At 44.8% G+C, this 56,357-nt stretch overlaps 1 protein-coding gene across 6 annotated transcripts; it reads right to left on the bottom strand.

Annotated features, from left to right (window-relative positions):
• Positions 1 to 7,534: 7,534 nt before the first annotated feature.
• TRAF3IP2 (TRAF3 interacting protein 2) lies at positions 7,535 to 54,005 on the bottom strand. 6 transcript variants are annotated; one of them, XM_042253312.2, is made up of 9 exons: positions 53,887 to 54,005; positions 40,325 to 41,192; positions 27,203 to 27,395; positions 22,807 to 22,985; positions 20,547 to 20,635; positions 16,067 to 16,135; positions 14,879 to 14,995; positions 10,618 to 10,692; positions 7,535 to 8,093 (listed from the first exon to the last, which is right to left on the bottom strand). In XM_042253312.2, exons 2-9 carry the CDS (start codon positions 40,593 to 40,595, stop codon positions 7,947 to 7,949), a joined length of 1,140 nt encoding a protein of 379 aa, XP_042109246.2. In that variant the 5' UTR covers positions 40,596 to 41,192; positions 53,887 to 54,005; the 3' UTR covers positions 7,535 to 7,946. The 6 variants fall into 6 exon arrangements, with proteins under 6 accessions (XP_042109246.2, XP_060275477.1, XP_004011247.2 ...); XM_060419494.1 differs by having other exon boundaries at positions 27,209 to 27,395; XM_004011198.6 differs by having other exon boundaries at positions 40,362 to 41,192.
• Between the last annotated feature and the right edge of the window lie 2,352 nt (positions 54,006 to 56,357).

Here is a 56,357-nt window from a genome sequence, read left to right as displayed (position 1 = left end):
CCCAGCACCAGCCAGGTCTCTCCCCCAACCCCAGATGTAAGTAGCACTTCCTCACCTTGCCACTACCTACAGTGCTGCCTGGCCCTCCCTGAGGCATGTGTCTAGGCTGCTCTTTACAGAGGACTGATATATGCCCTGTGGGCTGCACTGTCATTTATTGGCTTAATGTGCACACTGTGATGCATTTTTATACTTTCCCATTTCTTACATTCTGTCTCCTAACTCAGATCTCATTTACATGGTGATTTGTAGGGACTCTGAATATTATAATCTAAAAGGTGTATGTGTTTAGGAGGAGGGAGCACATCTCCTATTAGGAAAAATCTCCAATCTCACACTTCTTTGAAGATCTGACCTTGAAACTGCATAAATGAGAGCTCAGTCCCCGGTCATATGAGGACCAGAGAAAAGGGACCAGCTGGCCCAACAACTTGCTCAGCTTCTACTGTACGCTGCCTTGGGTTTTCTCTTCTCACAGGATAGCCTAGCTCCTCAGTTAGATTTTAAATAGTTGGAGGGCAACAGCATGTCTCACCGATCCTTGTGCCAAGCAGAGCCCCCTGCACATAGTAGACATTTAATAAGTAATTGGAGGTTGGTTGCCGACCTGTGACTGCTGCTTAAACCTCCCCATCCCCCCACCACACCCCTGACCCTTCTGGTTTAGCTTTTGCAGGACAGTTTCTTTAGAAATGGTAACATGATGCATTGGAACTCTCATGCTACCCTGGGTTATCAGAAACTTCCGCTTTGTGTGTCTTTTCAAAGAGTAAGTATATGCTGCTATCCAAAGACCTAGTTTAGAATCTTGAATTTCAAAAGTTTCAATGTGGGAAGGCCCTGCCCATCCACTTTGGAATGCCCCCCCACCCTTAAGCCTACCTCACAGCATGGTTTAGTGCCTGGCCTTGGTGATGCCACTTTGCCTGAGACGGTTTGTGCATGAAATCGTTTCCACACTGACACCATAGCTTAAATCCATTCTTCAGGCCACTTTTTTCTTACCAAGCTTAAAGATCAGGCGATGCATGGAGGGGCAACCAGGGCGTTGTGTGGGGGGATAGGTCTCTACAGAGGGGCAGGAGCTGATATGGGTCATCTTATTGGAGGAAAGAAAGAAGCAGGGGGTGCAGTGTAGTGCTGTGGAGCAGTAACTGCTGTCTGAGAGTTTTAGACACAGCTGGTGGCACAATTCTTCTTGGGTTGGATGTGTTTTGCCCAAACCTAGTGTAAAACTGGACTTCCCTGGTAGCTCAGATGGTAAAGAATCTGCCTGCAATGCAGAACACCCAGGTTCGATCCCTGGGTTGGGAAGATCTCCTGGAGAAGGGAACCCACTCCAGTATCCTTGCCTGGAGAATTCCGTGGACAGAGGAACCTGGTGGGCTACAGTCCATGGGGTCACAAAGAATCAGACATGATTGAGCAACTACTTCACTTTTAGAATAGAATTGTCCCTGTCCTAAGAGCCTGTTATGAAACTCTTGAGCATCTTGTTTGAAACTCAAACAACAGCATCTTGTTTTGAAACTCAATTTGAAGCCAGAATGGAAGTTTTCCTTTAGTCACAAAGTGAGAGCAATGAAAATAGTACCATCCTGCTGTGTTGGTTTAGGCCTTGGAACAATAGACTGTCAACTTTTCTTTCTGATTTAGGAGGGTTTTACAAAATCTCCATATTTTGTGTACATTTTGGACATGAGAATCTGTCACCTCAGACCCCATCTCAGATGGATTTAAAGCTCAGAGAAACAGCAGCTCTCTGCAAGTTTCTGAGTAACTGAACTTTGTTATAGCAACAGACTGGGAGATAGAATCAGTTAATCCCTGAACCCAAGGAACCCTTGGCCCATATCCCAGATAATGCAAGATACTGAAAACTGGTTGGGTCCCAGACTCACCTAAACACATTTCCCTTCCCCCTGGAAGATTGCAGCTTTTGACCACCACCAGCATGAGAGCCCCACCTCCCCATCACACCGTTGAACGCATGAACAGGCGGATTTCTGGGCCAGGCATCACCTGGAAGGTGGCAAAGGCCAGACAGGTACCTGTAGCCCAGCTGCTGCTCAGCGATGAGGCTGGCGGCCAAGCCGAGTGCCAGCTTTTCAAAAACAGCCCTTTTGATAACACTGATTACATTTCCCTCACCAGAGCCTTGGGCTGATTGAGCAACAGCCAGCTTCTCCGGGTAACAAAGAGGAGGGGGAAAGTAATCCAAACACAGGTTTTATTATAAAAACCTGGGAGTGAGAGAAGTCTGTTTATTCTGTAAGATAACACACCTGCTCAGGGCCCCGGAGGCTCATTTCCATCAGTTGCCATGGCAAACTCGTTATACTTCAAGGCCATGTGGCTTTGTTTCCTTTTGCGATCTGGTCCTTGTCCTACCTTTCCTAACAACTCCAGCACAATGACATGAGGTCTGCGACAGCATAATTGATTTCTCCTTCCCTCTATCAACAGTTCACATTTGCTGGGCACAGGACTGAGCCTGCCTCCTCCTTTGAACTCCTAGCTCACCATGAAGGCGTGCTTCAGAGAGCCATCCTCATTAACATTCCAGCTCCCCCTTCCCTGTCAGCGATAAACAAGCCCCGCATCAATGGCCTCCTTCCTTCCAGCTTTACAAACGAGTGGCTCAGTTCCCTGTCTCGCTGCCGATCCAGGTGCCCAGGCTTACAATGCGGGGCTGAGAAGCACGCGGGAGGGACTAAAAATAGAACAGCAGTTTTGGCCGCATACCAGAGCAGCTACTTCATCTCAACTTGCTTTGCACACTAAGCCTAATGGGATCCATCAGGCATGAGTTCTCTCGCCCTCCCTCTCTCTCTCCCCCGCTGCCATCTACCATCAGCACCTTCCTGGTGAAGGGAGCCAAGGGAGGTCAGGCAAAGGGCAAGAAGCCTGCGCCCTCCTGGTCTTGGTTCACAGGTCCTGAGAGACACAGGGGCTGCAATTACGCCTTCCATACAAGTGTTTCTGGAAAAGAGCAGGCAGGTCCAGACCATGGTCACCTTTGCCCAGGTACATGCCGATCCAAGACTTCCATTGTTTACCAAAGGCTCAAATATCACTTCCTAAACACCTGTGTAAGTGTAACTGAGCCCCAGACTCAGACAGTCCTTGGGAGATTCAATAGAGAACTGAACTACACTGAGCATCCCCCTTGCAGGTCCCACCTGCTTGGCTTGAGGCTAAAGATTTGTGAGTAAAAGCATGGCACAGATGGAGGGGCTGTGGCACACGTGGGTGGGTTGGCAGCACGTGACTGCCCAGGGTCTTTGAAAGCCTCCCACCAGCATCTCATGATTCTATCTGAAAGCCTTTTGCAATAGAAAATGAAACAAATCAGTATGACGTTAGGAACATGCTGTCCTGCCTGGGCACCAGGCCTTCCCAAATGCCAGCTGTATTGAATGAGCCGGGCTCCTTTATGTTGTTGACGTTCATCTCTTCCCAAAGCCTCCCCACTACCCACAGGAGAGGTAGCCAGACCCATCCATTTCTCATTGCTTCATCTGAAAGGTAGTGCAGGTGTTCCAAACAGTTATATATCACTCCAACCAGGGTCACTTTTATAGAATCAGAAGAGGGGAGAGGACAAAAGAAAAAAGGAGGGAGGGCGAGATGACCATCACAGTATTAAAAAATAAAAACCTTTGCTTTGTTGTTTTGGAAATTGACAGATACAACAAAAAGAAACCAATCTCCTAGCAGGTTTTGTCTGTAGGCTTCTGGAAGGTGTCAAGGTCTTTTCAACTGTGCCTGTTTCCTGGACGAGCAGGATAAAATAAATATGTCAAATGACTTCAAGAAAAGTCACACTCCATGTAATCACAACTATAATTAATTCCCCAAAGAATTTCCCACAGAACAAGTTGCAACGTGATCATTTAATCCTTTAGCCACCGCGGTGCAGCTTCCCTCAGGCCGCCTATGTTCATGAGGCTCAGTTTACCTCCAGGAGATACTGGGTCATTTGCTGAATAAATCTACCTTCAAACCCTAGAAAAGTTCTAGGTTCACAGAATAAATGTCTGCAGATGTGCAGACAGGGTTATCTGGCTTCTAGCCCGAGGATGAGGCTTTGGTGGAGCCACGGTTTCTCTGTACCCCATTTTTCTCATGCATAAAACAAAACTGCAGAGGTGCGTGAGTTTTAGGTCCTTTCCAGACCAATGACTCCAGGGCAGAAATAAATGATACAAGAATTAAATTTGTATTGGTGATTTCATTCATCCTTTTTGGTTTGGGTGGTTGTTTATTGGTTGGTGGGCCTGGACAGAACTATTTATCTTGAAAAATACTGCATGATTCTTCAAGAGAAGAGGCATTTGTTCTTCGTGGGACATTTTCCCACAGTCTCACCTTCCTTCTCTTTCATTTGCCACTAGGAGGTGGGTCTCACTGATTCTTCTTGGTTAATTAAGAAGAAACAGAAAGATCCTGTGTTTTGAGAGACTTTCTGGATTGTTTCCCAGTGATCACAGGGCTTTGCAATTCATTTGGCAAACATGATGGTGACAATGGGGCATTTGGCAAAGTGGATGAGGTGGTTGATGAAGTGACTGAGGTTGAGAAGAATGCTGTTGGCAAAACATCATGAACCAAGTTCTGGAATGTTCAAAATGGAGAGCTTGCCCCTCTTGCTGACATGACTCTGAGAAAAACCCAGTCTTTAAATAGGTGATTTATTTAATAGGAAGCAAAGAAAAAGGGTATCAACAATTTTTCTGAGCACTGAGCTGAGAAAGACTTTGACTATAGTCTAATACTTTGACTATAGCCATGAACTGAGATGTCTTTGAATAATACAGAAGTTAAACAGATGCTTTGGAACTAGTCACTGACATTAAAAATTACATTTAAAATATTTAAAAGTTTGTTGTTTTTTTGGCCACCGTGCAGCTTGTGGGACCTTAGTTCCCCAACCAGGGATTGGACCTGGGTTCACAGCAGTGAAAGAGGCAAGTCCTAACCACTGGATCACCAGGGAACTCCCTAAACATTACATTTTAAATATTCAGGTCAGGTCTGAACAAAGCCTTGAGGCTAAGAGGTTTTTTTTTTTATTGAGTCAGACCTACCCCACTTCCACCCCACAAATATCTGCAGATGAATGCAAGAGGACCAGGGTAATGTCTAAATAAACCAAGTGTTAATCTCTGTGTCGGTGCTCTAAAATAGTTGCTGTAATTCCTCTGATGTTTCTATCAGATTTCATAGAAACTCCAGGGGTCAAATATCCATCACTTGGCTAGTTGTTGTGTGTGTGTGTGTGTGTGTGTTTTCATTACCAGTGCTACCAGCTGTAACACTTTAATGACTATTCGTGGAACACAAGGGACTTTCCCTCATCATTCACCTTGGGGGAGGAATAGTGGCTGAGGGCTCAGGACAGGTCTCCAAGGAGAGGGAAAGGTAATAACATCACATTATTAAACCTCCGCAAACTAGAAACATTTCAGAGTAATCCTTGCTGATGCCTTTTTTTTTTTTTTTACAACTGTGTGTAGAATCCTTGATGATGCTGTCACCTCCAAAAAAAGATAATAAAAGGAGAGAGAGAAGATTTAATGTTTGTGTGTGGGGTGTTTTCCAGGCAATTTGAGTTAATTAAACAAGCACATCAGTTTTATCAGGTCTCAAATGCTATGATGCTAAAGGTACTCATCAGAGAGTCTTAGGAAAGAGGACTTCCAGTATATGAGCTTTTCTTTTCCTAGTTTAAAAACCATTCACTGTACACAGTAGACATCTAGGTTATAATGTAAAGAAAACTAGTGTTCTTTGCAATTCATCAGCAAAATTCCTTACTTCTAATTGATAAGTATTTTTCTTTACTGAGTGACATATGGGCTTCACTGACAGCTTAGTTGTAAAGAATCTGCCTACAATGCAAGAGACTCTGGTTTTATTCCTGGGTCGGGAAGATCTGATGCAGAAGGGCGAGGCTATCCACTCTGGTGTTCTAGGGCTTCCCTTGTGGCTCAACTAGTAAAGAATACACCTGTAATATGGGAGATGTGGGTTTGATCCCTGGATTGAGAAGATTCCCTGGAGAAGGGAAAGGCTACCCACTCTAGTATTCTGGCCTAGAGAATACCATGGACTGTATATAGTCCATGGGGTTGCAAAGAGTTGGACACGACTGAGTGACTTTCACTTTCATGGTGACATATAAAGGTTGACCTATATTGTAATACAATTTAGCCTTGTTTGAGAGGTTAGGACTGCAAGGAGATCAAATCAGTCAGTCCTAAAGGAAATCAACCCTGAATATTCATTGGAAGGACTGGTGCTGAAGCTGAAGCTCCAATACTTTGGCCACTGATGCGAAGAGCCAACTCATTGGAAAAGACACTGATGCTGGGAAAGACTGAAGGCAAGAAGAGAAGGGAATGACAGAGGATGAAATGGTTGGATGGCATCATCGATTCAAGGAACATGAGTTTGAGCAAACTCCGGAAGATGGTGAAGGACAGGGAAGCCTGGTGTGCTGCAGTCCATGGGTTGTGAAGAGTTGGACATGGTTAAGTGACTAAATAACAGCAACAAAGAGGTTAGATAGACAGAGAAGAGGAAGCAATGGCTCTCAGCCCTGCCAAAAGTCTTCATATCAGCTTATTCTCTTGGACCATGATTAATTTCACCTTGTTCTATGTAGTAGACTATGTATACTATATATATTCATACACATACATATATGTACATATATATTTCATATGTGGGTATGCTTCTGTATGCTTTCTGTGGAGACCAGATGAGCAAGATATTATTCATGTGAAGGTACTGTTGAAGGTATTTTAAAAAGAAGAAGAAAATATCCCGGTTGAGAAAATGTAATTTCAGTCTGTTAGGAGATTATTATGAAAATGAAAACTCAGTTACTCCTCAAGAGTATTTATGACTTAGGTTCTAGGCTGTAAACCTTGTAGGATCATTAGGAATATTTTTGTCCACATAATTATAGAAATGAATCTCTGGTTTTTCAGAAAAGTGAAAGGACTTGCTTAAGATCATGCAGCTCGTTAGTGTCAGGGGAGATCCCGGGTGGCCTAGTGGTTCGGATTTGGCACTTTTCATTGTGAGGGCACAGGTTTGACCCTGAACAGGGCACCGTCCCTCAGGCCATGTGGCATGAAACCATAGCTAGTTAGTGGCAGACCCAAGACTATAACTCAGGTCTCCCAATCCACAATTCTAGCCTGCACTGTATGTCCCCCCGTCTCTTCATACAATTCACAGACATTTTGATATATGTAGCCCAGGCCCTAAGAGCTATAATTTTACTTAGGATCATGGTAGTATGTGGTACAAAGTTGTATTGTTATTAAGTTCTACTAAAGGAATAAAACTTTCAAGATGAAGTTAAAAGGGGATGCTTAACTATCTGGCCTTCATCTTTTAATTCAAAGCAGTCTGTTACATTGGTCTAATGTTATACTGAAGTAGATTTATTGATGTCCCTGGAAGCAACTGCCCATAAAAATTAATATATCTATCTCCTTTGAGATAAGTGAAAACACAGTTTTACAAAAGAGTAAACCTTTTATTATTTGTACATGAATCAGTTTGGTCTGAGGACACACCGCATCTGGCGAACTCAGAAATGTTGCCCTAAGCGGAGAGTGTTTGTGGTCACTGGTGTTTACAGTAACGTCACTTGTATTGTCTACCCGCTAGGTGCTGAGGGCCCATTCTGGATACTCAGAGTGTTGGGGGAACGTGCACGGCAGTGGGTTTAAGAAGCAGGGAATGCAGAACAGTCACGGCCTCCATCTCAAAGACAAGGTCCTTCAAGTTCTCAGGAGGAAGCGGCCCCTGCAGAACAGGTTTCCTGGGGGTTGGAAGGCCCCTCGAGGGACGGGAAAACAACAGCCCTGAGTGCTGCCAGCTGGCCTCAGCCACAAGAGCTGTAATCTGGGGGTGGGGGTGCGGGGTCACAAGGGGACCACCTGAAGGGTGGGCAGAGGCCCTCGGGGAGGGGCCACGTACTCCTCCTCTCTGAGCAGCCGCAGAAGGATGTTCTTTTTATTCTTGGGCCAGCTGTAGATGTGAGTGTTCTGCAGCCAGGTGGGCACATGCTCCTAGGGCAAGGAGAGAACAACAAGCAAAAGTCTTCAGAGAAAAACCTGGATTCCAGACCCCGGGCTCAGTTCCCCAACACACGCGGTTTTCCCTTCACAGGCATCTCCTGCTGAACTCTCCTGGGGGCTGTGCTGTTTTGCTTTCGGAAGGGGTTTGCGTGTGAAATGCTCTTGGCTCCGGGTGCCAGCTGTGTAGCTCATTACAGTGAGCACGTGTGCACGGCATGTCCCATCAGTCTCCCAGGCTACCTGCCCTTCGCCTTTCAGCATGCTTTTCAGCACCCTCCCCTGAAAGGGGTAGGACAGAGGTCACACAGAGCCACGTGAATTCCCCAGTGGCTCCGGCAGAAGTGTGCCAAGGCTGTGGGCATTCATCCAACTCATTATCCTTTCACTCCAGCCCCAGGTCTGACCCGCAGAAGAAGGAGGTTCCCCCACCACAGATCCCAGCGATCCGGCAAAAGCCGAACCTGTCAGCCAAGGATCGAAGAGAGCGCAGTTTCAGACTGCCCTCAGGGAGCGGACATTCTGTTGGGGGCAGACAGAGGATGCAGGGGGGCAGACAGAGGATGCAGAGGTGCAGTGTGTTTGACGGCAACGGAGGCCGTGGAGAAAAATAAAACAGAGATAAACAGGTGGGGAGTGCTGGGCAGGGAGGAAACATCTGCGGTTTTAAGGAGGGCACTAGGGAAAGATCTCCACAAAGCTTCCTCACTCTGCTTTTCTACATCTTGTTTTCTCAGTGAGACCTTTCCTTGTATGTTTTCAGTCGCTCAGTTGTGTACAGTTCTTTGAGACCCACGGACTGTAGCCCGCCAGGCTCCCCTGGTGTCCAAGGGTCGCAAAGAGTTGGATGCAACTGAGAGATTGAACACACACAGGGAAAGGTCTCACCGAGAAAACAAGTAAAGATGTTAAAAGTAGAGTGAGGAAACTTTGTGGAGCCAGCTTTGACCCCTGGTCAGAGAACTAAGATCTCACATGCCGTAGGGTAACTACTGACGCCACAACTAAGACCCAGTGCAGCCAAACAAACAAATATATTAAAAAAAAAAAAAAAAGACAGTTACTGCCTTGAGGGGTTCATAGTCTTATGATGGAGTCAAAATGTAACTTCTCCAGGCAGTAGCATGCCAGGGGGACAGGTAGACGGGAGCAGTCTGCCCTGAGTGTGGGTAATAAGAGGATTGTTTGAAGAAGTTTAAAAAACATTAACAAAACCAACTAAAAGTGGGTCTGCTTGTTTTCTGTCGCCATGCTCCAGTAATTCTAAACAATTACTCCCAACACTCCCACCCCCAGCCACATACCGTTGTTGACTCCAGGTACTCTCAAGAGAGGGACTATTCAATATGTGGGGCATGAAGGGGAAGCAGTCAGGAAAGGCTAAGAGACTGGGTGCTAGAGGGCTGAGAGCTCACCAGACAGGCAAGCGGGGGAAGGGCACTGCAAGCAGCCGGGACACAAGCACAAAGACAGAGGAAGAGGGTGGCATGCGGCAGGACACCTGAAACGGTCCACAGGGACCAGAGCACAGTGTCATTCATGTGCACAGTGGCAAGGCAGGAAGCTGAGCAGGCAGGCAGAGCCCTCTCCTCAAGGGCCTCGTATGCCACACAAGGAAGATGAGTGCGATCTGTAGTCGGTAGGAAACCCACCACGACACTTCTAAGCTGGAGACAGATAGATCAGATCTACATTTCGGATGCTCCTCTTTGATGGCAGAGCAGAGGATGGCTGGTACAGAATCGAAGTGGACACAGCACAGCGAGCAAGGAGATCGTGCAATGAGAGCAGTCAGAGGCTGGGCAAGGGACAGAAGGCACGCTGCTGGGCAGGCTGTGAACTGGGCCAGCCCAGGGGTCCTGGTCCCATAAACTGGACCCTCCTTCATTCAGGGCAGAAGTCTCAATGCAGTGCTGACATCCAGGGATACTCCAGGGCAGGGCTGGGCCTGAGCTCAGGGTGCTGGGATTTGCTCCCAAGACCTTCACTGCACAGCTGCCATCACTTCTCCAAGCCTGGCACAGGCTCTCAGATGATTTTCGTCCCTGTTCTCCAAATTCGCTGGCCTGCCCTTCTAGTGAACACAATCCCTCCTATGAGCCACAGCAAAGTTCCCTTTGGTAACTGTGTAGGTTTAATTCCTGTATTCTACAGCTTTGAGCACTGAGCTATGTTCAACAAAACATTTCCTTGCAACAGCCAGCCAAAAATGCTCACATCTTGACTTTTATGTACAAGAGATAAGAAGTATCAGATGAACAGCCTCTTTTTGTCTCATTGGCTAAAAACACAAACTACTTCTTTGTGTGTAATGGCTGTTTGAACAATTAGGACAGCGATGGTCTATCAGATAAAGCTTTAAAATCTTCCTGATTCAGGCTTTTGCACCGAGTGCTACAACTTGTTGATCTTCCTGGCAACACTGCTAAGGATTGATAAAGAGCTGACAAGGTTTCCCACTTAAAATCCTGGAGATTTTAAACCAAAGCTGGACTTAAAGACTCGTTTGTTCATTTACCTTCTTAGCATTTGGGAAGAGCACAGGGATGAATCTGAAGTTCATGCTTCCTTGTTTGATGAACTCAATCTGCATCTGGAACAGAACACACTTGAAGGTTTAATTTCAGGACTGAGGATGAGGAATTAATGGTTCTCACAATCATGCAAGCCCACGAAGGATTTCTGTTCTGCTTCCCGTCAGTGCCGCACACTCCTAATTTTAAGCTGTCCATCACACATCCATGCCTTTTGCTCATTCGTCAATCACGTATTGAAAGCCTATTAAGAGTCAAGCTCTGTGTTAGACTTGGGGTTTCAAGGACTAGGATACTTTCCAAGGTGTGCTGAGCCGCCGCACAGCAGTTCACAGAAGCCTCGTGTGCATGTCTTCCCAAGTCTGTGTTCAGTGAAGTCAGTCCTGTGAGCATATTTGTACCATGGAAATGGACAAATGCTACAAATCAGGATTCTCCCTCCTTTTTGTTTTCTGAGGACCAGTTTACCAGGTACCACAGCTATAAAGCCAGCAGCTTACTGAGCAGATAGAAAGAAAATTACCGACCACAGTGCAGTGTGAAAAGAATGAACAAATTGCTGCGGTAGCCCAATGGGGCATCCTTTTCTCCATCAGTGGTCTGAAGGAGTTACAAGGGAGGTGTCATTTGGATACTAAAAGAAAAGAATTTGCTCAGGTAGGGAAAATGGAGGGAGGTGGGGGAAGGACGGCCTCAGCAAAGGAAATAGTATATGAGCAAATGTCTGGAGGTGTGAAGGAATGTTTGGGGGCTGGGACTGGTTAGGAATGCAGGGGGGCCGGGGAGGGTGAGGGAAGCGAAGCTGGAGGTCAATAAGATGAGCTCCATCTGCCAAGCCTTAGGTTCCCCACACCACTCTGACATAGCGGCAGCCCCCAAAAGATCTAGCTGCCAAGAACTCGATCAAAACCAGAAATTTCAGCATGAGAGGAGTTAGAGTCTTCCGAATCCTGTGACCAGCACAAAGCTTTCAGTCATCTGATGACAAAGGACATGAGGAATTATGTGTTCCCAACTATCTCATCTTCCAACTGAATTTTATAACTGAGAAATCTTCACCATGCATGGGAGTAAAAACAAAACCGAGAGGAAAGTGACAGTGGTAACGACTGAAATCACCATAGAAACCCCCTCATAAACACACACACACACAAATCTTCCAGGAGGTGTTTTCTCAGAATCACCTCCTGTTAAAAATCAGAAGATAACGCCAAAAGCCTATTTTAAAAGGGCGCTGGAGTGGTGTACTTAAAAGCACCAACCACACGAGTACAAACAGGCGAGAGGAAGGGCATAGCACTTCTAAGATAAACGTGAAGAACTGGATCAGTCTCTGACTCCCAGGACACGGCATCCTGTAAAAGTTTGCTTATCTACTAGGCTAGCCCAGCGACAGCGCTTTTTCATTCTCTCTCATGTTTCCAGAGATAGACCTTCTGGAAAGCTGTTGGCCCTAGAATGCAGTTATTCCAGGCTTTCTGTTTGACCCCTCTGCCCTGGAGTTTTCTTCTGCTTGGAGGGGACCAGGAGGTCAGCCAGCTGGGCAGAAAGGCACTTTCCTATCTGGCCTCTTTGATCCCTCCATCGATGAGGAAGGGCCTGAGACACTGTTGTTGCAAGAAACGGAGTTTGGAGACAGTCTGGTTCACGGCTGGGCGCTGTCAGACAAGCTCCGAGGTTCAGCTGCCTGTTACTGCCAGGCGACACCACACACCAGCAGAGCTTGACAGGTTTCCTGGGGAACTGGCAGCGACCTGGGGCCCTCAACACACACACACACACACACACACACACACACGAGCTGACGGCCTGGGGACTGGCAGTTCCTAGAGATGGAGGGCTTTGGGGCCATGAAGTGCTTTGGCAGACAGTGAAGGGGAACAGCACCTAGAGCCAGCTGTGACCTTTTAGGGCAGAAACAGTACCCCTTTCTGGGCTCCCCCCAGGGGCTGCCAGGCTGGGTAAGTATGAAATAAGAGGGATACTCATCTTACTCCTTGGCCTCACTCTTTGACCTCCCCACCTTGACTTGGCTTTTACTTTGGCTTGATTGTGAGCTCAAGTAAGGGGTCAGCACTTGGTAGAAGAGGAACCGGAGACTCTGAAGAACCAGATGGGGATATCCACGCATCCAGCCTGCCTTTCTCCTATGCTCCTCCTGAGGCATTGGATTTCAGTCCACTTCCCTTGAGGTAAAGCTGCGTGTCCTTGCCCCTCCTGATCCCTTGGTGCCCTGTGCTGCTTACTTATTCCACCTGAGCCACTTCTGCTTCCTGCCCCATCTTCCTGTCTTTATCAGGGACCTTTTATGTCCATTCCAGGGGCCTTCCCCACCTTATGGAATGTTCAAGCTGAAATGGAGCTTACAAGTTCTAGTCCAGTGAGTTTCGAGCCTTTTTAAGTCTCAGAATCCTTGGTAAACAAGCCTGAAAAAGGCAGACAGCTCTCGAGGAGGTGCCCAGCAGGTATGGGCACAAGGGCGGCTTCACAGGAGAACGTGACCGTCATAAGCCTAGTCTGGTATCCCAGTCAAGCAGGCGCCGTCTCCTCAAAGGTCAGTATGATCACAGAAAGCAGGGAGGCTGCTTGCCCATAACACAGTCCATTTCAAAACTGGATGATATTTTCAGCCAGAATGTTCTGTCAGATGCTAAGTCTAACTTCCTGTAAGGTTTCTCTGCTGGTTTTAGTTTGACCAGGCCCCCAGAGTTCAGGTGTTGCCTATCTATCATGACCTAGAACCATCCCTTCCCTTGACTGAGCATCTGATCTAGGCCTTATGCTCTACAGACTTTATTTCACCTAATCTTCACAACAACACTGTTCAGTTCAGTTCAGTTTAGTCGCTCAGCCGTGTCTAACTCTTTGAGACCCCATGAATCACAGCACGCCAGGCCTCCCTGTCCATCACCAACTCCCGGAGTTCACTCAAACTCGCGTCCATCGAGTCAGTGATGCCGTCCAGCCATCTCATCCTCTTCGTCCCCTTCTCCTCCTGCCCCCAATCTCTCCCAGCATCAGGGTCTTTTCCAGTGAGTCAACTCTTCGCATGAGGTGGCCAAAGTATTGGAGTTTCAGCTTCAGCATCAGTCCCTCCAATGAACACCCAGGACTGGTCTCCTTTAGGATGGACTGGTTGGATCTCCTTGCAGTCCAAGGGACTCTCAAGAGTCTTCTCCAACACCACAGCTCAAAAGCATCAATTCTTCGGTGCTCAGCTTTCCTCATAGTCCAACTCTCACATCCATACATGACCACTGAAAACCATAGCCTTGACTAGATGGACCTTTGTTGGCAAAGTAATATCTCTGCTTTTCAATATGCTATCTAGGTTGGTCATAACTTTCCTTCCAAAGAGTAAGTGTCTTTCAATTTCATGGCTGCAGTCACCATCTGCAGTGATTTTGGAGCCCTAGAAAATAAAGTCCGACACTGTTTCCACTGTTTCCCCATCTATTTCCCATGAAGTGATGGGACCAGATGCCATGATTTTAGTTTTCTAAATGTTGAGCTTTAAGTCAACTTTTTCACTCTCCTCTTTAGTGACCCATTTTTTGAATAGTGACATGGAAGCACAAAGAGGTTTAATGGTAAAGAATCTTCCTGCAATTCAGGAGACCTGGGTTTGATCTCTGGGTCAGGAAGATCCCCTGGAGAGGAAAATGGCAACCCACTCCAGTATTCTTGCCTGGAGAATTCCATGGACAGAGGAGCCTGGCAGGCTACCGTCCGTTGGGTTACAAAGAGTTAGATACGATGGAGTGACTCACACTTTCACTTTCCATGGTCATACACCCTATACAGGAGGAAGCCAGATTTGAACACGGGCTATCTGACACTGTGTGTCTTCTCAGATGTGCTACTCTGGCTCTCTGAAAAGGCAGAGGACAGAACTGGACAGATGCAGGGAGTCTGCTCTCTTCACAGCCCTGTCTCCTGTCCTCCCAGGACTTCACATCTGTGGGTAAACAATTAAACCAGCAGAGTTCTGCTTTCCCGAATCTTGAAACTTAGAGATCACAGATTAATCTCCCTGTTACTGAGAAGGAACAGGGAGTCCCAGAGGCATGGGGACTTACCCCAGGTCCCCAAGGTAGATGGAGCCAGAACCAACACCGGCCTCTCCTGCCTCATTCTTCAACCATCAGCCCCCAACCTCAGTGGGTATCCAGTGAAGGACAGGCTTTCACAGAAGCAGAAGCCCGACTCCAAGGGCTGGCAAGGTACTGTGGTTTCATCACTCACCATTCGATGAATGTACTTAGTATGTAAGCCATGTTCATCCTCGTCCAGCTGCGACTCAGCGCCTTCCACATCCTGTTTGTATTTGGGGCTGATTGCTACGATTATCATCACTGTCTTCTGTTAATGAGAGGGAGAAAGCATGTTTATGGAAGTGTGGCGTGTGGTCCTTTTGGGGAAGGCAGGCTGGAAACTGGCCAGCAAGACTGTGAGCATCTTCTGATATATACTGCAGGGTGGAGGGCCAGCCCCCATCCATGGAAAGTGAAAGGCGAGGCCCCAACTCAGGCAGACTCCTGGCTCCCCACCCCTTTCCCCACTCCCCACTGCCCTGTCTCCCTCCCCAGCTCCCTTCAAACACAAGAGCCTCTCCTAAATGGACGCGGTTCTGCCCACCATCTTCCACAACCATCGCTAATAAAGGTCTAATGAAACCCAGAATGACTAAGTAAGTCTGCATTGTGGCAGAGAGGCTATGCCTCCCTCCGGCAGCGGGATCTAAGCTGTCAGTTACTGCACCCTTGACTGCCCTGCTTGCCGCTGACGCTTAGCCCAGTCGGGAGGAGCAGACCCTTCAGCACAAAGCAAACATCAGGCTTCAGACAAAAGGAAAAGCCTCAAAACCCCAGCCAGCTCAGACTCCGTCCCCCACTGGCTGACGCGGACAGGCTGGCGGCAATCAATTTCTATCTTGTTAAAGCACAACGTGTCCCAGTGGCCGGTATAGATTCTGTCCGTGAAAAACAAATCACAAGGCTGTGAGGGGGCGTCTGGGGTGGGGGGTGGGCGGCGTGCTGCCCTGCCTGTGAGGCTGCCCAGGAAGCCTCTTCAGGCTGGCTGATCCTGCAGAACACTTGGTGCTGGCCTCAGATTAAATTGAATTCTGCTGCTCCCTCCCTACTCCCCGCCTTCATTTCCTCCTTTCCTATTCTGGTCAAAAAATTGTTTGCTCTGATTATTATCAACCACCTGTGTCTGGTTCGACAGTTATTTCCTGCCTGTGCATGTCCAGGAGGGTGACCCCATCCTTCCTTTCCAAGTCTTTGCACGGCTGCCAACAAGGGAAGCTTTGTTGGGACTTGGTCAGCTTTGGCCTTGGTGGGTATGCCAGTGCTTCTTTCATAAAATAACTCCACAAGCTAATTGTCTTTCTCACCAGCAAACAAGCTCAGAATTTTGGAATGTACTTACATCCCTAAGGTAGCGTTCCATCCACTTAATGATATCAATGCCTCGGATTCTATCTTCAAATATGTCAATCTACAAGAAAAAAAGATGTGGAAAGTGGCTCATAATGAGAAGCTTTGTCTAGATGCAAAGCAAGAGAAAGCGCAAGAGGCTGTATACATTTAAGGCTGAAAAAGTCACTAATGCTTTTTTGCAAAGAAGAGCCTGAAAGTCTAAAAATCAAGATGTAATTTTCTTAAAATGTTTATTTCAAGATTAGTAGGCATTTGAGTATCTAATATTTGTAATTATGTTTTAAAATTTTGAGGGACATAGTAGACCACCAAGTTGGATGTAAGCCAGCAACATATGCATTATATATATACACAAAACATATGCATATATATATATATATGTATATCTGTAATTTGAAGGCAAACATGATTCTGGAGGATTTTAATGGATGTGTTGTATGCAAGTACTGAGATACAATATGGTACTTTGCTTGCATTAGCCAGTCATTACTATGGTATTATATCCAGTTTTGACCTATATATTTAAAAAGGATTGTGTGAAACTTGAAGCAAATCCAAGAAACAGTCACAAAAACAATTACTGAGATAGTGGGGGAAAGGTTTATGATGAAAGTTGAGAAGTAGAACTCTTGGGCCTTGAAAAGACTGGTATTAAATATCAAATTTTTGAAGGGGAGAAAAACCAGTTATTTTCCATTTTACAGAAGCCTAAACAAGACCTTTCTTGGGCTCAGGCTTGTCCTGCAGCCAGAGAGGAGTGTGTGTCTGCACAAGGCGCTCTTGATTGGAAGATGGATTATGTACAGGGATGGGTGATGCAGGGAGAGGGTACGTGAAGAGGGGTGATTTGATTCAGCCACACTGCTCCCACGTCCATTGTCCTCAGTGTCATGCTGCCGTTTAGGGCCAGTCAAGTTCCAGCCATTCAGCAAGCTTTCCATGCCATCCATGATCCAGCGCCACCTCTTTCCCCCACACATGTCCTATCTACTCTACTCTCCACATTTGCGCTCCCTGCACCATAAAAGCACAGTGCAAGCCCCCCTGCTGTGTGAATCCTCCCCACTCACTGCCTTTCTCCTCCTCCCCTTAATGAACTCTACCCCGCTGTGACTACTGATGGTACTGGACAACAAGCACATTATTATGGCATTCTTTCATGTACTGAATGTCTCATGGATGTCTGGCTTATCTCTTGAGCCGGGTTCTAAGCTTCCTATGGAACAAGATCCTGCTCTACACCAAACTCAGATATATACAGTATAGAATATGAATTTAGAATATGTGTTTTCAGACTGAAGGAACATAAAAGATGGAATGGCTTTCCTTTTGGTTTGGATGATTCCTGCTTTAAAATGTTCAATGGCCAATGACTACATTAGGTAACCTCGAGAGAGGCTTTGCAGTTCTCTGAGATTGTATCAGTTATCCATTTCTGTTTTATGAGAGAGAAGCAATGTATGTCAGGGCTGACAAGAGACCGGCAGCGTGGCTTTCCTCTTTCCACTTGGGAGGCTTTGAAAATGTTCCTGAAGTTCTCTAAGTCTTACTATTTTCATCTTAGTATGTGGTTAATAAACCTACTTCCTAGAGAGCTTGTGAGGATTATAATGAGTTAGAGTGGAAAAGGCACATCATAATGCCAGGCATAAAGTAAGTCCTCAATAAATGGTCATTCTTATTATTATCCCAGCACCTCAATCCTTCCTTGCTATGGAGGTAGGCATTCTGGAAGGAACAATGTGCTGGAGGTCTTCCACTGATCTCTCCAGACATCTACTAAAATATACAGCTTCTGTCAGGCCAACTTTTCCACCCAGCTCCTGTTACGAGCTGAATTGTGTCCCTCCAAATTCATGTTTCAGTATGTGTCTTAACCCCCTGTGTCCCAGACTATGACTGTATTTGGATATAGGGCTTTTAAAAGGTGATTAAAATAAAAGGGGTCTCGTAGGTGGGCCCTGATGCAGTATGACCGGTGTCCTTATAAGAGGAGACTATAAAGAAAGACCAAAGGAAAGACCAGGGGAAGACAGAGGGAGAAGATGGTCCTCTGCAAGGCAAGGGAGAGATTTCAGAATGAAACCGACCCTGCTGAAACCTTGATCTTATACTATGAGCCTCCACAACTGAGGAAATAAAGGACCGTTTAAGCTCCCTAACGGCACCCCACTCCAGTACTCTTGCCTGGAAAATCCCATGGACGGAGGAGCCTGGCAGGCTGCAGTCCACCGGGTTGCTCAGAGTCGGATACGACTGAGCAACTTCACTTTCACTTTTCACTTTTACGCATTGGAGAAGGAAATGGCAACCCATTCCAGTGTTCTTGCCTGGAGAATCCCAGGGACGGGGGAACCCGGGGGATGCCGTCTATGGGGTCGCCCAGAGTCGGACACGACTGAAGCGACTTAGCAGCAGCAGCAGCAGCCTGTGGTACTAGGTGGCAGACCCAGTAAACCAATATAGCGCCCCCTTTAGGTTGTAGGAGTCACTGTTTCCTTGCCTCTTTAGGCCTCGGGGTGGTAGACTCTCCTTGCTTTTGCTAGTCCTGGGATATTGCACTCCTCATTCTCTATGGGTTTCCTGTGACTCACCTAGAACTTTGAAAATGATCCATTTATTAAATTACCCATTAAATTAATTTTTATCCACTAAGGGGATTTTGATGTATAGATACAATAACTTAGCTATCCAGGATGAGGCTCTGGGATTTTACCACAAGCTTTAAGAACTTCCCTGGTGGCTTGGATGGTAAAGAATCCACCTGTAATGCAGGAGACCTGGATTCGATCCCTGGGTTGGGAAGATCCCCTGGAGAAGGAAATGGCAGCCCACTCCAGTATTCTTGCCTGGAAAATTCCATTCCCAGAGGAGCTAGGTGGGTTATAGTCCACAGGGTCACAAAGAGTCCGACATGACTGAACAACTCACACTTTCACTTTTCACTTCATAATGATGAGGATTAGGGTTTAGGGACAAATTTAAATGGGGCCTAAGCAGCCCCTAATTGTTAAGTTCACAAAAACCCGTCCTCTTCTCTGGGGGCAATCAGTATGCTTATGTGGAAAGGACTAAAAGTAAGATCTTTTCTACAATGTTGGCCTTATGTCCTGTAATTTGATTTTATATGACTTGCCCCAGTGTTTCTTATCCCAGAAACGAGAAATTGAAATGTTGATCTCTATATATTCATATATCTATATGGTCATGAAGTTGGGGTGTAGAGTGTATACTTGTAAAAATTTTCATATACTTCCATTTAAAAATAATTACAGACTAAAGAAATGTTTGAATAAAACTTCTGTTAGAAATGCTAAATAATCCTTAAAATGGACATTTAGTTACTAAGTATTCTTTCTTTATTCTTCAACATTTGTATTCATAGATATTTCCCTTAATTTTTCACTACTCTTTAGAATCCGCTGTTACTAAATACCCAGAGGAGGCCTCGGGGAAGGAAGAGAAGTGATATCAGTGTTTGAGGAAAGCCAGTCCTCCAAGTAGCCTCCTGCGGTATTCTATTTATCTTAAGGAAGACTTACATGGGTGTAAGCTGTGCTTTTCCAAGGCACTGCAGGGCACTTGAAGAGTGTGTGCTTCCTGAAATTTCTTGGCCTAAGATCACAGTGGACTGCAGGGCTGGGGTGTCTACCTTCCTGAACTAGCCTAGACCAAACTGAGAACCCGGCCCTGGGTTGCAGAACCTGGCTCCCTGTTCAGAATTGTTGGTGCTGCGGCAGCAAAGTGTGGACTGCCAGCTGTGCACAGTGGGGTGGGGGGCCCCAGGCTGCCGGGCCTCCATTGCAAACCGTGCAACCCAATGCAGAATGAAAGGATCTTGTCAAATGAGCAGGTGACCTGGTAAGCCTCTTGCACCACAAGAAGCACAATCAAAGTGGGCATGATTGGTGAGGAAGGGCAAAGGTGCCAAGTGCAGTGAGAGCCGGCTTTCCTTTAGGCTGGGCACCAGCTGCATGCGTGCTGGGCGTTAACACCGTGCTAGCTGTTCAGAGGCACTTGTTTGTTGCTGCTGTTTAATTGCTTCTGTTGTGTCCAACTCCGTGTGACCCCATGGACTGTAGCCCACCAGGCTTCTCTGTCCATGGGATTCTCCAGGCAAGAATACTGGAGTGGGTTGCCGTTCCCTCCTCCGGGGGATCCTCTCAACCCAGGGATTGAACCCTGGCCTCCTGCACTGCAGGCAGATTCTTTGCTGTCTGAGCCACCAGGGAAGTCCTCAGAGGCACTTGGGGTCACTCAAAAGGCATGCAGGAAAAACATGCTGGAGAGTTTGGATAGTTTGAATTCTAGAAAACAGTTACCTAAATCCATAAGCATTTAGGTTATGATCACATAAATCAAATAATAGAGTTTAAGCCATCAACAACTTTTGACACGTTTCTCTTGTTTTTTTGTTTTCATTATACTCACTTTAATTGTTTGTTCTTTTCTTTGGATAAAATACTTACCGCAGTTTGGAAGCCGTTTACCAACAAAAAGTTCACGAATTTTACCACCTCCATGGCTGTGTCCATAGAATAAGTGATAAAGACTTTCCCTAAAGAGAGATTTTTGTCAATTATTAGAAACTAGTCAAATCATTCCACTCTAAACAACACTTGCAAATCGTATGCAGTGTCTTTCGGCCTTCTAGAAAAGTGAAGGGACTCCTCAGAATGAGGGGGGGGTGGTCTAAGGGCTTATAGCTGCAGCAGGGTGAACTGTCCTCAAGACATAGATCTGCAGGCCCAAAGAGGCAGGGGGTCCGTCCCAGGGTGTGCAGACTGCTCAGGGTGCATCAGAGAGAGTGCTGGCAAGCTGAGACAAGCAGAGAAGGTCTTCTGGAAAACCATATGATGCATTAACAACAAAAAAAAATCCATCATCCAGAACCTGCAGGGCCTTAAGGTTAGGCCACCCCGGGTATATGAGACACACTTGGCACTGTGCCCAAGAAAATACTCTCACAGCAGGCCTGGAAGTTGAGCCCTGCTAAGAGGCCACCCAGCCGTGTCCTCTTTTGATCTCATGATGTGATGCTTTCTGCTACCCTGAACTTGATGAGAGCAAGTGAGGGGAGGGAGAAAGTGCTTCTCCACTGCCTCCTTCCCCTCACTACTTATTGGTCAGGGACTGGCCAGGAAGTTAAAGTAGACTAAAGGGCAGCTCAGAAATGTTATTAAGAACTTCAGTAGCTTGAAGCAGAGACCCTGCCTCTGGGCAGTCCAGCATCACTGACTCCCTTACTTGTCTGTGAGTCAGTCTAGAGCAGCAGATGGCATTGTGCCCACAAGCTTAACCCAGTCAGGATGAGAACCAGTGTTTTCCCAGGCTAATGTCTTGGGTAAATTATCTGGCTAGCGTGTTAACGTAGTAGATGAATAATCTCTCTCTGTTGGCATTTAGTCTGAAATCAGCTGGCTACATCTCAGGAAGCTCTGGGGCAGAAGGTGGAGAAGACAGTGGGGCCGAGTTGGAGAGAACCCACTTACTACGCTTGAAAGTGTTAGTTGCTCAGTAGTGTCCAACTCTTTGCGACCCCATGCACTGTAGCACACCAGGCTCCTGTACTCATGGAATTCTCCAGGTAAGAGTACTGGAGGGAGTAGCCATTCCCTCCTCCAGGGGACCTAGGCTCTTGTTTTTGAAGCACCTCTCTCAAATGAGAGGATGTTCAGTGGTCATATCAACTCATTTAAGCAGCCAGGCATATTGATGGCACTCAATATATTTTCTTCTCGACACATACTATTCAACCAATTCCTCTGTATGAATTTTAGGACTCCCTTTATAGGTTATGGTAAAATTAATATGCTCTATACACTGATATCCAGACTATATCTCAACAGTATCCATTCTCCAGAAATGCTCAAAATTTAAATGTATAATATTTTAAGATTAAAACAAAATTTTTTAAATAAAAAACAATTGTCATAGAAATCTTTCAGAGCCTTAAATTACTAAAGAACATTGATTCCCCGGTTGGAATTAACAAATGCAAAGGGCTTAATTTTAAGTCTAGTTCAAAGCAGTGCCTAGATTTGTAAAGGGCTTATTAGAATTATGGCAAGCACAACAGAATATAACAATTTCATAACGGGTGACTGTTTTCTTAAGATTTCTGGAACTTACTGTCCTGACTGACCTTCATATGAGAACATTTTGGTGATATTTCAACATTTCTGGTTCTGGCTGCAAAATGTGGAAAAAGCATCATCACCTGACACTTAGTCGAATGTTTCTTTAAATAAAAGGCTTAGTTTGCATTTGGTTGTACAGCAGTATGGAGAATGTGAGACTGGTTTTTCCAAACACGATTGCTCATTCCTACAGGAAATGACCTCGTTCTTGAAGGCTGCTGCTAATTTATGGTGAGACACTAGGTCCCTGGCCAATACCACATGGACATCCACTCAATTTATCCAGGGACAAGTCCACTCAAGAGAATCATTTAGAAGAGGGAGAAAGCATGGGGGTTATTTGTTGTTGGAGTACAGTTGCAGAAAATCTAGTGGTAAGCACTTTGGGAGTATTGCAGGTAGTGTCAGAATCACTACAAACACACACAAAATCCTGGTTAGTTTTTAAACGAAAAGCAAAAGAGGACATTTCATTTCACTGTGTAGTATGTGAGAAATATCCAAGATTATAGATGAAGAATCATCAAGTACTCTCCAAGTGTAAGACGTGACCAAGAAGAAGGAAAAAACAACATTGCAAACAACTTACGCAATTCTTCTGGCAAATTGCTTGTTTTCAGAGTTCCTCTGGCTAGAGGGTGACTCGGGGGTCTAGGGACAGCAGCTGGCGATGGAGCCTGGGGATCCTGTGGCCTCAACTCTGCAGGACAATCCAAGGACCCCTCAGGAGCACCACCTCTATTAGGTGCCTGGTTATACAGCTGGTCCCTGGAAAGGAATACATTCACAGTAAATGTTCATGTTGCATAAAGGCAAACCCTAGAGGGACAGAAAGCCTTTAATGACTGTGGGTAATACCAGTGAGCTATCTTTCTGCCTTCATTTTTTTTCTGAGCCAGAAGGACAAAGGTTTGGTGTTTTTTTTTTTTTTTTTTCTGCAGAGTTTTTGTCAATAAGCAGTTCAGCCAGCTGGCATTTGTAAGGGCCTGTGCTTGGGGTCAAAGAGGGGAGCAGGATTTGATTTCTGAGTTTAAGGACTGTATAATGGGGAAGATAATTCTTATGTTCAGATCAGACAAGACCACCAACAAAACAAAGTAATATAATGGGTGACATAGAAGGTTTGATGTTTAGGCATTCAGATAAAAAGACAGGACTTTAAGCTCATAATAGATAACATTTGGGCTTCCCTGGTGGCTCAGACAATAAAGAATTTGCTTGCAATGCAGGAGGTACGGGTTCACTCCCTGGGTCTGGAAGATCCCCTGGAGAAGGGAATGGCTACCCACTCCAGTAATCTTGCCTGGAGAATTCCATGGACGGAACAGCCTGGTGGGCTATAGTCCATGGGGTCGCAAAGAGTCACAACTAACACAACAACAACAGATAACATTTATTGATGTATTAAAAGGTAGAAAAGACCATGTAGGTTTAAAAGTATCTGTGTTGTGGGGCCTCTTTGCTGGCCCAGTGGTTAAGACTCCTTGGTTCCACTCTAGGAGGTGCAGATTTGATCCCTGGTCCAGGAGCTAAAATTCTGCATGCTGCATGGCACAGCCAAAAAAAAAAAAAAAAAAGTATCTATGCTGCTAATAGTTCACAAATGAAAATCCAATTTTGAAGACCTACTAAAGACATTTCTACCATATTATCATATGGCGTCATTCTTATTATTTTGGTCACCAGTATTCCTATGAACAGTCTGCTGAGAAGAATGATCAGATGCACTCGTGTGAGATTTGGAAGGCAGAAGGACATGCGGGCCATGCTTCTGCCGCTTCTGTGGTTTCTGTTGCTAAGTGCTGCCATGGGGTGCTGAGGAGGCCTCCCAGTGTTCCAGTACAGCTTCACAGTGTCAAGAGAAGGGCATGGGCATCGGTATTTCGCCAGTGCAGATCTTGTAGGCATGGAATGTTTCCAATAGCTGCGGTGGCAGCTTCCTGATTCTGGTTGGTGCTGGCAGCATGGCCTAGAATGGAGAGCCCTGTGGTGGCTTTCTGGCCCTCTGCCTCTCTGACCAGGCCAGAGGAAGCAGCCCCTCTGTTCCCCAGGTCTGTGATATTGCCCTGGGACCATTCCTGGAAGCCCAACCTAAAACCTCTAACCTCCAACGTCATAAGCACTCAATTCCTTATATTAAATCCTTTCTGTTTACAACAGCTAGAGTTGTTTCTGTTTTTGGTAACTGAATTCTAACTGCTAGGGGGACTAAAACTGTATCTATAATATTTTATTTCTTCAAAAAAATATGAAGTAAATGTGGCATTGTTAACATTTTTAAAAATCTAGGTAGCGGGAACAGGAATGTTACTTGTTATGTGTTTGCAATTGTTTTATGTTATAAATTTTAAAAAAGTTTTGAATGTAATATCTATGTGTATAAGCCTAGTTTTAGTGGATTATTGCTTTTGCTTTCATATTTTTACCCAAAAGAGTAATCAAAAAATTCTGAAAGTCCTATGTAACCAGATTTAAAATTATACAAAATCTCAACTATGCTATTAATAATATATTTCTAATTGTGGTGTTTGAGGAAGTTATTTTTATTTTATATTAATATAGTAAAAAATTTCTACACAATATGCCTTCATCTAATGGGGATCCAATTCCATATTCTTTTTGCATTAACTGCCTTTGTACCCAAAGTTACTTCAGTTCAGTTCAGTTCAGTCACTCAGTCGTGTCCGACTCTTTGCGACCCCATGAATTGCAGCACGCCAGGCCTCCCTGTCCATCACCATCTCCCGGAGTTCACTCAGACTCACGTCCATCGAGTCCGTGATGCCATCCAGCCATCTCATCCTCTGTCGTCCCCTTCTCCTCCTGCCCCCAATCCCTCCCAGCATCAGAGTCTTTTCCAATGAGTCAACTCTTCGCATGAGGTGGCCAAAGTACTGGAGTTTCAGCTTTAGCATCATTCCTTCCAAAGAAATCCCAGGGGTGATCTCCTTTAGGATGGACTGGTTGGATCTCCTTGCAGTCCAAGGGACTCTCAAGAGTCTTCTCCAATACCACAGTTCAAAAGCATCAATTCTTCGGTGCTCAGCCTTCTTCACAGTCCAACTCTCACATCCATACATGACCACAGGAAAAACCATAGCCTTGACTAGACGGACCTTAGTCGGCAAAGTAATGTCTCTACTTTTGAATATACCATTTAGGTTGGTCATAACTTTTCTTCCAAGGAGTAAGCGTCTTTTAATTTCATGGCTGCAGTCACCATCTGCAGTGATTTTGGAGCCCAAAAAAATAAAGTCTGACACTGTTTCTACTGTTTCCCCATCTATTTCCCATGAAGTGATGGGACTGGATACCATGATCTTCGTTTTCTGAATGTTGAAAAAAAGTTACTTAGTTGTATACAAAAGATGATTGCTCATTTGACAAAGCTTCCCAGGTGGCGCTAGTGGTAAAGAACGTGCCTGCCAAGGCAGGAGACCTAAGAGACATGGTTGATTCCTAGGTTGGGAAGAGCATGGTACCTTGGAGAAGGGCATGGTAACCCACTCCAATATTCTTGCCTGGAGAATCCCATGGACAGAGCAGCCTGGAGGGCTATAGTCCATACGGTCACAAAGAGTCAGATATGACTGAAGTGACTTCATGCATGCATGCTCATTTGACAAAGAAATCTTAGGGCCTTGATACTATTAAAAAAAAACTTTTATATATAAACAATATCATGGAGAGTAATGACCGAGTAATCTTTCTGTATTAAGGTTCTCCTTCCAAAGATCAGTAAGAAGAGAATTAATCTCATTACCTGAACTTACTTTTCATTATCTTAAAATGATAAATCCTTGGAGACCATAGCAAGCTTTAATTGATGTTATGAAAGTGATTGCTCTGTACTATTTACGATAAATAAATCCAAAATTATTTCAAAATAAAAGTTCACTTTAAAAATTACTATTGCCTCTCCTATTCAACACTACACATAGAGATGCTCAAATTTTGTTTTCTTGAAATTTTAGATTGCTTTCTGCAAGAGTGCTGATCTGACTATAAAATCATTACTTAATTCCATTACTTAAATTCCATTCTATTTTGTTTGTAAAAAAAAAAAATAAGGCATCTGTCTGCAAAGAAAATCTGAGGGTTGTTGGCTTTTGAGTGAAGAGCACCTTATTTGCCATTGTAAATAGAGTAGGCTCTTTTTTCAATACACTTTTTGAGCTGATTACCTATTTCTCCATTTCTGAAAAAAATTGCTTCAATAAGAGGTTCATATCTCATTCCGTTCTCAAAATGGAATATAGATTTACTTTGAGTGATAGATAAAAGTTGTGCTTGAGCAAGAGCAAATGTTTTATCTACTCTCTTTCCAATTTTGTCATAAATTAGGAAGCTCCATTTACATGAGGTTTCCCTGTATATTTTAGATCTATAAATGAAGAGAAAAAAAAAAACTTGAGGAGTCAAAAAAGAACAATGAAGAGAAATATGATTAAAAGATTAGACAATAAAAGTCAAGAAAAGCCAAAATTATTTTTCTAGAAGAAATATTGGAAAGACCTAATAATGGTGTTAAACATGAGTGAATGTTTTATTACAAAATAACAGTTGTTTTAAATTTCTGTTGAGAACCAACTGAATTCAAAATTTCAAAGTAAGAAATGGACTTAAACAGATGTAGAGACTAGGGATATAAAAAAAGAATTTTGTAGCCTTGGAAGTCAGTCATAGTGAAAATGAAAACCTATTTCTTGATTCAAAAGGCCAAGAGATCTGGAAGTAAAAGCAGGTGTGACTTAGCATCTTAAGAGCCTTTCCTTCAAGGGTTTCATGTGTCTGGTGAACAGATTCTTATCACACAGCTTCCGTTTCCTCCTGACCTGAAAAGTCTATGTGGGGTGTTCAACTGTGAGACTTGGTCACCAGCCTGTGTGGCAAAGGAATAGAGTTCTGATACATATTGATTGCATTGGCGTCATTCTTTTTCACGTTAAAACTGTCTGAAATTTGGCCCCATGAGTTGTACTTACTGATACCTGGGGAGACCTGGGGGAGAGTAGTTTCTCTGTGGAGGCCTCTCTTCTTGGTCCCAGGAGCTGGGAAAACTCAGGATGACCTTCTGCACAGGGTGCAGGCCTCTCACATGGGCTCCAGGTGGGTCCTGCCCAGGTAGAGCTGGCTGGATCACTTGCTGGTAGGCTGCTCGAGGGTAATCATGGCCATCTGTAGGTGAAGACAGCAAAGAGAACAGGGAAGACTGACTGTGGCTCCTTTGCATGAAAGCAGAGGTAAGCTCAGTGCAAATTTTTGTCTTTATACCAACTGAGGGTTCTATATATCATTTACCACCTCGGAGATGTTTGCCACATTTCTGTACTATTATTCACTTGATAGTTTTTGTTAAACTGAGTCATTGTCTTTATTGTTTTCCTAAACAAAAACACCTGTGAAATGATGAGTTTAATGTTTAAGCATCATTTAAATAAGATGCTTAAAACAATCCAAACTGAGCTGATTCCAGCCCCACAGCTGATAAGGACCAGGATTTGGAGGGTATCTTTAAGAATGGGGAGGTATGACCACAGAGAACCCTTTGGTCTAGGATGAGCTATACCACCAGGTTTTGCTGTTACAGCCTTCCTGGGTCAGGTCACATACATTCCAAGGGGTCCAGGTCACCACTATTCCTAACATAATTCCCCAAGTTTTAAAACCTAAGATTAGGAGAAATTATCCTCATGATAGCTACAGAATCACTACTTGCTCATTTCCTTCCCTGGACATACCTCCCCTCCACACACATACACCAGTCCCTCTTTGCTGCTGTTCAGTTGTTAAGTCATGTCTGACTCTTTGTGACCCCATGGACTGTAGCATGCCAGGCTCCTCTGTCCTCTACTATCTCCCAGAGTTTGCTCAGATTCATGCCCATTGAGTCACTGATGTTATCTACCAACTCATCCTCTGCTGCCCCCTTCTCCTTTCTCCTTCAGTCTTTCCCAGCATCAGGGTCTTTTCCAATGAGTTGGTTCTTCGCATCAGGTGGCCAAAGTATTGGAACTTCAGCCTCAGTATCAGTGCTTCCAATGAATATTCAGGATTGATTTCCTTTAAGATTGACTGGTTTGATCTCCTTGCAGTCCAGTTCAGTTCAGTTCAGCCGCTCAGTCATGTCTGACTCTTTGCGACCCCATGAAGCGCAGCATGCCAGGCCTCCCTGCCAATCACCAACTCCCAGAGTTTACCCAAACTCATGTCCATTGAGTCAGTGATGCCATTTAACCATCTCATCCTCTGTTGTCCCCTTTACCTCCTGCTTTCAATCTTTCCCAACATCAGGGGCTTTTCAAATGAGTCAGCACTTCACATCAGGTGGCCAAAATACTGGAGTTTCAGCTTTAACATCAGTCCTTACAATGAACACGCAGGACTGATTTCCCTTAGGATGGACTGGTTGGATCTCCTTGCAGTCCAAGGGACTCTCAAGAGTCTTCTCCAACACCACAGTTTAAAAGCATCAATTCTTTGGTGCTCAGCCCTCTTTATAGTCCAACTCTCACATCCATACATGACCACTGGAAAAACCATAGCCTTGACTAGACAGATGTTTGTTGACAAAGTAATGTCTCTGCTTTTTAATATACTGTCCCAGTTGGTCATAACTTTTCTTCCAAGGAGTAAGCGTCTTTTAATTTCATGGCTGCAATCACCATCTGCAGTGATTTTGGAGCTCCAAATATAAAGTCAGCCACTGTTTCCTCTGTTTCCCATCTATTTGCCATGAAGTGATGGGACTGGATGCCATGGTCTTAGTTTTCTGAAAGTTGAGCTTTAAGCCAACTTTTTCACTCTCCTCTTTCACTTTTACCAAGAGGTTCTTTATTTCTTCTTCACTTTCTGTCATAAGGGTGGTGTCATTTGCATATCTGAGGTTTTTGATATTTCTCCTGGCAATTTTGATTCCAGCTTGTGCTTCATCCAGCCCAGCGTTTCTCATGATATACTCTGCATATAAGGGACCCTCAAGAGTCTCCTCCAGCACCACAGATTGAAAGCATCAGTTCTTCAGCACTCAGCCTTCTTTGTGGTCCAACTCTCACATCGGTATGAGACTTCTGGAAAAACCATAGCTTTGACTAGATGGACCTTGGTTGGCAAAGCGATGTCTCTGCTTTTTAATGTGCTGTCTATGTTTGTCATAGCTTTCCTTCCAAGGAGCAGTGTCTTTTAATTTCATGACTATTATGACCAGTGCAATGATTTTGGAGCCCAAGGGGGAAAAAAATATGTCACTGCTTTCAATTTTTCCCCTTCTATTTGCCACAAAGTTATGGGAATGGATGCCATGATACTTGTTTTTTGAATGTTGAGTTTCAAGTCAGCTTTTTCAATCCCTCTTAGGAAGAAGTAAATGAATGAAAACTTGGCTCATATCCCTGGGAAGTAGCCAAGCAGTTGGCAACAGCTCACAACTGTGTCAGTCCTCTCTTGCTAAAGGCCATGTGCACTTGGGGCCAGGCAGTTAGAAGAGGGCAGGTCTTCAAGCAAAGCCAGTCTTCGCATCAACTTACATGAATTTCTAACCTGGGAGAAAGTTAGCCCCAGCCAGGCCCAGGAGTAACAGAACCCCAAAGGATTAAAGGCAACCAGGCTGACCCAGGGCGAGAAGAGAAGTGAGGGCCAGAGGAGGGAAGCAAGGAACCCAGGAAGGGTGGGAGAGGAAGGCTCTGAGGGAACTGTCCAGATCCAATGGGGCCTGAGTGTGGGAAGTCTGAGAGGCTGAATGCATGTTGGGGTGAGCTCAGCCTGTAGGATTGGAGAGAGGCATGTATAACCCTGCAAAAAGAGCCATGTGGATCCCCTCCGAGCACGTCCTGGGGATCCAAGTATTGCCACCTCTGCCCAAGTAAGAACTTGGATGATCAAGCAGGCATAGCTAGTTAGGGCAAGAAGGAACCTTGATATTCAAAAGATCGTTACTGGTCTTTATTCTTCTCCTGATTACAAAAGTGATAACCAATTTGCCTGTCGTGTAGGTAGGATACTTGCAGGGAAATAGGGTAAAACAAAACTTGCAAGTGAGAAATAACAGAAGAAGCAGATCGGCAGCACCAGGGTGTGGAGGGTGAGAATGTGGTTAAGATTTTTATTGGTTTGCTAAGTAGCCAAGAACTGTCTAGAGGAATATGGCCTCAAGTACAGAAGACTAATAATATGTGTGTTCATTAGCGTGGCCACTACCGGGTCCGCACTGTGTGGGCTCAGGAAACGTGACTGGTGACCCTGGAAATGTGCCCCAGCCAGTCTTTCAAGCTTGGTCAGATTCCCTGGACTTAGTCTATTGTCTGCTTTGACCCATGACACCAGGTCATGCTTCCTCTGGCAAAACTGACCACATCCCTCTGAACACAGCTTGTCTTGTGGCCCTGACCATGACCCTTGCTCTGCTCTTGCTTAGGCCTGGTCATGATATTTGGGGCTTAAGGAAGGGGAAGAGGATAAAAGGATCTGCCTGGGCCTACCCGCTGGCTGACAAAGACCAGGACTTGGATGGCATCTCTAAGAATGGGGAGACAGGACCACAGAGACCCCTATGATCTAGAACAAGATAAAACAAGGTTTTGTTTTTATGGCCACCCTGGGTCAGGTCAGATAAGTTCCAAGGGGTCCACCTCACCAGCTGGAGTTTCAGGGCCATAGGCCTGGTCTCTCTTGCTGCTCTTTGCCCCAGTTGTTGTTTAGTCACTAAATCTTGTCTGACTCTTTGAGACCCCATGGACTATAGCCCTCCAGGCTTCTCTGTCCCCAGGATTTCCCAGACAAGAATACTGCAGTGGGTTGCCATTCCCTTCTCCAGGGGACTTCCTGACCTAGGGATTGAACCCATGTCTCCTGCATTGGCAGGCGGATTCTTCACCACTGAGCCACCAGGAAAGGCCCTTTCCCAGCTAGAACAGAGCAAAAAGTGCCAATGCCATCAGGTCATTAGGCAAGGGCTAGCCATGTTTTTGGAGAAGGCAGTGGAAACTCACTCCAGTGTTCTTGCCTGGAGAATCCCATGGACAGAAGAGCCTGGTGGGCTGCAGTCCATGGGGTCACTAGGAGTCGGACTAGACTGAGCAACTTCACTTTCACTTTTCACTTTCATGCATTGGAGAAGGAAATGGCAACCCACTCCGGTGTTCTTGCCTGGAGAATCCCAGGGACAGGGGAGCCTGGTGGGCTGCCATCTATGGGGTCACACAGAGTTGGACACGACTGAAGCAACTTAGCAGCAGCAGCAGCAGCCATGTTTTTAGGTGAGTCTTGTATGGATAGACCCTTTACAAAGCTAGCTATAGATAGAGTCCTTCAGAGATTTCCTATTGCATTTAAAATCCACCTTGATAGGCAAAACACTCTCCGACATAAATCACAGCAGGATCCTCTATGATCCACCTCCCAGAATTCTGGAAATAAAAGCAAAAATAAACAAATGGGATCTAATTAAAATTAAAGGCTTCTGCACAACAAAGGAAAATATAAGCAAGGTGAAAAACAGCCTTTTGAATGGGAGAAAATAATAGCAAATGAAACAACTGACAAACAACTAATCTCAAAAATATACAAGCAACTCAATTCCAGAAAAATAAATGACCCAATCAAAAAATGGGCCAAAGAACTAAATAGACATTTCCCCAAAGAAGACATACTGATGGCTAACAAACACATGAGAAGATGCTCAACATCACTTATTATTAGAGAAATGCAAATCAAAACCACAATGAGATACCACTTCACACCAGTCAGAATGTCTGTGATCCAAAAATCTGCAAGCAATAAATGCTGGAGAGGGTGTGGAGAAAAGGGAACCCTCCTACACTGTTGGTGGGAATGCAAACTAGTACAGCCACTATGGAGAACAGTGTGGAGATTCCTTAAAACATTGCAAATAGAACTGCCATATGACCCAGCAATCCCACTGCTGGGCATACACACCGAGGAAACCAGAATTGAAAGAGACACATGTACCCCAATGTTCATCGCAGCACTGTTTATAATAGCCAGGACATGGAAACAACCTAGATGTCCATTAGCAGATGAATGGATAAGAAAGCTGTGGTACATATACACAATGGAGTATTACTCAGCCGTTAAAAAGAATACATTTGAATCAGTTCTGTTGAGATGGATGAAACTGGAGCCGATTATAGAGAGTGAAGTAAGCCAGAAAGAAAAACACCAATACAGTATACTAACACATATATATGGAATTTAGAAAGATGGCAGTGATGACCCTGTATGCAAGACAGCAAAAAAGACACAGATGTGTATAGCGGACTTTTGGACTCAGAGGGAGAGGGAGAGGGTGGGATGATTTGGGAGAATGGCATTGAAACATGTATACTATCATGTAAGAATCGAATTACCAGTCTATGTCTGATGAAGGATACAGCATGCTTGGGGCTGGTGTACGGGGATGACCCAGAGGGATGTTGTGGGGAGGGAGGTGGGAGGGGGGTTCATGTTTGGGATCGCATGTACACCTGTGGTGGATTCATGCCAATGTATGGCAAAACCAATACAGTATTTTAAAGTAAAATAAAGTTAAATAAATAAATAAATAAATAAAAATAAACTCAAGGCCTGATCAAAAAAAAAAATTGCACACATGTGCACACACACACACACACACACACACACACAATACCCTAGGAATAAACCGGACCAAGAAGGTGAAAGGCTTTTATGCTGAGAACTATAAAACATTAATAAAGAAAATACAGAGATTTCAATAAGTGGAAAAATCAAATCAAATCAAATCAAATCCACCTTGCATGAATGGGCTCCCTGACCTTCTTGATTTTATCTCCTACTATACTCTCAAAAGTCCAGCAAGCCCTAGCTACCCTGGCTGTCTTTCTTCATCTTGAACGCCAAGCTGGTCCCCACCTCTGGGAGCCTGAGTCTGCCATCCCCTCTGCTCAGAGGGTTTTGCCCTGTATCTTTACAGATCAACTTCTTGACATTCAGGGCTCAGCTCAGATATCATCTGTTCACCAGTTACTTATCCCATCTCATCACTTTACTTTCTTCCTAGCACTTTTCATGTTTGTGTAAGTAAGCATGACTCCTACTTGTCAACTTCTTGCCTGCCTTGCCTACTAGACTCTAAGCTTTGTAAAAGTACACACTGTGTCTGTTTGCCACCACATCTCAAAGCGCAGTGCCAGTACCTGGGGGACGCTCAGCCTATGAATGAAGACTGAAAGAGACAAAGTCAGCTTCATATATACATACAACAAGTAATGCCGTGTGGGATGGCACAATCTGCCTGCTAGGTCTTGGGTCTTCTAGGGAGTCTATTTCTCATCTGCTATCCATCTGGGGTATTTTTCAGTCTCTCCTTTGGAGGTAGAAAGAAGAAAGAAAAGGCAAAAGAGGAGCAACTTTGCTAGTGGCCTTGAAAGTTTTTAATGCTTGAAGCCATTCTTGCTTCCCATATCCATTAATAAATGCCTAATAAGGTTTTATTTGCTTTAAAAGGACTACCAAGCTCTAATCATAGGGTTTGTTTCTTTTCCAGAAAGTGTATGTTAGTGCTGTTAATCAAAAGCCTTTGAAGCAAGGTCATATGATTTCAAACAGATTATTTCTCACGCATGTTTTTGTCTCATAGCAACAAATCATATCATTAAAATCACTAAGGCATGAGGACTAAGTGTTTGATTAGCTGTAACTCTTGTTTCTGAAATGGCCACCTGTGATAAAAACTTACAATGGTTTATGTGAGCAGATGAAAATGATCCACCTCAATTTTAAAATTAGGGTACTGACAAAATAGTTCTCTATGCTGTCTTTTGATTGTTTAAAACAAAGAAATATTGAATATTAGAGGGTCAATCAAAAATCAGATTTCCTTAGTGGAACTTGACTGGTTCCACTGGAATTTGGCTGGTTGTGTGAAGAAGTTGAGAAAAAAAAATCTACATTTTCAGATAAATGAACGTCTTTTCATTGCTCCAGTTTTGATAGTTTCCTTCTACTATTTTGACCAAGGCTTGCTAGTTTAGTTGGGTATCGTATATGTACTAATGGCTAATATTTCCTGAGTACTTGTTACATGCCAAGTACTGTTCTAAGTTCCTTATTCAGGATTATAGAGTTTAATTTTTTGCTTTCCTGAAGATGAAGTTAAACTGAGTAAAAAATCCAAATCCCTATCACAGTCCTTGCCTCCTTCATTTTCTAGCATCATTCTCTCACTGCTCACTCTGCTGTGTCTCCATTCACTTGCTTTCAGTACATTAACAATACTAAAGTCCTTGCTTCCTGGACCTTCTCATCCTTTAGATTTCAGCTCAAATGTGTCTTCCTCAGAGAGGCCTCCTCTCACCATGCTGTTAATGCTTGCTCTAACACCTGGCTATTTTCTTTATAATGTGTACTCTTTGTTATTTTGTTTGCTGATTTCTACTTATCAGTAGACTTATCTCCAGTAGACTATGAACTCCACAAAGACAGGGTGTTGTATTCACTACTGTACACCCAGTGCCTAGCATAGAACTGGGCAAATATTTGGATAAATTGATGAACAAATGAGCCGGTCTGTTTCTAAATCCTAGGGACCTCCTTTCTTTCCCCTGCCCTCCCATAAGACAAGTGAAGAGATGGCCTTTCAAAGGCTTAAGATCACAAAGCCTCTACTCATAATTAGGGAATCACTTCTTTTTCTAGGAAGTAGGAAACAGATTTCTTTTTATTCATTCAACAGATATTACTGAACTTCTATGGCGAGGCATGCAATGACTAGAGATAAATAGGCTATAGTTCTCCTGAGCTGCTCAAAATAAATCAGGAGAGAAAGAGAAAATCTGTTTGTCTGTGGATGTCTGTTTTGAAACACAAACCCACACTAGTCAGCGTATGAGTAGGAGACACGCAAGCCAGCAGCCACCTACACGGTAGACTTAGGAACCTCTCCCCAAGATATCTCCCCCAGAGACTTGTGCTCTGCACCTAGAATTCCATCAAGAAGATGGAGACTAGAAGGTGGTGGGGGATGTGATAGACAAGTGATTTGTTAGCAGAGTAACTCCTAGATTCTGATGCAGTGTTCATCACCGAACAAAAATACAAATCTTGCACAATCATGCATGGGTGCCCAGAACTGTATGTTACTCGTCAATCTTATGATCCTCTTGGCTTGAGTTACACACGGTCTTCGTGTTACTGGGCTTTGACCACTTGGAATTTGTAAACCAAATCCTAAATGAGGTTTTCCACTTATCAGTCAAAACATTCAACATTTTTCTTCCTTATTAAGAATGATATTAAAAGAATTTATGAGGGAGAAAGTAAAATATGATTTTCAAGTTGTCAAAAAAAAAAAAAACATGATGATATAACACAATCAGTTTAGCCAGGAAGACAAGATGGCCAACATAAACTGTTACAGGAACTCCCCCAGCTGTAAACAGCTGTAGTTCCTGAAAGGGACTGCCTTTCTTTATCATCTCTTCCATCTGCTTTGTTTTTTCCTTGCTTTTAACTGCTCATGCATTCTAGCACACAAATAATCATGTTTGGGGGTCTATACGAGCAATAGTGGGCATGTGTCCACGGGTTTATTTTATTCAGTCTCTTCGGTATAGAAAGCAAGAATTTTACAGTAAGATAAGAGCACTTTAGACTTAATACATTCTTTTTTTTTTTTTTTCAATTTATTTGCGTCAAGGGTTTTATTTGATTGTAGAGCCATGACCTCCATTCTAGTGACCTTCAGAGGAAGGATTTTGAGGCAGTAAGAGGCTGACTTCTCTGGGGGATGATGGGGAAGGAAAGAAATAGACTTTTCCACTTTTTGTTTTCACCTACTTTGATAACTTTTTTTTTACAGGAAAACAGTGACTAGTAACCAATGTGCTTTAACTTGCAGGGGCTAAGCTGTACCATTTGCATGATGAGCATTTATTTATATTTTCACTAGCAGATGAGGAAGTAATGTTCTTCTGAAGCCAAGTAGAATCATGTAGCCATGGTTTCCAACTGCAAGAGCATTGCTTAGGTGAACAGCTCTTTTAAAGCGGTTTTGTTGGCAATTAAGTGCAGTGATAGGCCTGACATGAAACGGAGCATTTGTACACCTGCTTTGAACGCTTAAAATCTGTGCCAGTGAAAGGGATCTAGAAGCAGAGGGGCACTCTACAGGGCTGGGCTGCAGGATCTATTTAAATAACAGCAATAATAACTAAGAGCTGCTAGTTATCGATAGCTTACTACAAGCCAGCCACTTTCCTAGTGTCTTTAATACATTATCTCATTTAATCCTCATAGCAACCTTCTTGGGAGCCACTGCTATCGGAGGCTTCAGAAATATTCTGGGTTTGCAGTGCCCTGAGGACAAAATATAAGCACTGGTTTTCCCAGGTAAAATCAGCCCAACTCTGACCCTCTTCCCTGTAATTAGGGGCCCCTGGATGTTAGGGCCAAGGCACACGCGGGTGATTTAGGGTGAGCCCACATGTTCTCATTTCCATTTTCTCTTTTCTTTTTGACTTTTACTTACATTATAAAAGTAATCCCTAAAAAAAAAGTAATGCCTGTTTGCTATAACAAATTTAACAAAAGTACAGAGAGTTAGAAGAAAAATCTCCCTGTCTCTCCTAATTCTTTATTCCCCTCCCCGTCACGATCATTGTTAATGGTTGTGGCCATCTTCCAGTCTTTTTCATGCTGTTTTTAAACATATATAGTGAAAAAAAATAGCATGTATGGGATCCACAGGGCATGCTTCTTTAGCCTTTTTTATGTCAGAGTGTAGTAACAGGGACCTAATAGTCTATTGTACAAATAAATCACAACTTATTTACAACAATTTATATCCTTTATAACATAATTTGATAATTATTTATAATAATTTCCCCTTATTGATAGGCATTTTAGATTTTTATTCTTACTCTAATGCAACAATTCTTTAATAAACGTCCTCATTCATGTATTTTTACTCGCTAATTGAATGTGTCTATAGAATAGATTCTTACAAGTGAGATGCTGGACCAAATAGGACACGTTTAAAATTTTGATAGTGAAATTGCCTCCTGGAAGACTGTACCAATTTATACTCCTATCAACAGTAGATGGGGGCTTCCCTGGTGGCTCAGTAAAGAATCTGCCTGCTAATGCAGGAGACACGGGTTCGATCCCAGATCTGGGAAGATCCCTCATGCCACAGAGCAACGAAGCCTGTGTGCCATGACTATTGAGCCTGTACTCTAGAATCTGGGAGCTGCAACTACGGAAGCCTGCGTGCGCTAGAACCTGTGCTCCACAACAAGAGAAGCCACCGCAACGAGAAGCCCGTGCACGGCAACTAGAGAGCAGTCTCTGCTTACTGCAACTAGAGAAAAGCCCTAGCATAGCAACGAAGACCCAGCGCAGCTAAACATAAACAGATAAAATCACAAAATATATAAAAAAACAAAACCCAAGAGTAGATGGGAATGTTCATTTCCCCATAATCCCACTAACATTAGATATTGTCCCAGGTCTTTATTTTTGTGTATCTGATTAGGAAAAATATATATTTAAAATTTTTGCATTTCTTAAATTCAGTAACGTGAAGCTGGGTTTCATACACTTATTGGCTATGTATACACCTTCCATGAATTAGTCCCTTCTCTTGTCCCAATTTTCTCCTCTCTTCCTTTCATCGCTTGCCTTCACTCCCAGGATCCTAAGATCCCCCCTTTTCCTCTCCAAGTCAATAGAAGGATATAATACAGAGAACAAGGGGAGGCAATCTGAATAAAGAAAGCAGGTGTTACAGACTATGAGTATTCCCAGCGGGCGTGTTTGTATTTTAACAGAGCCTGCCCTGGGAGGGCAGTGCTTACCTCCAAGGACTAGATTGCTAATGATGACATTTCAGGGTTCAACAGGAAAAATATCTTCAAGTGGGAAGATCTTTCTGGGACCCTCAAATGATAATAGTCCACGCTTTCTCTGTCTATCACAATGAGGCTTTCTCTTGCTAGTGGTTTAAGGCAACTGCTTGGGACTTAGTATCACAAAGCCCTTGATGAAGTATTCATATGTTCACACATTAATCTAAGGAATTAACCAGAAATGCAGATAAAAGCATAGGTACATGATGTATCATATAATTGCTTATTGGATTAGAAATGGGAAACTAAAATATCCAACAACAGAAAATAGCTTAAAAACAACTTGATAGATCCATCGGATGAAATACTATGCAACATTTTGAAACAATGCTAGAAAATTATACTGAAGTTATTTTAATATCATATTAAATATACACATGCAAAAAACCCCAGTAAATATGTCAAACCCCAATAAGGAAATGTATTTGGGTGATAGAAACATGAACTAGGCTTTTGGGCATATTTGAGTTTTGAAAGTGAACAAATATTATGATCAGAAAAATTACCTTTAAATGCAGAGAGTAGAACCTTAAAAAAAAAAAAGTATTGTGGGATTCCTTTTTAACCTAAAAATCATTGAGAAAAAAAATGCAAATCCTGACCCTGCCAAGGTTCAGTGATTTGTGCTTAAGGAGCTTCAGCAGCACACTCACCCTGTTCCTGAACTTGGAGCACCAGTGGTGTTCTTGCTTCACAGTCAGCTGACCGCCCAGCATCCAACACCAACACCAGAGTCCCAGTTGTAGATCTCAGGGCCTCTTTCTCCCAAAGCCCTGCAGCTGCCTCATCTCTTAGCCTCACTCTTAACTCACATTCATTCTTCCCTGTTTTCTTTCAGGCATCATCTAAGTTAAATTCCTTTACCTCACGTTTTCTTTTTCTAAACTATGAGTTACCCTGTTGCTGAATTTGCTTTAGGAAGCTTTATATTAAATGTACATGTACAAATAAATAAATTGTGATTGATTATAGGACTCGTGATTATTTCCATAATTATTTTAAAGCTAGGCATCAGATTTGGTCAGACTCTTCAAACTGTTTTTGATATGGTATTTATGTGCTAAGAAAAATATTGCATCTCCCAGCCTCTCAGCCAGTGTTTCATCTGTAAAGCCCTATTGCTATTTTCCAGCAGCCTCATGGAGACTTGACATCAAGAACTGTAATGGACCTTCTATCTCAGTCTAAGAGTTTATCACTTTCAGAGATGCTTACTGTACTGATGCATTTCATTCGTTCATTGGACATAATTTGTTGAGAGTCTTGTATGATATTGGTCACTGTGCTAAATGCTGGGGAATTATGGATTGAAAATACACAATTTGCTGATGTGAAAAGCTTACAGTCTGACAAGAGAAGTAAAAAAGGCCCAAAGGAGATGCCACGCTGGCATTAGGTGTGCCAGGCAGAGCATAAGGAAACAGAGAGCCTGAAGAAGGGAGTGATCTGGGGAGGCTGTCAGTGGGACACCTGAGCTAAGTCTTAAAAGATGTATGTAGCGATGGCTGCATACACTAAATACACTAGCCTTCAATGAACGAGGAAGGGCAAACTTTACAGTATACACATTAGAACTTGAGAAAACAGTTAAAAGGTATAGAACTGGTTCAAATGCATACAAGAAGGGGAAAAATCCTAGGTAGACAGAAGCATGTGGACAATGCAGGAGTCTATGAAATAGCTCGACATGTTAGGGGGCTGCCAGTCCTTGAGTGTGGCTGGATCATAGGGTAGGTGTGGATGGTTCAACCTCCAAAGGGCTTTAAGCAACAGAAATACAGGAATGATGGGACCTTCATGTAATGCCATGAGTTTGAAGTCTCAGTGACATTCTGGGCACCTTCTGATTTTTTTGACTGAAGGCAAAAAAATTCAGAGATTTTTCTCTGGAAAATCTAAGGTGGAGAACAAGCATGTAAGGAATGCCCAAGAATTTGGACAACAAAAATTTCTAGAAGTCATTTGGGATGGCTCCCTGCCTCTAGGTAAGTTTCACTTCAGCTACCCTAGAGAGCAGTCTGTTTTCTTCTTAACGTTTCCTAGAGAGGCAGGTTCCAAGTGATACAGGCTCTGGGCCAAGATAAAGCATATTTCTAAAGCCCCTTGCAAATCCAAACACACATGGAGGGCGCCATAGGAAGCAGAGTGCCCTCCCTGCCTGCTGACCTGCCTGTACTTGTCTAGCGATGCGAGACACTGACACGAGATTCCCGTTTACTCAGTTACCTGGGCCACGCCATCCAGAGGAGAGCAACTCACTTACATGGCACCTGGCGGTCAGGGCCTCCAGGACAATAGTAGTGATAGTTCCGCTGAGCTTGCCCGGAGGGCTCGGGGGGCAGCATCCGTGCACACGCTGGGTATCTCTGAGGTTCATACTGATGGAACTCCCTGGATCTGAGAGGTCTGGGGAGGTCCTGGAGGTAACACACGGAGGTGAGGGGTAGGGGCCTTTCCAGTTGCCTGATGCCCAGGATGTCCTGCGGCTGTGAATCATACCCCGTGTCTATTGTAGGTGGGTCTGGGGCTGCTCGGCTTCTGTGGGGCTGGGGCACCATCTCCTGGCTACCACTCTGGGGGGCTGCTGAGGCATTAGGTACACTTTGGTCGGATTTTTCAGAGTCACGGCCGGTGTCGGGGGAAGTTGCTGAAAGCCAAGATCCCAGCCATTGACTACGTTTTTCCGTAACGGAAAACTGGTGCTCCTGGGGGAAGGCTCCAGCCACAGACTGAGTCTCGGGCTCCCCGGCTGCACAGGAGCCTGAGGGGAAGTCTTTGCTGGGATCCAGGTGTCTCCTCCACAAGCTGTCTTCACTCTCTGCCAAGACTTTGGCGCGCAGGCAGGTGACCCTCGGGGACACAGGCTGCTGGAGATTTGATAGTTGCAGGGGCGGGTGAGCCTGAGGAAAGTCTATGGAGGAAGACTGAGCAGTCGGGGATGCAGACAAGTTGTTAGGCGCCGTGTTCCTTGCATCTGGAGCAGGCGGTTCTGACTCCTCTGCCAGGAAATATTCTGAGAGGGGTTTCAGCAACTGACTGGGGTATGGTTCCGATTCATCCACCTCCACAGGAATGCTTCGGTTCATTCTAGTGTCTGGAACAAGAGAAAACATGCCACAACCTCAGGAGTCAGGTCAGTTCTTGAAGTCCCCACTTCATGACCTTAAGGGACCCTATTCAAGATGTGGTTTAAACTAACAGTAGTGTGGCACCAATGTGCTGGCAGAGCCCCCAGTCATGTAAAATCATTTGCTTATCCTCCAGGGAAAGGCACTAAGGCTTATTAAGATCATTTTTTCTGGAAGGCTATTCAAAGAATGTGACTGGACCATCGTGTGGTAGAAGTCACACACCAGCAAGGGGAAGACACAGATGAAAACCAATGGCCAGTTTCCAAGGAAAGAGAAATGATCAGAACGTGGATTGCTTCATGTGTGTTTGGAATCCATGATGAAAGAAATATCAGTAACAGATGTGGAATGACCTCCAAAATATACTGTTAAGTGATTAAAAAAAAAAAAAGCAAGGTGCAGACCAATGTGTAAATAGTGCTGCTATTTTGTGGGAAAACATTAGAAGTAGGGAATATGTGAGTATGTGTGTGTGTGTGTGTGCGTGTGTGCACATCCGCTTGTACACGTATAAAATGTGTATGGAGGACACATAAGACATTGGTGCATTGGTTGCCTCTGAGAACGGGGCTAAGCTGAGGAAGAGGAGGATGAGGGAGAATTTTCACCTTCTGAGCTTTTAAACTATTGCTCCATGTGACCTATTGCCTAATTTAAAAAGAAAGAAAGAAAAAAAGAATTTTAAAGCCCGAGTTTAAAAAGCACTGGAAAAAAGGTCATAGTGACATTTTCCAGTTACAGCTATAGGTTATTTGGAGGACTTAATTCCCTCTTGCATGATGCCTGCACGACCATCTGGCCTGTGATGTAGCAGCTTCATGGGCAAGGCTCAATAAACTAGCCTTTAGCCCACAGCAGTCAGCCCATAGTCCAGGGAATACTGTTTTACCCACAGAAATAGAACTCTTAACCAGCATGACAGAATGGGAAGGAAAATTGGCCTCCCTTATCATTAGATTGGTTGCAATGGTGCCCCAGAATACTTAGGCTCCAGGGGAAGGAAGGAGGCAGGTCAGGGGAAAAGACGTCTCTGAAGTGAGGATGGGGAGCCAGCAGGGAGAGAGGGAGTGAAGGAGTCCCAAGAAAAGACCCCAGCGGTCTGTTCCCCGAGGGCCTCATACATAACATGCTTCAAATGCCATGCAGAGAAAAGGAGTGGTGCTGGTGGTTGGACCTTTAAATTTCTCTTTCATCCATGTAGAATTTCAACCACACTCACTCACTGAGGGCTTACTGTGCCCCAAGGCACGATGCCCATCAGTTCCTGCTCTAAGACAAGTCGGAAAAATAGGAATTCCCCTTCTCTTGAGCCTAGTACCCAACCCAATGGCAACATGACTGCATGCATTTTAAGCGACATGCTTTAGAAAATATTTTTATCTATTTGGCTGCCACTAGGTCTTAGCTGCGGCATGTGGGGTCTAGTTCCCTGACAAGGACCAAGGTTGGAACCTGGGCCCCCTGCACTGGGAGCCTGGAGTCTTAGCCCCTGGACCACTAGGGAAGTCACATGCATTTTAAAACGCTGCCCCGCAGAGCAGAAGTGGGATCAGTGGTTTCCCACATTTTTCCTCCTGGCCTATAAATAGAGATGTCAGTTTGCTATGTGTGTTCAGTAGTGTCTGACTCTTTTTCGACTGTATGGGCTGTAGCCCTGGATTGTGCGTGTGTGTGTGTGTGTGTGTGCGTGCACATCTGCTTCTACAGATGTGTATAAACATGTATGGAGGACACATGGGATTTCTCAGGCAAAAATAGTGGAGTGGGTTGCCATTTCCTTCTGCAGGGGATCTTTCTGGACCAGGGGTTGAACCTGAGTCTCCTGCATTGCAGGCGGATCTTTTACCGCTTGACCCATCAGGAAATCCCCAGTTTTCCTTGCACTCCCTGCCAAATGAATGTCCGCTAACACTTCTCTGACCCTCACTTGGTATCAGACTTACCCATCTGCTTCAAACAACCTTCGTACCACTTTCTCACAAGAGAAAATTCCCTCAGGCTCCAAGTCCCCGCTAGCCTTCCCTCCCTCCTTGCCGTGGGCTTTCTAGGTTGCTGTCTAGTCTGGGTGTGTTCCTGCCCCACGGCTCTGCAGAGAAGAGACCTCATCACCGAAACCGATTAGACCCTGGAAAAACACACATCTTTCCACTGATATCAGTTGATTAGACCTACCCAAAACACACATATTTCAACTACTGAGCATTTAAAAATGTTCACCATTGTTTTCCTTTCTTTCTCACAGTTTTTCTACAGCTCTGAAATTGGATATGCCATACAACATGCTCTTCAGCTGGTCAGGAAGCAAAAGTATTTTCCAAAGGACTGGCTGCATGTTACATAATCTTCAGCAAGCATCTGTGGACCCACAGCTGAATGATGGGGGTCGGGGAGGGGGACCGGGCGGAGGGTGGGGAAGCTGCCAGAGAACCAGCTAGCAAAAGAACTAAATGCTGCCGGCTATTTCTTGGTATGTGATTCATTTTCATTTTCTACACTTCAGGTACAATTGTTTATATTCTCCCTGGGTTTCAAATGTGAATGCCTTAGAAGTGCTTCCCTAAAACTTATAAAATTAAATTCAAAAAGTTGCAAATTCTCTTCCAGCTGAGGAGATTTCAAGGACTTGGAGGAAGCTAATAGAAAGGGTGACAAGTGTGGTCGTCTCCGGAGTGTGGTCACATAACTGGAATTCTGAGGTCGTGTCCTAGGGAGGGGAATTCTAGACTTGAAACTGGTCTGAAAAAGAACAAGTGGTTCCTTGGATGACAGTGAATAAACCTGGCATGGCAATGAACAGCCTTTCAGGAAAACTATGGGATTAGTAATTTCTAACAAACACAGTGAACACTGATGTTTTAAATTTGTCACCACAAATATTCAAACAGCAAATGACTACTGATCCCTGTTGTGTGTCTGACACTGTGCTGTGAACCCCCTCTTCTGAAGCATAAGCTCAATTAAAATTATTTTACAGTTGATACCTACAAGTGACACATAACTCAAGAGGTCCAAAAGGGTGTCTAGTAAAAGGTAAACAAAATTATTTCTGGAGACATAAACATTATTCCTACCTTCAAGTGGTTTGTAATCTAGCCGAAGGTAAATGACTAGTACAGGAAATCACACTAACACAAACCGAGGGCCTTTGCCCTTGCCATTTCTTCTTCTTCAAACACTCTTCCCCTACATATCTTGTATGGCTTTCTTTTTCTTTTTTAAGTCTTTACTCAGCTCTCAGTTTCTCTGTGAGGGCTCCTTGGTCACCCTCTAAAATTTTCACATGTTCCTCTCACTCTGTCTCCCTTTCCCTGCTTTATCCTTCTCTCAGCAGTTGTCACCATTGTATATACTATAAGAGACATTATCAATTCTAATACCTACTGCAATATTTCTTGTGTGTTGTCTCTCCTCTCCCCCCAGGATGTAAGCTTCACGAGGGTGTGATTTTCAACTCTTCTGTTCACAGCTGTATTCCCAGCATCTAGAATTATACCTGGTACCTAGCAGGCACTCAATAACTATTTGTTGAATGAATGAAGGACCAATGCCTATTTTAGAGAGGAGACAGATCCGTGGAGCTGGAAGGATCCCTGACTGTGAGGAAGTCAGGTCCATGAAGGGTGATGGGGAGGATTTGGTGGGCCAAGTCCTCAGAGTTCTTGAAATTAGACCACACGGGTACCCTTCCCTCTTCCTCTCAAATATGTATTAAGCTCCACTAAGTGTCAGGCCCTGAGGCCAGGCCTGAAGAGGTCCCATCCACGACAGGGCTGACCTGAACCCTTGCTGGCAGCGTAACAGTGAGCCTACCCCGCAGCATGGTGGGGTATCTGCTCTCTCTGCTCAGACACGGGGTACCCGGCCTCCTCCTACATCCTCAGCGTGGGTGGGGCAGGCCTGCGGTTACCACGAGGGCCCCTCCGGCCCTAGACCTCAGCCAGAACTGACAGAACAACCCTGCCACCCTCCTGAGGGTGTCACGGAGAATACAACGCCACATCAGAGGGCCATGAGCAGATCAGTGGGTTGGGTCAGAAGTGGCAGTTTTATTTTTTGGTCTTTAATGTCAATATTGTAATAAAAAAAAAAATTAGACATCAAAAAAAGTTAACTCAGTATCCCACTTCTCCTAACCATTTCCATTTTCCCTGTTTTATTCCAGACCTCTTCTATATGCTATCCAGGTGGTTGTATCCCTGGCACAGCCTATGTTCCCATTTTCCTCAGAGGGTGCAAACTGGCTTTAAGCAAAAAAGCCCTGTTTTGTAGCCATGATCTAGAGAAGTCTGTGACCCCAGGGGGACAGAAGACCTCCCAGTTAGAAGACCTGCCACCAATGAACCCCACTGGTGGTCGTGCTGTGGGCAGTCTCAGCTCATCAGCACAACACTGAGCTCACAAAGTCAGCAGTGGCTGAGGCTGTTGAGGATGCAGGCAACAGACAAGTCTAGCTCATGGCTTCAGATTGCTGGAGAAAGGGGGCGGCTGGCCAGCCATGGCCCTCAGAAGAGTTTCTGACTCAGAAGCGCTTTCTGAGGCTCACAATTCAGATGCCCAGGCCCCAGCCCTTGAGATTCGGAGGTAAGGCCAGGGAGCCCTTTTGTTTCTAAGTCCCACAGGTTGGAGAAGGAAATGGCAACCCACTCCAATATTCTTGCCTAGAGAATCCCATGGACAGAGGAGCCTGGAGGGCTACAGTCCATGGGGTCGGACACAACTGAGCAACTAAACCACCACCACCAAGTCCCACAGGTAAATAGGTCCTCTCATGTTTTACTAAGGGAAGTGTCATCTGTATGATTTGGCCATGACTATTGGGATTTTTAAATCTAATGTCCTTGGACCTAGTAATTTCATTTCCAAGAATTTCCTCTATAGGGAGATGCACTTATTTTGCAAAAACAAAGAGGCTCTGAAGATAGGCAATGCAGCAAAGTTTGTAACAGCAAAGACTGCAACCGACTCACCCATCCAAAAAGCTTCTGCTTTTTAAAACCTGTGTTTTGGCCTTGCAATGAATACTCCGCAACTTTTTGAAAAGACTGAGGAAGTGCTGTGTGAACTGATTTGGAACTATCTCCAAAATTTATCTGAAGTTAAAAAAGGGAGGAGCAGAACAGTGTGTAGAGTATATGTTACCCTTTGTCCAGTCTAAGTCTGTCTGTGCCCACGCTGGGTGGTCAGAAAGCTGGAACAGAGGGTGCCTCCAGGAAGGGAAGTGGGTGACTGGGAGTGGAGGCGGGCGGGAGACTTGCTTTTCAGAGCATTTTTTACCTTTTAAGTTTTGTACCAAGTGCCTGTATATCTACTTACAAGATAAAAAAGGGAAAGGAAATGCTCCACCAGTGATTCTGATGTCCACAAAGATTAAGAGTCAGTGAGAGAGAAGCACTGCTGACCACCCAGGGGAGAGTAAACTGTTCCTTAAAACACAGAAGACCATTCAGCAGAGGGTGAAGACGTTTGTCCGCAGTGGGGATGGGTGGACTTGGAGTGGCACGAGCTAGGAACGGAAGACTAGCTCCAGGTCCACGTGTGTGCACGCTAAGTCGCTTCAGTCGTGTCCGAGTCTTTGTCACCCCATGGACTCTAGCCCGCCAGGCTCCTCTGTCCATGGGATTCTCCAGGCAAGAGTACTGGAGTGGGCTGCCATGCCCTCCTCCAGGGGATCTTCCCATTCCAGGGATCAAACCCAGGTCTCTTATGTCTACCTGCATTGGCAGATGGGTTCTTTACCACTCATGCCGCCTGGAAAGCCGCTCCCTGCCGCCAGGTGCATGCAACCAGGTGAACCAGTGATGCACATGGGTCTGGTTCTTAATCTGATTGACTCAAGAGACAACAGTTTTCCTTCTCTGGAATCTCACTGCCCTTTGGACTGTGAGCTGTGGTTCTAGCCCTTAGATTCTGACCAGCATCTTTCTTCAAATCTGTTTTTCTGTCCCAGTCTCTCTGGCTTCCTCTCTTTCTCTCCTTCCTGAGTAGCCTGGTTTGCAGATAATTATCAAGACATCAGCAGCTTTGACATCCCCTGTGGCAATGCTCCCTGGTGTCCCATTCATAGAATTTCCCATTCATTCATTCTGTCTGTCTATCTCTCTCTCTCTTTCTCTCTCTCGTTGCCTCTAAGTCTTTGCTCACGTCTGTTCCCAGCAAACTTTCTTTCCTCCAGCACATTCTGCCTCCAATTATCAATCTGTCTGATCTCATAGTCCCACCTTTCTCCTCTCATAGTTCATCCAAAACTTCTCTTCCTCCCATCATGTCTGCCTGTCTTTCTGCAGGTCTGTTAGATTAGACCCTAACCCTGCTGTGCATAGAACACAAGTCTCTTTCAGCACACACCTTCAGATCTGATGTCCATGTTCACAGTTAACTATGGCTTCTGCCATCCCGACAGGCTTATCCTGAATCAATACATATTTCTATGATGTGGAAAATATGCGGGACTTAGATGTACAGGATCTAGAGTCAAGCTCCCTATGATTGGATTCTTTCTCTGCTAGTGGCATGATTGAAGCTGAAACTCCAATACTTTGGCCACCTGATGCGAAGAGCTAACTCATTTGAAAAGATCCTGATGCTGGGAAAGATTGAAGGCGGGAGGAGAAGGGGATGACAGAGGATGAGATGGTTGAATGGCATCATCGACTCAATGGACATGAGTTTGGGTAAACTCCAGGAATTAGTGATGGACAGGGAGGTCTGGTGTGCTACGGTTCATGGGGTCGCAAGAGTCGGACACGACTGAGCAACTGAACTAAACTGAAGTGGCAGGATTAGATGTGTGATCTTGAGAAAATTATTGAACTTCTCTGGGCCTCATTTTTCTCATCTGTAAAGTGTGTGGAGGGGAGATACCAGCATTTGCCCCACAGGAGGGTATTGCGAGGATAAAAGAAGAAGGTGTTAATAAAGTGCTGACTGTGGAGTCTGGCCCATATCAAGCTCTCAAAAAACAACGGTTATTTTGTTATTATCTTTACAACAAATAGTTGGCTTTGGAACTGTTTTTCTAGACCATGTTTGCTTGTTTTATACTTGGATGCTAAAACTATTACATAAACCTGGTGTGCTGTAGTCATGGGGTTGCAAAGAGATGCGACTTAGTGACCGAACAACAACAAAGTGTATGGAGTCTGTGTCTTTTTAACCAACATGTGTATTTTCGGCAGATTCGGTATACGTCATCTCATCTGGTCCTGAAACAGCTGGGTCAGAGGAGGGATATGTGGTATCACTACCATTCCTACTATAGAGAGCCTTAGGCACGGCTTTTTCAAAGTCACAGCCAATTCCAGCCTATATATCTCCAAACTCTTTCTGTTAAACCACATTGATCAGACACTGGCAAACCTTTTCTGTAAAGAACCAGACAGTAAATAGTTCATACCCTGTGGACCACAAACTGTCTTTGTCTCATACTTTCTTTATAGTTAGCTTATTTGTACACAACCCTTTAAAAATATAAATTCTTAGCAATAGGTAGGTATAGAAATAGACCATAGGCCACCTTCAGCTCAAGGGTTGTAGTTTATCAACCTCTGATACACATGTTACTGATAAATCAATATAAACTTAATGAAATGGATATACTTAAGAAAGCCGACCCTTTCTAACAATGATTGTTAATATCTGTCAAATGTTTCCTACAGGTCAAATATTGTCCCAGGTGTTTTGGATGTATTACCTTATCCTCACAGATACCCTATTCGTAGGCACTCTGTCAGCCCTATTTTAGGAATGGGGAAACCAAACACAAGGAGGTTAAGTAACTTTCTCAAGGCCACAGAGCTAGTAAAGAGCAGAGCCAGGGTTCACATCCAGGCAGTTCAGCACCAGAGCCTGTGCACCGAATCCTCTTGATTCTTGGTTGGAAGCATGGACTTGCACAGCTTTTGGGGGCAGCAGAGAAAGGGGGTGGCAGGAGCTGAGTAAACCTTAGAAGCTTCTGGAATAAATAGGTTTCAGAACCATTCACCTTGAAGCTAAGGAGGCGTGGATACCTGCCACCTGTGTTTTATGAAGAATGGCCAGGCTGGAAACCTGTGATGGCTTTCCTTCATGCCACTACAATAGAGGATATGGGTGAGACTGCCGAGGCATCTTGATTTGAGAAAAGCACTTGATTGGATCTCATTAAATTTTAATCATAAACTGAATTCAAAATAAATTGAAAACTTGTTGACAGAGCACAAACAAAGGGTGATGATAAATGGCGATACATCTAGAGAAGGGATATTTTCCAGGGGACGCCTCTGAGGCAAGGACGGATGGGATTTAATGAAGGTGTTATGTCCCTGGAAGAAGACAAATAGCAGAGCAAGAAGCAGAGGAAGGGCAGGAGTGAGCAGCCTGAGTAATTAATAACCCACATTACTAGCTCCTAAATGATCAAGTCTTGCTATTACCAACTGCTTGGATTTTTTTTTTAAAGCATTCTTTGGGTCAACCATAGGGTTGAAAGGCCCTAGAGACACATAGCATGAATATTTTGGGGGGATATATTAATAAATATATAAATTTACAGCTAGGAAGAGCCTCAGATCCAATTTGGATCAGATCTTTGCAATCACAGATTCTCAAGGTCTTACTTCATTCTCCAGGGAGTAATTTTTTTTTTATAAGTGTCTGAAAGTTCTGGATTAAAAAAAAAAAAAAAAACAAAACTTTAAACTCGTTAACATTCTTCATTTACTACCCAAATGCATGCAAACTTTCCCAACGTCAGTTGGCTTAGTGGAAGTTAGTTTTGAGTGAACTGTGTGGCTCAGGTTCAAATTCCAGTGAGTAAATATTTCCAAGTTTACTTGCAGAATTTCCCAGACAGAGAAGTTCTTCCACTTGGTTTGCCAGAGAACTGGAAGCAGTGGTGAGCCCTGGAGATGAGGGAGCGTTTACTGGCCCTTGTAGGTGTCCTGCACAGTACAGCTCACAGCAGGCTGAAGGCAGTGCAGCGTGACCCGACCTGATTACAAGTTCGCCCTGGAACTCCTCTGAGCTGCTTAACTGGCTGACGGGGCTAGTGGAATGGACTGACTCCACCATGCTGGAAGCTGGTAAAAACCGTTTAGAGAACAACCTCAAACCAGCCCATGGGTTCTTTTGTTTGTTTGTTTCAGATACGGTTTCTCTAAACACACATTTGTGATTCTTAATTCAGTCCAGACCCCAGAGTGAAGGAGAAGAAAGTGCAGAAAGGAAAAAATCTGGAGAGGGAGAAGAAGGGATGGAAAGGAGGAAAGGAAAATGGAAGAGAAGCCAGAAGAGTGGGAAACTCTGAAGGAAAAGTTAAACAAATTTGTCCTTTATTGGTAGAGGACAAAGGCTCACTTAAATTGTGATTTTGACGTGTTGCTGGGTAAGACAGGGGGCAGCTGGAAGGGGAGGGAGAGAACGAGTGCAGGTAAATGGCAAGAGTGTTGGAGGGGAGCTGCTGAGCCTGGAAGAGTCGGGCCAACAGCACAGAGGAGGAAGGGTGATGGGAGGCAGACCTGGGAACCCCGCCTGGGAGAGGAAGAAGGAAAAACACTGGAACCGTTAGTGGAGGAAACAGGGAGGTGGGAAAAGCCAAGTTCCCATCATCACTGAAGGAGCTGCCCAGACCTCAGCCAGCCTGGGTCTTCAGGGTGAAGGAAGGGCGTCATGAGGGCTGGGGCTCCCTTCGGTCCCAAGCGACTTGATCTCAGCTGCCTTGTCAGGAAATCACTCCAGACTGGCGCAGCTTCGCAGGTCACCAGGGGGATGAAAGCTCACCTTCCTCCCACAGCCAGTTTATAGCTTCAAGTCTCCAGGAAGTTCTGTGTGTATACACACATACACACACACATGCACACAAACACGCTTGCATACACACACGCACAGAGGCACAGAGCGAGCTTAACTCTCAGGCATCGACGCACATGTGGGTGAGCAGGAGGCCTGCTGGGCAAGAGACGCAAAGAATGCCGAATGTCTGAGGGAGAGGGACAGCCTGGGCTTCATGAACTAAAAATACCTTGGTGACAATGCACTAGGAGAAACATAAGGGGCCCGGGGGAGAGCTGCTTGACTCTGATCCTCAGATGCTTTCTCACGGAAGGACTGCAGGGTTGTTTTGATAAGGAAATATGATCAAACATTAGGGGTCATTTCATTGGATCTGAAAGGAATTTAAAGTTTAATATGCCTCATCTGTATGCTCTTTTTTTCCCATGCAGCAGTTGCCTGCAATTCATATGTGTTTTGAAAGGCTAATCGAAAATTGTCTGTCGTGGAAAAATGATTCGAATTCAGGATATTTCCAAGATTTCAACTCTTCAAAACATAGACTTAATTTAGGCAAACTACGCTCATAGCTGATCTTTCTGAGTGCCTGCAACTATGATTCTGAATTTCTGCAGTTATGACTGCCTTCTTATTTTCAGAGCATTTGGAAGTCACTAGCTCCTTAATTTTGAGAAGCAGGCTTAAATATTTTCCATCTTTGAACCCTCCCAAAGTGAGTATCCTGAGTTAACAGTTTTCTCCCCAACACGCCCAGACTTCACGCTTAGTCAGCTCACCCCAAGCACCGAGCGAAGCAGGGGCCGCTCCATCACAAATGACACAAGATGAAGAATGTCTGTGGGTGGTCTTTCTGGGTCAAAGCTTGGCTGGCAGCAAACTACAGTTGGCTTGATTTCAGATAATGGTGCATGTTATTTGAAAATAAAAATCAGTAACGCATCACAGGTGAAACATCTTGAAATTCCTGTCCTCTCATCCCAGGATGAGAGAGATAGCTATCTGAAAGCATGATGAGGACCATAGCAGGGCCTTCATATTCCACAGAAACAGCTGAGCAAAACCAAAAGCCCTGAGTCGGCCCATCCCACTCAGCCAGGGCCTGTGTGAACTGTATGGAGGGAGAGAATTAGCTCAAAAGAAACAATGATTTTTTTTTTTTTTAAACAAAGTAGTGGTTTGGAAAAGGTTAAGAATTCAGGGTGTTTACCATCTAATAATGTGTCTGATCCTAGTCATCACCCTTACATGGTATCAGGATGTGCCTCACAGCTTCCTTTCACCTCCCATTAAAGGCCCCACACAAAGTGACTGGTCTAGCCAAGGAGTCATTTCCAGCTCCAGCTAAGTCAGTAACACAGCCTTTTGGAGCCAGGCCTGTGTGCCAGCTCTCTGGCGCTGCCTGGACTCTGTGGGCAAGTGCACAGGCCATTTCTTCCTGGGTAACCCAAATGGGACATAAACTAATTCAAGAAACCCCCTGTGTTCTATTTAACTTGAGTCAAAAATTATATCTAAATTCCAGGCAGCTCTCCCACACAGCCATGCGGCTGCCCAGTACCCTCCTCTACCCACCCCCAGCCTTTCACCCAGGCTAAGGCTTCACCTTTTATAGATGAGTGAAACGAATCAGAGCAGTTTATGTGGAAGAAACCTGAGCGCCCCTGAGGTGTCTGATAGTATTCTGAGTGCTAGAGGGTAAAGAAGGATTAAGTCCTTTTCCTCCAGGGACTATCTAGTAGGATAGGTAAGATTAATATATTTGAATCATCAGTAAAAAAAAAACACATATCTTCTGAGACCGCCCACTATGGCTGCCCCTCTGGGATTTTCATCACCGACGCCTTATTTTCTTAGAAGTGAATTTCAACATAATCTTAGCTCACCACCCCCATCCACATTTTACTGATGAAGAAATCCAGGCCTGAGTCAAAAAAAAAAAAGAAGTAAATTGCCTAAGTCACAGAGTTGCAATGGCAACCCACTCCAGTACTCTTGCCTGGAGAATCCCAGGGAGCCTGGTGGGCTGCCGCCTATGGGGTCGCACAGAGTGGGTCGCGACTGAAACGACTTAGCAGCAGCAGCAGCACAGAGTCAGCAAGCAGAGGAGGGAGAATCTGAAACCAAGTTTCAGGTCCTCTGTTTTTATTATTTCTTTCCCTGTTCATTTAAAAATATCCCCCTATACTAAGAGACCATCTTGAACTTGACAGTCACATGAAGCTTGATAAGCTTCTAAGAGCAAATAATAGCATTTCTCTCCCTGTTTTTTCCTAAAGGCTCAGGCCGGCTGTCTGTGCCAGCAAATGCCTGGGCGGTGTGGGAGGGTGGAGGGCTGGGGCAGAGGGGCTGGCAGAGCCATGGCCAGCACGGAACAGGGCTGGACTTCCTGGCTCAAGAACAGGGTGTTGGTTTTTTCCCCTGAGTGAAAGAGGGATCAAGAAAACTCGGGAGTTCTCCTTCCACCTCTGCCACTGATGCATCGTGGGGCTGGAAGCCAAACTCTTCATTTTTTATTTCCCCGGCTCCCTCCCTGGAGAAGGGGGGTGAGGGAGGGAGAGGGGGGGACGTCTTCTTCATCAAAACTCGTGGGGACACTAAGTCCTCAAACACAGGGGTGTGTGTGTGGGTGTAGATGTCTATTCCTCAAAGAGTTAATCTTCGCTCTCCTGTCTGAAATACTAAACCACTGGCCCTGTCTCACAGCCGACACGTAGCTGTCATGTTCTAAGCCGGAGCTGTCTCTCTGTACACGAACCAACAAATGAAAGGTGGGGAGAGGCAGGCGGAGGAAAGTGAGACGGCACTTTCGGTAAAGGAGAAAACATTGTTTTGGAAAATGGATCAGAAGTTAAGAAGTAAGGTTGGTCAGGTGACAACTGAAGCACTTACCTTAGAGCTGCCAAGGACAGACAGACCGGTGGTCACGCTCTCTCCTTCTCGGGGCCTCTCTACCTTGGGTTGCTCCAGGCCTCCCTGCACCCTCTCCCGGCCCAGGTAAGCCGTGGAACAGGCTCCGAAGCAGGAAGTGGAAGCTGTATGCAAATTTCTACCGAGGCTAGGAAGCCTCTGCTCAAAAATCTCCCTGTGGGCAGTGAATCAACAGCCGCTGAGAAGTCACTTTACTTCTTAAAACAGAAACCTTCATTCACTAGAAAAGGCCACTAGCCAATTAGGCTGCTCTTTTTTTTTTTTTCCCCATCACCCAGCTAAGTAACTGCTGAGGAATGTTCCCTGAACCTCAGGGTTGTCGAAGCACCCAGGCCTGAGACGATGCCCGGGGAGGGTTGGTAAGATGGGTTACTCATTAGCAGCTCCCGAGCAGGAAACGGGTGGGGCAGATCGTGGGGAGGAGTATGGAGCAAAACTTCTTACTGTCTCTAACTGTATTTACTGCTCTTAATCACAAAGGGGGGACTCACTGCCCATTCCCCGCCCCCACCCCAACCACCCCAACACACACATTCCTTACCCCATCCACAGGCATGAAAAAGTGACTATTTTTAAGAAAACACACACACACACAGTCTTCCTCTGGCTGCATTTTTCATGTCCTCGAGTTCATTTCTTCATCTTTCCTTCTTGTTTAATCGGTGCCTACAGAATTTGTTGCTGAGGGAGACCCTAGAAACAGGAAGACCAGGATGGCAGACCGTAATGAGAGCTGTGGCGGCCAGCGGTGGCCAGGGTGTGAGCTCAGTTACCCTCTAGCCAGCTGGGTGTGGGCAGGTGGACTATGCTCCAGCTGCTCTGCGTGGCTGGTTGAGTCCTGAGGGTCAGCCCATTACCCTGGTCATCTCGCTTTTGCCAATAGATATGACAGATAAATACATGTATGTGTATCTATATACATTTATTCACTGTTGTTTCTAACACTTATCACTGTGCCCAGAACCTAGTAGGCAAGCACGACATAACTGCCAAATGACCAAAAAAAATGACAGAAATGTCTGGAAGAAGGCATATCAAACTATTAAGTAGTGATCGCCTCCAGGAAAGAGGGTTGAGGGAATGGGTGAGAATGGAAGGCTTTTATCCTAGTCATTGCATAAAATATGTATACTATACATATATTGGGGGCTTCCCTGGTGGCTCAGTGGTAAAAAAGTGGTTAAAAGAAAAAAGTGGTAAAAAAGCTGAGATGAAGGAGACACTAGAGTTGCAGTTTCGATCCCTGGGTGGGGAAGAGCCTCTGGAAGAGGAAACAGCAACCCACTCCAGTACTCTTGCCTGGAAAATTCCGTGGACAGAGGAGCCTGGTGGGCTACAGTGCATGGAGTCACAAAGAGTCAGACATGACTGAGCATACAAACACCAACATGTCTATATTAGATTCCTGTCCCCACAAGGGCGTGGTACTTCATTCATTAAAAAAAAAAAAAGATTTAAAAATTGCACTTCTTACCTTGGCCTTGAGTTTTCTCCCTCAAAATTATATTATAGGCTTTTTTTAGTTTAGGGGAAAATAGTGCTTTTTTGTATGGAGCTGTTGGTACCAGGATACTTTGAAAAAGCTATCACTATTAGGAGATGAGAATAGAAAAGAGTGACAAAAGGAGAAAAAAAAGAGGGAGAGCAAAGAAAGGGTGGGGTGAAGACAGTTTTCATTTCTTTTAGATGCCTTTAAATGGATTGGGAAAAGCCCAGAAGACGCTCCTGTCAACTACTGCCTTTGGAGTACAGCCCATCAGGAAGAACAAGAGGAATCTTTTTTTCTAGTTCTCCCACCAACCGTTTCCCCAGATGTGAACCTAAGGGCCCTGCAGGGAGATACCAAGCACTGCAGGGCTGCTCATAATTGCTGGTGGCTGGGCCTTCCTCTGGGTCAGTTTATCCTGAGCAGAACAGCAGCACTTGAGGAAGGAGTTAACGGTTCCTACTTAGGAGCCCTTGCTGGGATCCCACTGAACAGCAGCCTGCGGATGTGAACAGTTTAGAGAGGAGGTCCTGAACACTAGAAACTGCTGTCTGAATATGCCTGTGACAGTTAGTCAAATATGGATGTCAGGGGAAATGTCAGGGAGCGCCTGGGAAATGAACACCTCCAGCCCTGCAGGAGACCCTGCTGGTGTTCTCCGGCTGATACACACAGCCCTTTGGCTGCCCCCACAGAAGAGGAACTCTTCACCCAGGAACTACCATACAGTACTTGTTAGTGTATTTAGTCCTCCAAAAAGTCTTGGAGATGAATTTACTCCTGTCATTCCCACTTGACCTTTAAGGAATCTGGAGCTCGAGACAGAGTCACTTCTAAGGTCACATAGCTAGTCTGTGGAGAAGAATTCCAGAACTGTCTCACTTCCAGTAGGTGGATATTACCTCCCCTTCCTCGGTCGCCCTGCTGAAGTCTGCCCTTCCTATGT

Source organism: Ovis aries, chromosome 8, assembly GCF_016772045.2.
Source record: "Ovis aries strain OAR_USU_Benz2616 breed Rambouillet chromosome 8, ARS-UI_Ramb_v3.0, whole genome shotgun sequence".
Lineage (NCBI taxonomy): Eukaryota > Metazoa > Chordata > Mammalia > Artiodactyla > Bovidae > Ovis > Ovis aries.
Note: the sequence above shows the minus strand (reverse complement) of the source record. Positions and strands in the feature narration are given on the sequence as shown.

Excerpts from the sequence above, each read along its gene's own strand:
- TRAF3IP2 (XM_004011198.6), bottom strand. The coding sequence starts at position 41,184 with ATGAACCGAAGCATTCCTGTGGAGGTGGATGAATCGGAACCATACCCC. Across the intron at positions 20,636-22,806 it reads CAATTTGCCAGAAGAATTGC|GGAAAGTCTTTATCACTTAT; the intron begins GTAAGTTGTTTG and ends ATCTCTCTTTAG. Across the intron at positions 14,996-16,066 it reads TGGAACGCTACCTTAGGGAT|AAGACAGTGATGATAATCGT; the intron begins GTAAGTACATTC and ends TCTCATTAACAG.